This window comes from Schistocerca piceifrons, chromosome 3 (assembly GCF_021461385.2).
Source record: "Schistocerca piceifrons isolate TAMUIC-IGC-003096 chromosome 3, iqSchPice1.1, whole genome shotgun sequence".
NCBI lineage: Eukaryota > Metazoa > Arthropoda > Insecta > Orthoptera > Acrididae > Schistocerca > Schistocerca piceifrons.
The window spans coordinates 897,052,339-897,124,427 of NC_060140.1; the positions used below are offsets into that span (position 1 = coordinate 897,052,339).

The 72,089-nt window shown below is 40.5% G+C and overlaps 1 protein-coding gene across 1 annotated transcript; it reads left to right on the forward strand.

The window, feature by feature from the left end:
- Nucleotides 1-6,217: 6,217 nt before the first annotated feature.
- On the forward strand, nt 6,218-37,234 carry LOC124789620 (39S ribosomal protein L22, mitochondrial). Its single transcript, XM_047257040.1, has 5 exons — nt 6,218-6,282; nt 13,081-13,252; nt 15,706-15,919; nt 28,284-28,514; nt 37,105-37,234. Exons 1-4 carry the CDS (start codon nt 6,278-6,280, stop codon nt 28,505-28,507), a joined length of 615 nt encoding a protein of 204 aa, XP_047112996.1. The 5' UTR covers nt 6,218-6,277; the 3' UTR covers nt 28,508-28,514; nt 37,105-37,234.
- Nucleotides 37,235-72,089: the final 34,855 nt, after the last annotated feature.

Consider the following 72,089-nt stretch of genomic DNA (forward strand, 5'->3'; position numbering starts at 1 on the left):
TCATTGATTGCCAGTGGAATCTGATCATACGCCTTTCGGCAGTCTAACACACTAAAAATGGTTGCACTGGTGAAATCCTGGATACTTGTTATTTGTTATCTCTTTGGAATTGCTCACCACAAGGACGGAATGAGCCATGCTTCTTACATGCTAGATGGAGTGGTTAGAACCATGGACTGTCTGAATGGCATATGACTCCATCCTTGGTCTTATATAGTTGCTCTGCACAGCCCAAAAGGCGCATAAGGAAACAGGTGGGCTGGGGATGGCACAAATACTGTGCACCATTGTGTGTGTGGCCATGCCTCATAGTTTCATGGTCTGCTGTGTTTCTGAGGACCCACTATGTGGCAGGCAAGGGTAAACTATGAAGGTGTCTTAAGCGTGTCCAGTGTTTTGCAGGTCACTTGTAGTTTGCTTTCTATGGCCTTCATTATAACTTCCAACACACTGTTTTCCTTTTCTAACCTGGTAGTTTCACACTTGACTGGTGAATAATCATCGTCAATGCTATGGAGCTTGGATGCCAGGTTGCTATAGTAGGACTACCACCGACCTCTTTCGTCATCCAGTGCAAGATGACAAAGGAGGTGGCTTACAAAACACTCGTTCGACCTATACTTGAGTATTACTCATCAGTGTGGGATCGGGTACCAGATCAGGTTGACAGAGGAGATAGAGAAGATCCAAAGAAGAGCGGCGCGTTTCGTCACAGGGTTATTTGGTATCCGTGATAGCGTTACAGAGATGTTTAGCAAACTCAAGTGGCAGACTCTGCAAGAGAGGCGCTCTGCATCGCGGTGTAGCTTGCTCGCCAGGTTTCAAGAGGGTGCGTTTCTGGATGAGGTATCGAATATATTGCTTCCCCCTACTTATACCTCCCGAGGAGATCACGAATGTAAAATTAGAGAGATTCGAGTGCGCACGGAGGCTTTCAGACAGTCGTTCTTCCCGCGAACCATACGCGACTGGAACAGAAAAGGGAGGTAATCACAGTGGCACGTAAAGTGCCCTCCGCCACACACCGTCGGGTGGCTTGCGGCGTATAAATGTAGATGTAGAAGAGTATTTAAGTTGCCTACCGTGAGTGTTGTGTGCTGTCAAAAGACTCTTTACGCTGGGAATTAAGAGACCATCGACGAAATCTATCAAACAAGCTTTCTGCAAAACCATGATCAAATCTGCTTGCATGAGGAAATGTGTGTCCAAATTTCGTTGAGCAATGACAGTTAACATGAATGTCCATCTGCAGCGATCAGCCAGTCTTATGTCAAACAGCAAACTCTTGTGACCATACAAGCATATCACAGAATCATTGACAACCACTGAACGGACCATACTGGCTTGCTTGCCATCAGGAATGTATGTGGCTATCCTGTGAGTGGTGTATGTTGTCGAATGATCCTTTACACTCTGGAATAGTGAGAACATCGATGGAATGTAACAAGCAAGCTTTCTGTAAATCCACAGTCAAATTGGCTTACACTAGGAAATCTGCATCCAAAATTCGTTGAGCTGTGTCAGTTAACATGAATGTCCACTTACAGTGATCTAAGAATCTGTTTCAAACCGCAAAGTCTTGTGACCACACATGACGTGAAAGAATCGTTAACTTCCACTAAAGGCTTGGTATCAGGAGAGTATGGGACTGGCAGTATGCTGACGTCCGATATCGCATCGATTAAAAGCACTAAACCTGAAGAATAGTCATTCACAAACAGCCTTTGTGGTGTTGTAGAGTGTAGTCATGCTGGAGGTGACAGTGCTGGTGTCGTACTGTAGCTGGCAGCACGAGCAGCCCTAAATGGCTTGTGTATTGTAGGGTATTGACAAATCCTTGTGATAGATGCTGGAGTTGGTCGTCACTATCTCTTCGGCCTAACCAAGTCTGCATCTGGCATTTAGGTGTAAACATTGTTTTGTTTACTTCATAGCCTTCTAACGGAAACGTCTGTGAAACCAGCAAATGTCTGTTTGTGGCAGCTCGTAACTATTTGTACAAGTCTGGGGTGCAAGGACGTGGTGTGTATGTGTGCTATCTGCAGCCATAGTTTGTAGTTGCAGTATATCTAACAGATTATTCAACTTCTGGACGGTGGTGCAGAGTGTTTGGAGGTCCTCTCTTATACTCGATGGTCGTCGGGTGGTGGTGGTGGTGTTGCAGCAAAACATCAACTTGTCAGAATCGTCTGGCACGTACCAGCTGTGTTTGGTAGGAAAGATGGTTGTCTTGGAGTCCACAGTGGTGTGCATGTAGAATATAACGTACGCTCTATCAGTAACCTGGAGCAACTTGCATAACGGCTGTCCTTTGTGAGTAATTAAGCTTAGTCGAACTAGTGGTAGCAGTTGTTGTCGTCAGATCTGTCGTAGCAGAGTGTCCAAAATAATACTGATGTCATTAATTCCATGCAGATGTACAACGAATTCAGATGGTGTCTTTTCCCCATACCTCTCGTGGTAAAGGACTTGCGTGAGCATTTGACTCGGTAGTTTTTTGCAACGTGAGATTAGCGCCGTTTTGAGAGGGTTGTAGACATGTTGAGAAGGGGTGTAAGATACTATCTGATACCAAAGACGTCATTCGTTGATGGAGACTACTGATCATTCGAGGTCGTCACAGATTTCTGGTTGTGTGACAATGTTTTGACAGGCACAGATGGCAGTGGCTGTAATTGTAAACGTAGCATGAGAGGACAGCGAGAACTGATGGGCAGAAAAGTCTGTTGCTCTTGTGAGCGGTACTGATGCCTTTGGAGGAACCGAAACTGGTAGGATGTTCAGGTTGGGTTCAATGTCAGTGACCACTACAGCGTGACTGTGTGAAGCATACTTCATCGTAACTTCCGATGACATGATCACTGCAGATGTTATCAGGTTCTTCTTAGTTGGTTTGGAGTGTAGCATGGAGTTCAGTGATCGAAATACATGAGACGGGCGTTGCAGAACCTCAATCTCGTCTTTAATGTCCAGGGTGGCACTGTCAATAGCCTGCAGTAGGTTATTCGTGGCGGCCATAGCTGGAATGTATCCTTGTATCTACAAGAACAAAGCCTCTTCTGTAGGATCACCACTTATGTAGGAACACTACCAGCTACACGTAAAACACACAGACGAATTATTTGTTTGACAATATTCACTTTTGTTATACGCAAAGAAAAATCATGATGCAAACTCATTAGTAAGCTGAAGAGAAGAGAACAATCAAGGACTATAAACAGTTAAAGAAGCACTGCACTTGCCACATATCGATTAGTGGATTATGCCATGCACTTGCCACATATCCATTAGTGGATGTCACGCCCAATAAATTGGGAAACATATGAAGACAGACATGTGGATATATCCAGTTTTCTGGCCATCAGCAGCCAAAAGGAATACTCCAACACTTCCAAATAAACACACTTTAATGACAAAATAATCACTGGTAATACAGAACAACAGATCTTGTGTCACTGCCACTGGAACAAGAATCTAAATAACAATGTGCCTCAAGTACTTTCTACACCTACTCTCTCAGCCAATGCTGGTCGCCATAGAGACCCGCCATGCAAGTGCAGAGCACAGGGGTAAGGAGATGGAAGAGGTTCCATTGAAGTTGGCTTCTGTGGAATGAACTATTGTGTGACCAACCATGTTATGTCCAGTCCTTAAGGAGACCATGGTTGGACCAATAGTTGTGGAGCGTACAGAAATGGGTATGATGCATCTGGATACAAGGCAGTCTCAGAGACAAGCAAGTGGGTGAAGGTGGCATCCTGTGCAAGAGGGCAGGGTTGCAGTTGTGACCATACACACTGGCATGGTGATGTTGAAGAGTCCATTGCTCTCGATTCTGGCGTCAATGTTGGTGTCGTCCATCTTCACCAAGACCTGAAACGAGTGTGAGAGCGTTGCAGGTGGTGTTGCGCCATCGTCAGAGTCGTACATAGGCTTAGAGAACATGGAGAGAGTGTCACGCAGGTGAATGGCCAGGTGCTCTGCATGATGATGGGAGACATCGATGCTAAACGTCGCATTTGACGCTTGCACATGGTTTCCCAGTGAGCTGTCACCTGTCGGAGTTTGCATTGGGGAGGGGGTCACATTGAGAAGCAGGATGGAATCACATGAGCCTGAAAGAGCTACACATCACACAGACTGTCATTGTTTAACGTCCACACAGGCTTGACCCCGTTTATTGAAACAGTCTGGCGTTTGTTGTTCAATACGATGCCCATCGTGTTCTTGGACCTGGCCAGGACATGGTGTGGGCCTGAGTAATGTAGTTACGGAGCTGGCCAGGCTGTTTCATCTCCGAGCATAGTCAATTTGTAGTTAGCTCGTACACTGTGGTTAAATATTCGGGCAGTTGAATCTGGTTGGGGTAGGGGCATGCGAATTCAGCAGTATGGAGTTTAACCTTTTCGACCATGCCAGTAATTCACGTGAAGTCTTTGAAGAACTTGGCTGGGAGGGCGAGCTGTCCCCATAAGGCACTTCTGTCAGCAAAGCCTTAAGATCATCTTTATGTACTGCACAGATTCCTAGTAGTACCCAGGGTAATGCTTGAGTACGTGTCTTCTCATGCCGCATGAGTGCTTTCTTGAACATACAGAGCCATCGTTCTACAAGGCCATTGCTCTGTGAGTGGTAAGCAGTGGTATGGAACTTAGCCACGCCATGCAAGGTGCATAGTTTTTCAAACATTTGGGACTCGACTTAACGACCTTGATCAGTTGTGATCAAAGATGGGCAACCAAACCTCTCGATCTACATGTTATAAAAACAATAGCTACAGAGTTGTCAGTAATATCTTGAGGGAGCATGGCCTTCATTCATTGCATAGTTCTATCAATACCCAACAGTACGTATCTGAAGCCCTTGGCTGGTGGTGGAGGGCCAATAATGTCAAGGTGGGTGTGCCTTAGGCGTCCTTCTGGAACATCAAATTTGTTTAATGTACTCTGGTTATGATTCCCAACATTACTTTTTTGGCACAAGCTGCATGTGCATAACCATGCCTGGCAGTCCTCTTAAAGTCTGGCCAGACAAAACGATCTGCAATTACATGTACTGGTGCTATAATACCAGAGTGCGGCCAAAGAGAATATTCCTCTTTGCATAGCAGCTGTGACGAACGGACACAGATTACACATAGAGATGTGACAAATTCTAGGACTGGTGACCCCAGACAGCCGTTGTGAAACTATAACAACATTTTGCGAGATGTCATTCACGAAGTCCTGCATCTCCCCGTCTTCTTGCTGCAAGCAACCCAACTCTTCAAAATTCAGTTGAGAAGTAAATGCTGAAACCTGGGATAAATACTCCACCATCACACTGTCTGCTCCTTTAATGTGTGTTATGTCTGTGGTATACTGATTAATGAGATCCATGTGCTGAAAATGGTGAGATGGCAGATCTGCTACCAGGTTACTGATGATGTCTGCAAGGAGTTTGTGATCGGTGTATATGGTGACTTCTCTGCCTTCAGTGTCACACTGGAAGAACTTCATAGTCTCGTATGCCATGAACAGCTCCTGGTCTAATGCAGACCACTTTCTTTGCAAAGTGGATAGTTTTTTAGAAAAGAATTGTAAAGGTTGGTTGTAATCACATAACTGCTGTTGTAAAACTGCGCCAACCACAGAACTGCTTTCATCTGTAGGGATAGAAATGCACACATCTGGGACAGTGTGTGTGAGCATAATGGAATTTGCTAACACAACCTTGAGTGCCTTGAAGACTTTAATCATGTTGTTCATCCATTCAGATGTTTGTCTACCTGCTAAGGTATCCGTTACCCCAGACCTGGGGTATGTTGTATTTTCAATATTTTGAAAGACGAATGACAACTTATAAGTAGCTGTAAAGAATTCTCAGATCTTACCGTGGTAAAAACCAGCGTCATTGACTTTTAAATCGTTTTCTTGAAAGAAAAACACATGAATACACTATATTTTTTTCATTTTGCTGTGAGGTAGGGGGCGGCCCCTCATTGCCCTTGCGCAATGGGTCGTTTAAAGAAATAGTTATTCTTCCCGCGTTCCATGGGATTGAAACAGGTAGAACCACTAATAATTGATTCACTCTACCATGCGCTTACAGTGGTTTGCAGAGCGTGGATGTACGGAGCTGCAGTTCGACAGTAGTGTTGAGACAGTTTACGACAATTGACTCCATAATGTACTGGAGGGGGGAGCAAAGTGTTTACTGCTGGCAACCAACCGAACATCTTTGGATTGTTTATATTTACATCAGAATAGCTGTGGGAGAACTGGAGAAGCGTTATGTGATGAAGTAAAGCGACGACATAATGTGTTTGTGATTCTCAGTATTATATTCACTGGATACAATTCTGAAGTACTGATTCTTAGGGAATGTTTCTTTAAGTTTCTGTTAAGTGTAACACCTGTATTTATAACTACCCAGTGTAAGTTCCAAAATCACTGCAAAATATGTTCCTTGTATATAAGTCTGTGTGGTGCTCGTAAATACTTGTTTCTTGTGTTCGATTATATGCGATGGGGCGCAAGCTCATGTTACTTTCACAAATAGTAAACCGATTCAGACTGGGAAGTGTAAGATAAAAAATTTTCGGGAATTATTCGTATCAGCCTAAACAAGTACTTAATTTCGGCATTCGTTGTTTTCCCTGTTATTAAGGTTATGTAAGTTTATCAAAGTATGCTACATTGTGTCCGGTTGCACGAGGCTTTTCCCTACTTACAAAACAAATAATAAAATATATAGTTTGTAAAATTAGACTAGTGTTTGTGCTTTAATTCCCTTCTGAGTTTCTGGGAGCAGTAGGTGCAAGAGGTATAAATGCTCTCGCTGTATTATCTGTAGAGTGCATTCCTTAACACCCGCAGTATTGAAAAAAGGAATGTGTATGTTGCATCATTGATGAACACCTGCAGCTTTTTCTCAATATTGTTCATTAAAAAGTTAATTTATGTTCCGCTTGATGTCAATAAAAAAAAGTGTACATATTTTTGGTTCGTTTGAAATGTTGTTAATGACAGTATGTTAAATATCTGATAGATAACATATATTTTACTGATGTTGTCACCACAGATGTATTATCATTTTAGTACAATAAGGTTATGAGAATGTGCCATTTCTTATTATTTCTCCAGTGAAGCGAATATATATTACTTTTCCAACAGTAATTGTGTTGTGTGTGAATCTTAGGTGCATAGTTTACAGTTCTATATAATAATAATAAAACATTGATAATGAACGCATTAGATAAAGAAGGTGGTATGGAAAGAGATATTGTATATAACTGAGCAGAGGAACTTATTCATATTTCTAAGGAAAATCAGGACATGGAGAATCTTTAGTAGGTGAAGTGCATAGTTGTGTCTTATTTAATAACATATATGAACGACAGACTAACAACTATTGTTAAGTATTCTTCTCCCGCCTCCCCCCCCCCCCCCCCCCTCCCCCGCCTCATCCACTTCCTCCACGCACCCTGATTCCCACTTCTGTTTGTGTTATCTTTCATTTTCTCCATCAAATCTCATTGCTGTTAATTTCCTCAGTTTGTAGCTTATATTCTCATTCTGTTCCTTTCATTTTCACTTCATCTATTTTTTTTCCTATCATATTTTTGTTTCTGTACACAACTTTAATATTCTCCACTTTCATTATTCAAGTGTGTCTTGGATTTCATTCCAAACTATTTTAGTTTTCATCAATTTTATGCAGTGTCTTCATTTACTGATGTGATATAAGCATAACTATATATTAACTGTGTCCATTAAAAAGAAAGACAGGAAGTCTTCTGCCTTGAAGCATAGGTCTCTGTAGCCTTTCTATATTCTTTACTTATAACAAACAAAAACAGAAATGTTGGACTTCACTTTCAAATGTTCCTTTACAGTTAGGGAAATGGTGGAGTTTTTTCTGGGTACTTTGTGTGTTGTGGTATCCTTATCGGATAGTATTGACAGAGGATATCGAAAAAGTTCAAAGAAGGGCAGTTGTTTTGTACTGTGGTGAAATAGGGGGGGGGGGGGGAGTCTTGTGCATATGATGATTGAGTTGGGGTGGCAATTACTAACACAAAGGTGTTTTTTGTGGGTGTTTGAAACTTTAATGATGAACTTTCACCTTTGAATGCCAAAACATTTTCTTCCACTCCCACATACACAGGGAGAAATAACTATCATAATAAAATAAAAAAGATCAGAGCTCTCATGGAAAGATTTAGTTCCAGAATGAATTTTCATTTTGCAGTGGAGTGTTCACTGATATGAAACTTCCTGACAGATTAAAATTGTATGCAGGACCAGAACTTCAATGTGGGGCATTTGTCTTTCACAAGTAAGTGCTCTGCCAACTGAGCAACACAATCGCAGACCGTGACCACTCCTCACAGCCTTATTTCTGCCATTACCTCACCTCCAACCTTCCAGACTTCACAGAAGTTCTGCAGTGTATCTTATAAGATGAGCATTCGTGGAAGAAAGGATACCTCGGAGACATGGTGTAGCCACACTCTAGGGTTGTTTTCAGAATGAATTTCCACTCTGCAGCAGTATGCGTGCCAATTTGAAACTTACTGGCACATTGTTCTAATCTGCCAGGAAGTTTCAAAGATTTGGGTGTATATTTTTCCCCTTTGTGGAGCAGTTGAGAAGTAGGCTGTAAGGGCTATTAAATTGATTTGAATTTTGTGAATCCAAATTGGTGTCAGCTGTTTGTGAGAAATGAAACTTTGTGCTGGACCAGGACTCGAACTCGGATTTCCCATTTATTGTGAGTTGTCGCCTTAACCAGGTAGCATGCCTCCAGGACAGACCCAAACTTCCATATGTCACGGAGCCCACAACCTTTGTCTACATCAGTGTACATTCTCTGCAAGCCATTATATGGTGGGTGACAGAGGGTTCGATCAACCAGTACTGGTCATTTCCTTTTCTGTTACACTCACAGATAGAACGAGGGGAAAATGACTGTCTCTATGCCTCCATATAATCCTTAATCTCTCTCATTTTATCTTCTTAGTCCTTACACAAAATGTGCATCGGCAGTAGTAGAATCATTCTACAGTCAGCATCAAATGCTGGTTCTCTAAGTTTTCTCAATAGTGCTTCTTGAAAAGACTGTCACCTTCCCTCCAGTGTCTCCCATTTGAGTTCCTGAAGTGCCTCTGTAATACTTGCATGTTGGCTGAACCTATCGGTAACAAATCTAGCAGCCCACCTCCAAATTACTTCGATGTCTTCCTTTAATCCGCCCTGGTGTGAAACACTCAAACACTAGTCAACAATAAGTTGGACTAGTGTCCTACATGCAGTATCCTTTACAGATGAACCACGCATTTCTCAAATTGCCCATTGAACCGAAGTCAACCAGTCACCTTCCCTACTACAATCCTTACATTCTCATTCCCTTTCATATTGATTTGCAACACTGTGCCTAGATATTTTGTTGATGTGAAGTCAAGCAGCACACAACTGATACTGTATTTGAACATTATGGGTTTGTTTTTCCTACTCATCTGCGTTACCTTACATTCTTCTACATTTAGAGCTAGCTGCCATTCGTCACACCAACTAGAAATTTTGTCTAATTCTATTTGTATCCTCCTACATTCATTCAATTACAACACTGTCCCATACACCACAGCACCATCAGCAAACAGCCACAGACTGCTGCTTACCTTGTCTGCCGGATTATTTATGTATGTAGAAAATAAGAGCGATGCTATCACACTTCCCTGGGGCACTCATGATGATACCCTTGCTTCCATATTTCATGATTCCCTCAGGGTTATGAACTCTGTGAAATATGGAAGTTTGGGTTGATCCTGGAGGTTCGCTCGGATAGCTAAGGGGCTAAGACAAATGCTCACAATAAGTGGGAAATCCAGGTTCAAGTACAGGCTTGGCACAAATTTTCATTCAGTGCAAAAACTGACATCAATCCAGATTTACAAAATGTGAATCAATTTCATAGAATTTACCACAACTGTAATTGTAAGAACAGTATCCCTTCCTTCAGACATGTGTGCGTGAGTGAAGGAAGTCTTTAATACAATATCAAAGTGGTGCAGAGAGGGGCAGCTTACTTTAAATATTCAGAAATATAAATTTATGTGCATCACCAAATGAAAAAAATGTACTGTTCTGTGATCACAGTGTGAGTGAGTGATAATGATGTAACAAGTTTTTTTAGGTATATGAAATGGAATGATCACATAGTGTAGTATCTTTATTGCCACATGAAAGGTATATACAATCATTTGAGTAAAATATTGGTGACATGTTGGGTTATTGGAAACGTCCAATTCCACCCATCTGCTTTGACCAATGACGTCACCAATGTGGCGGAAACGACAACTCCCATATCGTGACTATAACGTCATTAAGTAAACATGACATCAAACACAAAAATAGATCGAAAAACCATCAAACGCATATTCCTCCAAGAATATAATGAAACTAACGGGACAAGTGGGGGGAAATGGGGGGTTTTTTGGGTGGGGACAAACTAAAAATAAACACACACCACTAAACCAAACGACAAGAACGCTAAAATTAAATGACTACAACCTTCCCAAAATCAACTAAAAACAATATCCACTGGAATCGAACACTTCCCTTGAGTTATATAGGTCAACAGAAACAGATTCCAAATCATAAAACCCAAAACTACAACCATGTCCACAATCATTACTACCTCAAAAAACACAACAAAACAACAAAAATGGAATCGAACACTTCCCTTGACCTATATAGGTCAACAACAACTACCGATACCACACTATAAATCTCAAAACTTTCGCCATCACCACACTTAATACCATAAAAAAGACACCTAGAAAATCAAAATTGGAATTGAACACTTCCCTTGACCTGTTATCCTTACGACATCTCCACATTTAGCTGTCCCTGGTCCGAGATGCTGGAACTTTAGTAAGGGTCATTTCTTCACGACGCACTGAACACTTCACGACTTCATCCGAATAGTTGAAGAAATTTTGTTAGAGACAACGCACTGTCACCCATCATCGCCGACAACCGAAAACTGTTGACGTTGTCAGTCATATCCACACCTACCAAATACATAAACAAAGCAATTTACCAAAATTCACAAACGACAAACAGAAAAAAACTACAGTGACGTCGACATAACAAAACCAAAATCATTAACTCACTGAAAAATGTTCCGCTGAAAGCACGGTCACTACCGACATCACACACGTGCAATGCTACCACGCAAATTAACCCCATTTGCCACATAACACACTACCCATAAACACACCACCAGAGAGAACCACCGACTGCAACAATACGCCACCTATAAATATGCCACACACGCAAACTAAACCAAAAACATCACCTACCACACAACACATAAACACACCACCAGAGAGCACCATTGATCACATCAAAACGACACCTACAAACACACCACTCTCACAAACTAAATTCCGCGCCATCGTGACGTCACACATCACAACAGCCTTACATCACGTGTCAAAGCTGACGGGTGGAATCGGACGCTTCCATTGACCCTGTCAGTGAATACAGCTGTATGTCCACATAGGTTTATGTGAAAAACAACATATATTAAAAGAAAGTGTATCCATACACCCACAAGCATGTTACAACATAAAAGTTTCCGCTATCAAAAATTTTCCCCCATGGTTTTTTTCCTAACTATTTTACAAACAAAGAACAAAACAAAAATGATAGATTAGGACAAGCAGTAGGTAAGGAAAATATACAAAAAGGAAAGCACAAGTGGTCACTGGTTTGCAGGGCCCATTGGAAATCATCATGGAGATTCTGAGAAAGCTGATTTGGTGGATGCTTTATGATAAATGCGAACTACTGTGTGAAAGCCTACTTACGAAGTTTTGAGAAACAACTGTAAGTGATGAATCTAGAAATATACTACAATCCCGTATGTGTTTCTTGCCATTGGGATACAAAGACAAGATTAGCATAGTTACAGTGTGTAGAAAGACGTTCAAGCAATCGCTTGTCAAATACCCCATAACTGAATGAAATGGGAAGAAGCCATAGTAAGTTGCACAGTTAGAAGTACTCAATGCAGGACGTGTTACAATGGTTTGCAGAGTCTAGATGTTGATAAATATAATCATGCTGAAAAATTTATGTTGTAAGAAACTATAAATTGTGAGTACATTGGTTCAAAAGCCCCATCCAATCTTTCAGATTTAGTGTTTCTATGTTTCCCTAAATCACTTGAGGGAAATCTCAGGCTGTTTTCTTTGAAAAGCACATGGCCGATATTTTCCTCAGCGTCCTCAGTTTGTGCTCTGTCTCTAAGACCCCCTTTTTAAGTGGAATGCTATACCCTAATCTGTCTTCTTTTTGCCTGTCTTCCTTACAACAACGTGGTATTCCACAACAGAATATGAAATGAGTGCAACTTGGTGGTCAGTGTTGTTGAAATGTGAAATAACTGCCTAATTTTCCACACACTTGTCATGGTTGAAAACTTAATTATTAATTTTATTGACAGATAAAGCATTTCTTACATGAATTTTTTTGAGTTCAGAGGATAGTACTTAATATACAATAATATATAACCCTGTTTCCTTTCTCAAATATTTTGTTTTGATCAATCAATGGAAAATCCAGAATGGAATAATGACAATATTATGAAAAGGATAGTTGCTACTCACCATATAGTGGAGATGCTGAGTTGCAGATAGGTACAACAAAAAGACTGTCAAACAAAGCTTTTGGCCAAACAGGCATTCATCAGAAATAGACTACACACACACACACACACACACACACACACACACACACACACACACACACACACACACAGGACCACAGTCTCTGGCTGCCAAGACCAGACTGGCATTGGCAGCCAGAAAATATGACCGTGCGTGTGTGTGTGTTGTTTTGTTGTTGTTGTTGTTTAATTTTGATGAAGGCCCATTTGGCTGAAAGCTTTGTTTCACAGTCTTTTTATTGTACCTATCTGCGACTCAGCATCTCTGCTATATTATTTTGATCATAATTTTATAATTATGCACTTTGCCTAATTGTAAAACATGTACAAGAAGCAGTAATCTTCCACATTTTTATTTTACAGAATGTTTTCGTGTGTGAAACAAATGTCAGCTTTGCTGCCAGGCATTGCTTGCTTCCACACTAGCTCAGTTGCCAGTGCCTGGAGTGGCAGGCCTGGTGGACCTCGTAAGTGGCTCAGTCACAACAAGAAAATATATCCACCACAATTACCTGATGAAGAACCAAGACCTGCTGTAAGTATCCTGATTTTAGATGTAATCTGGTGGCAGATTTTATATGATGCTTACTTTCATAACAAGTCATTTTCGTCATGGAACTGCAGGAATGCACCAGGGATGACCTTTTTAAAAAATAACATACATTAGCAAACACAATATGCTCCAAATTCTATGTACTCTCTCTTTTATTACTTGCACTTTGCTTATAGCATGAATATTGCTCTTTCCCCTCTTTTTTCCTAAATAATTTTGGAGCTTTGTCTATTGGAACTTCCTTGTAACATAGAGCTTCAAGATAAATTTGATGCATTAGTTTTGAGTCTATATACATATTTTAAAATGCAGTTATTGAGCTAGTTTTCTTTTGCATCAAACACTATCCACGAGCATGCCAGAGTTTTCTTTGATCGCTGGTGGGATACTTTCCATTTCTTGTTAGAAAGCATGCTGTCCTTTCACAACTGTTATGGTCTGTTGATCCACTGATGCATTGTGTGCCATAGTTTGTCATACTGAGAGGGGAAAGGTACACTAATATAGTTTGTTGGTGTTTACTGTAGTCATCTGTCCATAAACCGATTTGATGCAACTCTCCGCACTAGTCCATCTTGGGTGTCTTTTCATACTTGCTCTGTATACCCATTCAATCTTGCTTACTGTTTTGATGTCTTGGTGTCTTTCTACAGTTTAGATGGTCTGCAATTTCCTCTGTTTCCAAATTAACTGATACTTGTTGCTTTGAGGTTTGTCCTATTGTCCTGTCACTGCATTCTGTGAAATTATGCCGTACAACTCTTTTCTCTACAGTTTGATTCAGTATATCATTAGTTCCCCAGTCTACTTATATCACAATTCAAAACTACAAATTCTTGTAACCATTCACATTTATTATTCTTCTCACTATGTCTATCTCCATGAGCAGGTGGATTTATTACACCTAAAAAGGCACGGACACTGTGTGTGCAAGACTTTTGTAGGTAACCTTAGGCACTGTCTTTCAGTCTTCCATTCATATGTACATCACATACACTTTCTATAAATTAAACTAAGCAATGTTAGAGAAGCCATTTTTGCTTTGTTCAGTGTATAGAATGTGTATGTTAATATGACTGGAAAAGAAAATATGACTACTGAAAGACAGTGTCTGAGATCAGCCACAGAAGTCACACACAAAGCATCTGAGCTATTTTAAGTCACAACCTGCTGACTGAGATATAATCCTCTGATATATGTGGTGGCAAGAGCAGTAAATGAGGCTAGCTGCAATAATTTATTTCCAAATTGATATTTGTAATGGTCATGTCAAGTCTAACCCAAAATGTTTACTCCTCAAGCTACCCATTTGATCTTCAGTAGCATCTCATTTAAGAAACATCTACCAACTTCTTGTCTGCACTGTTTGTATACCACATTTTGCTTTCATATAATGTGTAATAATAATAATAATAATAATAATAATAATAATAATAATGGAAAAGACCTTCTAACTTATGTATTTTTATCTGATGTTAACATATTTCTCTTTTTCAACAAAGCCAGTCAATATTTCTTACCTTCTTTAACTTCAGCTGTTGTCAGGTATTTTGGTACCCAAATAACAAAACTCATCTACTGCAGTCAGCGCCTCATCTTCCAATCTAATTTTTTCAACATTACCTGTCTAAATTTGATTACATTCTTTTATAAGATGGACATAAAAGAGTTTTCTGTTGGGTTTCATTTCCATTCATTTACAGCGAGACAAAAGTGTATCATAAATTAATGAGCAGCTCTAGAACAAATATTTCACTTTGCAGTAATTTGTGCTCTGGTCTCAAATTTCATGACAGTTTTCACCTAGCACTTCTAGTTTACAGATTATCCTGAAACAGCATGCTGCCCCTATAGAGAATTGACAACATCCCATCAATCAGGGCAGGGCTAGTTCTAAGGTTTAGCTGACATGTGCTTTATATTTACACATGACTTATCCAAAGAATGCAATTGTTTGTAAGTTGTCACCATTCCTTGTTGCACAATGGTAGTTGATTGATTTTAGTTGCTGATTTCTTTTTATATATGTGCTCTTGTGTTGGTGTTAAATATACTTGTGTAGTATCTTATAATGCTGGTACCACCTCCAGCTGACATTTCCTACAAATTGGGCAAGTTGGCATAGTGGCTTAGATGCTGAACTTACAGAGCTGTTACAATCCTTTGGATAGACCTAGTCTGATTTCATTTACAGCACAGTTCTGACCAAACATTTAGTGATCTTTAAAGCTGTGGTCATTGATGAGATGATAAACCCTAATTTTCCTTTCTTCACTCTTTTTCTTCCCCTCCGAACCCACAGTTTTGCAGCCATTTCAGATTCATTGCATTAACTGCAGCCAACACAACCACTCACCCTACTTAGACTGTGGTTTGACAAAATTTATCTCAGTATTATCTGCAAACTTTAAATTTTTCAAATGTCTTTCTTTCAGTATGTTTGTCATATGAAAGCCAACATCAAATACAGTCCATGGAAAATGTGGTATATAGCATGTTTGGTACGTGGATTGTCAGTGGAAGAAGCAGTTAAACAACTCAGTTTTGTTAATAAGAAAGGTGCAACATACGTGAGAGATACCATTTTGGAAGCACAAAATTTGGCAGTAGAGAAGCACAATGTAGAATACAAGACAAATTTATGGGTTGGTAAGTGTTTTTTCTAATTTTAAATAGGCATGAAGTATTATGTTTTCACTTAAGAATCACAGATTTATGGATTTGTGCTCCTTCAACAAAATAAGCCTTTTTCTTAGATGTCTCAGTAATTTTTCATGTTACTTCTCTTTTCTACATTCATTGATGACAACCTGAGTAATAAGGGCAGGATTCTTTATGTTGATATATCATCAGAATATAGTTGTTCTTTCTTCCTCTTCCCCCACTTGTCTCCTACATTATTCCATGATCCTTCCTCTTCATACTGCCACTCCCCTTCCCCACTCTATAACAAGAAATTTGATAAATAATAATTTACTAAATCTTTGACAGTTCAGTTATTGTTATAACAGATCATCCAGGAAATAATAAGTAGAACTGAGTTAACACTACAGCCATTGGCCATTTGCATTTAGGTGGACCCTGTGTATTAGTGGTGAGTGGTGTTTTTATAAAGATGAGAATGAAAACGTCAGGTAAGTGTGAGATTTGGGTGGTGATTGATTTTAGAATGTGGGGGAAACAGAATTGATTGCCATTCATCATGAAACCTAGAAGATTAATAGACATGAATTAATGACTAAATTAGAAGTGGGAGGATGTTGTTAAGTTCAGAACATGAGAATGTTAAAGCTGCAGAATGAACTCAACAACACCCAAAATTTCCGAAGAATTAGTGGAAGGTGTTGATGCAGTGACTTTTCCATGCACCTACAGTCTTCAGTTTTGTGTATCTTGATCCTGCATGTTTTGTTTTGTTTTGTTCTGTTTATAAATTGTCTTGGTCTTTTCTTATTTCTTGTAACCCAGCAAATAACTCCTTGGTCATATGTGATGCACTCACATGGCTACATGACCACTCACTTAAATTTTCAGTTTCATTACATTCATAATTATACCTTACTCTCTAACAAAATCATGGGCGTGACATCCATAGACCTCTCTGCTGCCTACAGTATGGTTAATTTCAGATTCCTCATGCAAAAGATCTACCCTGTAACAAAAGATTGGCTATTAGAGGCCTCGAAAACCAATTTTTCTCTGCATAATTCCAGGACAGAAGAAGGAAGCAGTGGAGATAGGAAATGGTCTACTTGAGGGTAGTGTACTGGCTCCAACACTCTGTTATATTTATACCAATGAACCACTACACCACAAGCTTAAAATAGGTCTTCATTGATGACTGAGCTGTGGCCATTCAGATTAGTGTGCTTGAGAAAATTAAAGTTGGGATCACTACAGCTGTAGAGAGACTCGAGTACTACTGTGTCTTGTATCACAAAAACCCAGGTTTGTGCTTTTTACCTCCATGTCAGTCATGAAGCCAGACATCTCCAGGTTACACGGAGAGGAATTCTGCTGCGGAACTGCACCTAGCCCAAATACTGGTGTATTATCCGAATCAAGGCCCTAACATACAAGCAGCACTATGCCAACATCAAAATAAAAAATAGTGGCAGAAGCATATCCTCTGCAAAATTGTAGGCTAAAATAGGGCTGCTAAAACACAAGTGGTGTTATGAAAACAGCAACAATGGCAGTTTGCAATTCCATTGAAAAATGTGGCTCTCCCATCTGATACAAATACTAGCACATTGAGCAAATTACCTCATACTTGACCCTACACCCGGACCCATTACCAGCTGTATGAAAACTACTACTACATGTGAACACCTGCCTGCAATTGCTGTACAAAGAGAGAATGAAGTTCTCTACATATGAACAAAACCCACAATATGGCATTTGATAGTCTACCCAAAGGTTAAAATCAAGAATAACTTGCTCAGTGCAGCTGAGAAGTATAAACACCAAATTCGGCGTAAACTGGGGGTGTGGTAAATTAACAACTCGGCCAATGAAAAAATAAAACAACTCACATTAGTGAATATAACTGGTCACCCTGAAAACTGGGAAGTCTGGAAATAGCACAACAGACTGCAGACAGGAACAACAAGATACAAAGCAAATCTCAAAAGACAGAAGCCCCAGTACTTATGCAATTTTGGTGAGATCTAGAAAACCCAACACTTTTATTCCTGCCCTGATTTCTCCCCTCACTACTGCATTTCAGACATCATATCACTTCTCATATAATTTTCATAAGCCTAGTTGTCCTATCGTAACAATTTTTGATGCTTTCTGCCACTCACTGTCTTCTCAGAATTTGTTTTACACAAATATTTTGATTTTAGCATGCAGTCCAGTTATATCAGCCGTTAGCTACGGCTATAGACCACAGGGTGCATCAGCACCATCTAGATGCGTATTTCTCAATTTCTGCCACTCATGAATGCTGCTCTGTCAGTTGCATGTTTATCTATTACTGGTCACTCACGCCACATCTAATATGTGTATTATTTTATGTATGACAAAGTGAGACACAGTTTTTATGGTTGTCGAGATTAATTACGATTAAGTCTGCTGGCAGCTTACCATGATCTGTGTGTGAAATGTAAGTTGTGGCTTATTTTAATAATTAACAACTTTTGCCTTTTTGAAATGTATCAGGCACCCATGTTAGTCAGTTGGCCAGGCATCTACTCTGCTGTTTTTTGCACATGGCCATTCAGTTTGCATTTGCTCCTGGGCTAAACTAGTCTGACTTATCTGTACTATTTTCTACGTATTCATGTGCCATTTTTCTGTTGTTGCTACAAATGTTTGAAACGATGTAACTGTACTGACCTGTTCATTTTCTGTGATCTGTATTCCTTTTCTTCTTTTGATCTGTGTGTATTCTTTTAATTTTTAATGTGATAGCAATCTACAGTTCTTGGATGGTTTGCATTAAATACTCAGTGAAACTTTTGTTTTCTATTTATGGAGTAAGGTACAGTTGTAAAATTTAAATTAATGATAAAGAGAAATAGCTAAGATCGACACCCAAATTTTGCTACATAAATGAATAGTGCTGCTGATCGTAAAAAAAAAAAAAAAAAAAAAAAAAAGCATGTTAAGTCTATATCTGTATTTCCAATTACCTGTTTGCGTTAGTTGGTGATTTTTTCCATAGCTTGTGTGTAATTAAAACCAAACCAAACCAGCATTGCTGCTTCTACAAATTTTAGATATGTCAAAATAAGATTAAATAAAAAGAAAAATGAAAGTACAAATTGCATATTTCCTTGAATTAGGACACACACACACACACACACACACACACACACACACACACTACTGCACACCTACATGGTGCTTGCGTAACACATAATGCCAGGATTGCACTCTGACAGGTAGACTCGGCTGGGGATGTATGGGGTGGGGTGGGCAGAGGGAGAGACAGATGGGATGCAGGAAGAGGAGTTCAGGGTAGGTAGCTGGTTTGCTGCTGTTTGGAAATTATTCCTTGGTAAATATTTGGCTGCCCACAGTTCCATATTCATGATGGATCAGTAGAGATAGAATTGGGAGTGGTTGATAGGACAGAGGAAGGGGAAGTGTTGGGTGGAGGGTGTGGGAACAGAGGATTAACTGAGATTGAGTCAGGGAGGATTATGGAGGTGAAGGATGTGTTGTAAGGATCCAAGTGGTGTGGCTTATGAAGCAGCCCTTGAAATCGAGGATGTTGTGCTCAGCCTCATGTTGTGCCACCCAGTGCTCATCTTTGTTCTTGGTCATAGTGTGGCAGTGCTGGACAGTTGGTTGGTTGTCACACAGACGTAAAAAGCTGTTCAATGACTGCAGCAGAGTAAGGATATGACATAGTTGGTTTCACTGGTGCCCCTGCCTCTGATGGGAAAGGATGAGCCTGTGATGGGACTGGCATGGGAAGTACTAAGTGGTTGGATTGGGCATATATTGCACCTGAGTTTTCCTCAGGGAACGATCACTGTGTCATGAAATTGGTAGTGGAAGTTGATAGAGATGAATAGGGTGTTGTATGGGTTGAGTGGATTATGGACACTACTTTAGGGTGTCCTCATTTCAGGGCATGATGATAGATTATCAAAGTCCTGGCAATGAATATAGTTCAGGTGTTCCAGTCCAGCGTGATACTAGCTAGTGAGGGCGACTCTCCTGGTGATGGTGGGAGGATCAGGGATGTGTGAGGATGTGGCAAGGGAAATCTGTTTGCAGAGTAGGTGTAAGCAGTAGTAGCACCTGTCTGTGAAGGCCCTTGAGAGATCTTCAGCATAGTGGTCAAGGGAGTTCTTGTAACTGCAGGTACACCATTCATGGGGCACCAGGCTGTAAGAGAAGGGTTTTTGTCGTGGTATTTATGACATCTGTTGAAATGCAGGTACTGTTGGTGGTTAATGGTTTTAATATGGGTAGAGGTGTGGATTGAGCCATCAGAGAGGTGGAGTTCAACATCCACAAAGGTGGCACATCGATTTGAGGAGGAGCAGGTGAAGTAGATGAGAGAGAAGTTGCTGAGATTGTGAGAGAATGACGACAGGATGTCTTGGACCTGAGTGCACATCATGATAAAATCATTAGTGAACCAGCCAAGGGGTCTGGGGTTTCGGGAGGTTGGGAAGGTTTCCTATAGACAGCACATAAAAAGTTTGGCATTGCTGGGTGCCATGTGGATGCCCATGGCAGTGCCACAGATTTGTTTTTATACCTTCCCTTAAAAGGAGAATTATTTGTGTGTCAGGATATAGTTGGTAAGGCGCATGAGGAAAGAGGTAGGCCTAGTGGGTTTTGAGTCTGAAGGATGTTGAGAAAGCGGCAAATCTGTTGGCAGAAGGGATGTTGGTGTATAGTGAGGTGGGATCAACAGTGATGAATGTGGATTCAGGAGGTATAGGGGTGGACTTTCCAAAGACCTACTCTCATTCTTCTGACTTCATTGTCACCATTCCTCCAAACAAAGCCACCCTTATCCCAACACTTGAGTCTTGTCTCACCCGGTTCATATCACCCCCAACTGTGATAGTCCCACATCCCAACTTATCACCACATGGTCACCTTCCTACAACTTGGCCTCACCATCCTCCCCAAATCTCTCACTAAGAACACTAAACTTTCAGCAGAAGAAAGGACAGCCATACACAACCTCAAAACAGATCATGACCTAATATCCTCCCAGCAGACAAAGGCTCCACCAATCTCGTGATGAATTGCAGTGACGACATGACAGAAGACTTGTGCCATCTGCCGTAACTCCACCACCTACAAGCTCTGCCGTTGTGGTCCCATCTAAGAAGTGCAACATAACTACAGATCCATACTGAAATCCTTAGGCCCATTCCAGAACCTTTCCTCTGAGTGCCTCTCCCTCCTCCCCCAGTGATACCACACACAACCAACTTATATATGCTCCCCACAATCCCTAAATCCAACAGTTGTGGACACTTCATTGTAGCAGGTTATTATGCTCCTACTGAAAGAATTTCCACTCATTTTGAACAACACTTCCACCCAGTTGCCCAAAACCTACCCCTTCACATCAAAGATACTAATCACTTCCTTCACCAACTCTTCACCATCCCCACTCCTTTTACCTCCTGGGTCTCTGCTTGTCACTGTTGATCTCACCTCCATATACAGCAACACCCCTCCTGACCATGGCCTTGCCGTTACCTCTCCCAATGTCCTTTACACTCCAAACCCACAACATCGTTCTTCATATACCTTATCAACTACATCCTGACACACATATTTGAATTGACTTGGTTTAAAAACCGAGAAGATTTCATCCAGACATGCCACTGCGAAAGACTCCAAGAACAGTATACACACAGCATTGTCAAGTGCAGCGAGGGGCCTAGACTCTTAATGACATAAGAAACTGAGGATGGTCCATCCTATCAGCTAACATGGAGGAGGAGTTATGGAATTTGGTCAGGAAACATACAAACAAATAGGCAAGACTTGAATAACTACAATCTTTAATGCTTGTCTGAACTTAATTAAATTAGTGATCTGCATGAAAGTTCCCTATTCCTGATTGTACAAAATACCATGGAGGAAGGTACACAGCTAACTATGAACACAAGCAGAGCCAGAGCAAATATGACAAGTCCAGGCCCTGGGCCTGGCCTGCACAGGGATCCCTCCCGGACGGTTGTCTGAACTGAACTCTCTTTCAGACGCCGCCGCCTCTGCCTTTATACTTTACTGTAGGCCACATTGCCCCTTCTGTGTTGTTGCTTGTGGCCACAGCCTAGCGGGGTCTCGTGTGTGACCATATATGGTCACCACCATTGCACTTGCTGCATTTCACAGCCCTCCATGTGAGGTCCTGTGATACTTCATGAGTCTGTGTAACATTTCCAGTCAATGCCCAAGACAATGCCCTTCCTGTAGTGTCTCTTTTGTGCCGTGGGTACTTTCTGGAACACTTATTCATTCAGGCTTCTGGTCTGTTGCCTTTCAGGTGTTGTCTTTTTAAATAAGCGACTATATAGGTAAGCTTCCATATATAATATTGGTCTTTATGAGTATGTTTAACCTCCAAGCTATATTAAACACAAATTGGTCAGCAAAATTTTAAGTAATGGTTTAAATGGCCTGTCATCTGGGACCAAAATTTTTCTAAGTAACTGGTCCTCAAAGTGTTAAGTTTTGAATGAGAGTCAAATACTCCATGATTTATGAAAGTCATTGCACATTTTCACATGTAACGTATTTATGTTGTATAAAAGGAAATTCACTTTGAAAGTAATGCTTCTCAAGCCACCATTCACAATATTTTTCCGCAACCTGTTAGAAATGTAAATAGTTGTGATGTGACACTCATTGAAAGCAGTTTGTTGTTGCAAAGTATTGCATAATCTTCATCCTAAAGCCTTTGACTCATTTTACTGTTGGCAAACACTTATGCTTGCACTCTGTTTTGTTGTTGTAAATGGCACATTTACTGTACTTTTGATTTTATTCTCTCGCTTATGTTTTATTGTTGTTGCAGTGCCAATCAAAATTACAAGAATTTACCTGAGAACTAAAACAATGAAGAGTTCCCGGGTTTTTCCCAGATGAAAAAATTCCCTATTTTTCCCAGATTTCCCTGTCATCTCAGGGCGTTTGCACCCTGTCACTCCGAATATTTTTGAGACTGGATTAATAAAAAATAGAGAAAAGTTAACATGGTGGTTTTAATGCTTCAGGTGTTCTGTAGTGTCTCTCCCACTTGAGTACAACACACAGAATGTTCAATAACCCTTGAGGATGTTGTTCAACTCGTGTGTCACATTGTCATGAATGTCAGTTATGTCATCAAAATGTTGACCTTTCGTGTGGATTTCTGCCCTTTGTCATTTTGTAATACCTTCATATAGATAACAAAGTATCTTGTTGCATATGATGATTTTCCCATTGTCTTGAACACCTGATTAGAGACGTTACTATATTGGGATTTATGACACAACAATGGTAACATGCTACAGATAAGCGTTCACTACTTAACACTGCCTGCTTGCAACCAGCTGGTCAATTGCACATTTGTTATTTACAGTCGTTAGTTCAGGCTACCACAATAGTTAACCACGATGACGTCAATTACACGTCAGGAATAAATTGACTTGGAACTTTTTGTACAGGCAGAGGAAATAAGACACTACAATAAGAAATCTCTTATAAAAGGGTGCTTCCAGCTGTACCACCTTGTCAACTGTGGCTGCTGTTAGTAACATTCATTCAGTGGTCTTGCCTCACATCTGTCACCTTTTTGCTGATGACTGACTGTTGTCCATTTCCCCCTTCCTTACATTGGAGGAACATCTCAATTGTGGCCTGGAAGATCTCCAGCTGCCTTAATGAATATTTATTTTCTGTTTCATTAAATTCTGCCCACACCACTTACCTGTTGTATCTTATTTGATGCCTTCCTGATGAATACTTTTTTCTCTATCTGTCATTTGGCTGTGACTGCACTCCCGTCAATCCCATAATGTGTGCTGTGGTGTCATTGAGATCAAATTCTTATTTTTTGATTTAGTTAGATGCAAGTCTCTTTTTTATTCTCTCCTCTAATTTTCATCATGATAGGTTTTTTTTTTTCAATAAACTTCACAATTAAATACCTGACCTATGTTAATTGTTACAAACTTTGAGTCTGTTTCCTTATCCCCTTGAAACTGCCCTGTGGGCAAGCTGTGCTCTCCCTCTATAATTTTTACTCTTTCTCCCCCCTCCCTGTGCAGTTTCTTTAGTATCAAATCAACTATTACTTAACACCTCAGGATGTATACTATCAAAGTGATCTCTTCTTTCTGTCAAGTTGTGCCATAAATATATTTTGTACCCAATTCAGTTGAGAACTTGTTCATTAGTTATCTGTTGTACCCATTTAATTTTCAGCATTCTTCTGTAGCACAATATTGCAAAAACTTCTACCCTCCCTTTGTGTCAATTTTTCATTATATATGTTTAATTTCTTTACAAGGCTACACACAAAATCCCCCCCCCCCCCCCCAGAAAAGATTTCCTAACAATTAAATTTGTGTTCATTGTTAACAGATTTCTCTTATTCAGAAACACGTTTCTTGCTATTGCCAATCTGCATTTTATATGCTCTTTACTTTGGATATTGTCAGTCACTTTGCTGCTCTAATAGAAATATTTGTCCACTACTTTTAATGTCTCTTTTTTTTCCTAATCTTACTCCCTTGGCATCACCTGATTTCATTTAATTATACACGTTAACCCTGTGCCACATTTCTGGTGTTTATCTTGTAACTCCTACATCTACATGGATACTCTGCAAATTGCATTTAAGTGCCTGGCAGAGGGTTCATTGAACCATCTTCACAATTCTCTATTTTTTCCAATCTCCTATACTGTGCAGGAAGAATGAACACCTATATCTTTCCATACAAACTGTGATATTCCTTATGTTATTGTGGTAGTCGTTTATCCCTATGTAGGTTGGTGTCAACAAATATTTTCATATTCTTTTCAAGACACTGTCCATTCCATTTTACTGATTTTCCAAGTTCTTTGCTGCTACAGACAGAATTACAATGTTATCTGTAAACCTTAAGATTTTATTTCAGCTCCCTGAAATTAAGGTCCCTTACCAAGCTTCTCCTTGGCTTCTTTACTGCTTGCTCATTGTACAGACTGAATAACATGGGGGACAGGCAACAACATTGCCTCACACTCTTCTCAGGTACTATGTGTCCTTTGACCCTTGTAACTATGGTCTTGTCCTGTTCAAGTTGTACATAACCTCCCACCCCATCTATTTTATTCCAGCTGTCTTCAGAATTTAAGAGTGTATTCCAGTTAGCACAGTCAAAAGCTGTCTCTAAATCTACTACTGCTAGAAGTATGAGTTAACATCTTTTTTCAGCCTTTCTTTTAAGGTAAGTCAAAGAGTCAATATTTCTTTGCATATTTCTACATTCCTCCAGAATCCAAATTGTTTTTCTGAATGATTAGTTTCTGCCAGTCTTTCCACTTTTCTGTTAATAATTTGTGCTAGTAATTTGCTATCATGGCCCATTAAAGTTCTTGTTGAAGCCTGAGGATATTTCACTTGCCTCATATCTCTTGCATATCCGGTGGAGTAGTTTTGTTATGGTTGCTCCTCCCAAAGATCTCAATAATTCTGAAGTAATGTTATCAATTCCAGGTGCCTTGTTTGAACTTAGATCTATCAGTGCTCTGTCAAGTGCTTTTAGTAATATGGATTTTATCTTTCCCATAGCCATGAATGCTTCTACAACATCACCAGTAAATTATTGTCAGAATGCACTTCTGCTCCTGGAAATGTGTTGCAGTGTAAAATATGGCTTTGAAATCCCTGTATACTATGTATAATCTGTCTGAAACACTTCAAGTGTCTCCAGGTCTCTTCCACATATCCTTTCATGATTCTTATACCAAGTGTTAGAAATGATTAAAGTTTGGTCTGTGTAAAATTCTACCCAGTCTATGTTCTCCCACATTTTTTTCTCCTCCTCGTTTTCCTACTGTCAGATTTCAGTCCCTGTCACAGTTAAATGTCCCGTAACAAATTGAAGAATTTCTTGTATCTCATCGTATATTCTTTCACTCTCTTAAGCATCTATGGAACTTGGAGGCATATTTTCAGCATCTGTGCAACTAATAGGTGTTTAAAGCAATACTACTGGGGTGGAAATTGGTTTGATAATGTATTCACTGTGCTGTTCACCTGCATTTCTGTTATACATTATTAGACTTACTCCTGATTTACCCCTATTTCATTTTGTGTTAATTAGCCTGTATTCAGCTTACCATAAATTGTGGTTCTCCCAGCCACCATTCTTTACTAATTCCCACTGTATCTACCTTCAACCTATTCATTTTTCTTTTTCAGTTCTCTACCCTACTTATCTGATTAACAGATCTAACGTTCCAAGTTCCAACCCATAGTACCCTAGATTTGCTTTTCCTGATTACAACTTCCTCCTGTGTAGTTTGTTGCCTCAAGATTCAAGTGAAGCACTATTTTACCTCCGGAATATTCTGCTTGAGGGGATGCCATTATCATTAGATCTGCCATGTCCTCAGGAAATATGTCAGCTGTACTTTCCTCTTGCTTTGAGCTGTTCATAGTAACAATATAGGGAGATTGTGTTGGCTAATGTTATAAGGCCGGATGAGTCAATCATTCAGACTGTTACCCATGCAATTACTGAAAGTACCTTTGCCCCTCTTTAGGAACTATATGTTATTTTGGCTTCCCCATAGATAGTCCTCCAATGTGGTTGCACCTAAGGTACAGCTATCTATATATCATTGAGGCAAACAAATCATCCCTTGGTTACAAGGTCCATCCTAAATGCTGTTCCCTCTTTCACTTATAATTCTCTCACTGTCATCCTGTAGTCTCTGTGAGGAAGCGAAGTTGTAGGTTTGGATCACTTAATCTGCATATATCAAAGATTTTATATTATATCCTGTGATACCACTATGTCCAAAGAATATCAAAGAGACATGTACTCCAGTTATTGGCGTAAATGATCACTCATTTGACTCCCAGCCTGTAAAGTTGAGAATTGAAAGGTATGGGTCAGAAGACAGAATGAGCCAAAATATCTAACAAATAGCAATAAATTTATTTTACAATCTTGGTGGAAATTACATTTTAACACATTGTAACATTCTTTCAACTAAATTTGAGTGTAAGGGTTGCCCTAAGCTGCATTTTCTGGGTGTTCTTTGTTAGTTTGTTACACTTAAATTTTTCAGTACATCCTCCAGATGTACCTCACAAAAATAATAATAACCTGTTCAACTTTCAAACTCTCACCAAAATTGTAATTGATTATCAAGAATATTTGCAAATTTGCATGATTTATCAAATGTGGAAGTGAGGTTTTGTGGAAACAATATCAGTAAGGATTCTGAAATTCTGTACTTTTACACCATGCACCCTGAAGAAGTTGATTTCAGGTTTGCAGTGGAGCTTTATCAGGAAGTGATGTGGTGTTATGACTGCACCCAGACTGTAAAGGACTGATGCCTAAAACTTTACATGTTGGTCATATGATAAAAACCTAAACAATAAATTAAATTATAGCAAAAACATGGGGCATTTGTGTGTCTGGCAACTTTTTCAATTGTTATGGGTGATACTGAATCTGTACACATCTTTGGTGACAAACACCTTGTTTCACTGGAAGTTCCTGTGTGCTAGACCATACCCCATTTCCTTCTACTAACACAACACTGCTGCATAGCACCCAAAAAGCTTCCCTTGCGTTAGTTTATTCCTTAAGTAATTGCACAGGAGCGTGTGTAGTGTGGCTAGAAACATCAAAATTTCAAGTCCCTGAGTTTGTACAAATATCTTTAAGCAAAAATCAAGCACTGGAAACTCCAGGTGGGAATATCAACAACGTAGGAAAAGAGAGATTGCTATTTACCATAAAGAAGACTTGCAGACTGGCACAGTTAAAACACACATACATGAAGCTTTTGCCCACAGCCTCCGTTAGTAAAACACACACACACACACACACACACACACACACACACACACACACACACACACATGCATACAAGCAAGCAAGCACACCTCATGCACACATGACTGCAAGCTCCAGCATCTCAGGCTGGAATGTAACATCAAGTGGGATGCAAGCAACAGTTTGAAGGGGGTGGGGAAGGGGAAGAGAAAGATACAGTAGCAAATGTCAAATTATTCACCTTGCACCTGATGTGGGTTTAATAAATTTGGCTGGCTTCTAAACTGATTGAAAAATGTAAATTTGCAAGTGAGGCTGGCTGCTAGGGGATACATTTCTTCAGTAGATAACTGTTTAAACAACATAACCACTAGTAGCCTGCCCTTTCAGAATAATGTAACCCACCTATTTGCTTATTGCAGATGGCAGTCATATTAAGATTGTGTTTTTATTTTTGGAGAACACCAACTAGTTTACTGGACAAGACTTTGACTTGCTATACTTCTGATTCCATTTCTCTCTTTATGCAGCTGAATCATTTGTTGGCAAGGGGTTGGTTGTAAAAGGCATACGGAGACATGCAAGAGCAAGACACGGCTTAGTGGAGTACTTTCACTGTCATTACTTTGTACGGCTGGAGGAAGGGAAGCCTCCAGAACACTATTATCCATATCAACGAGAACTCTCAGGTCAGGAATTACTGGACAAGTGGCTGACTAAGATGCGGAGCAGGAAGATCACCAACTCATTGTAGTAGGCAGGTATGTATCACCAAATAAATGTATGAGGAGGGAATATAGTGTGTTGTCACCTACAGTTCATTTACCATACTGCATTGTACCATCAGAAAGCAGGAATAAAGAAAAAGAGAACTATTGAAATCATATTATTTGCAGTTACACACTACATGGTCTAAAAACACAGGTTGCATTTTGAATTGTAGGAACCTGAGCTTTCTCTGCTAACTATGCAGGTTGTTGTGAAGTTGGCCATAGCTCCTGGTGTTAAAATGCATCGAACTCTAGCGTGATATTTACTCATACTATTTTTAAAAAAGTAGTCAAGAAGTTTCACATCTGACAATTATAATTTTACTTTATTTGATTTCAAGATGTGCTCACTGGACTCGCATTCGGGAGGACGACGGTTCAATCCCAGGTCCGGCCATCCTGATTTAGGTTTTCCGTGATTTCCCTAAATCGCTTCAGGCAAATGCCGGGATGGTTCCTTAGAAAGGGCACGGCCGATTTCCTTCCCCATCCTTCCCTAATCCGAGCTTGTGCTCCGTCTCTAATGACCTCGTTGTCGACGGGACGTTAAACAGTAATCTCCTCCTCCTCCTCAAGATGTGCTACATTTCCCAGTACATTCCACTTACACAGTTGGGCTGGAATGTTAAGACTTGTTGATAGTGTAAACCAAACTGAACAAAATAAGAACTGCAACTGTGCAGTTCTTGTAAAATACCATGTAATTCTGTAAGAAATTGTTATCATACAAATACAGGTCTAACTGCACAACATATACTGGAATGAAAATTATTGAATGTTCTGGAGCTACTATGAAGAAAACAACTTCCAGAAATGATAAAACAATACTGCTAAAGCTGAAAGACAATTTTGAGCTCTCTAAGTCAATAATGAGAATTAATTCCATATCGGTACCCATTTTGAAAATACTTGATGTTGTACAAAAAATTATAAATGCAACAAAATAAGATACTGGGAATGAACATTGGACATATTTGTTGTGTATATGCCTCTAGTCTCATTAATGGCCTCAATTCAATGAGGTAGCCTACAAGTTGCTTCATGTGCACTGTATCGAGCTGAAGCCACTCATCAATGATTAGGCCCTGTGGAGCTGTCATATTGTGAGGCTGTTGACTGCTGCATTTCACCTGCTATGGGATTATTTAGCATAGTCAAGACAAGGCTGTTGTCATCTAGGAAGATGAGTGTATCCACTGCATACTCACCATAAAAATGCAGGAAAATGAGCAACACTTGGTCACTGAGAATGTTGAAATATACATTCTGGTTCATTTTCATGGTAAACTGAATGACTAGACCCAAGTCATGTTCTGGGGGGGATCATCACAGAACCATCTCTGGCCTGAACCACATCCTCCACACGCTGAAGGTTAAATGTTTCATTGGACCGTTGGTGCAATCAGTACCTTGCATCATTTGAAAAGAGGCAAAATAGTGACTTGTCACAGCACATTACATGCCTCCTGTCAATTGCTGTACAGTTTCCGTGTTGTTTGTCCCATTGAAGTTTAGCTTTATGTGCTGCTGTGAGCCATGGTCTTTGTATTGTACCTGATGCCAGAAGCCTGTAGCATGCAGTTCCCTTCACTAAGGGAAACTAGTTTAGATGACCTTGCTTTCACCAGTAAGGGAACCATGTCGGGTTTGAAATTAACTGTCACTAGTGAATGTGGCAGTGCTTCAGAAGTGCTAGTTTTGTATGGGAATTGGATACATGTCCTAATCTCCTCCTCCCCCCCCCCCCCCCTCTATCTCTCACTCTGTCCATCTCCTCCTCCTCCTCCTCCTCCTCCTCCTCCTCCATCCCTCTGTCAATCTACTTCTTCCACATCTCTCTGTTCATTTCCTGTTCCCTCCCCCCTCCTCCATGCTAACCATCTCCTCTTTCCCCCTCTCTCTGGCCCTTAGCTTAGTCTAATGTTAATACAATTCAGATCCTGTAGTAGTTGTGTTGTTATGGTCTTCAGTCCAGAGACTGGTTTGATGCAGCTCTCCATGCTACTCTATTCTGTGCAAGCTTCTTCATCTCCCAGTACTTACTGCAACCTACATCCTTCTGTTCTGCTTAGTGTATTCATCTCTAGGTCTCCCTCTACAATTTTTACCCTTCACGCTGCCCTCCAATGCTAAATTTGTGATCCCTTGATGCCTCAGAACATGTCCTACCAACCGGTCCCTTCTTCTTGTCAAGTTGTGCCACAAACTCCTCTTCTCCCCAATTCTATTCAATACCTCCTCATTAGTTATGTGATCTACCCATCTAATCTTAATCATTCTTCTGTAGCACCACATTTCGAAAGCTTCTATTCTCTTCTTGTCCAAACTATTTATCGTCCATGTTTCACTTCCATACATGGCTGCACTCCATACAAATACTTTCAGAAAGGACTTCCTGACACTTAAATCTATACTCGATGTCAACAAATTTCTCTTCTTCAGAAACGCTTTCCTTGCCATTGCCAGTCTACATTTCATATGCTCTCTACTTCGACCATCATCAGTTATTTTGCTCCACAAATAGCAAAACTCCTTTACTACTTTAAGTGTCTTATTTCCTAATCTAATCCCCTCAGCATCACCTGACTTCATTCGACTACATTCCATTATCCTCGTTTTGCTTTTGTTGATGTTCATCTTATATCCTCCTTTCAAGACACTGTCCATTCCGTTCAACTGCTCTTCCAAGTCCTTTGCTGTCTCTGACAGAATTACAATGGCATCGGCAAACCTCAGAGTTTTTATTTCTTCTCCATGGATTTTAATTCCAACTCCGAATTTTTCTTTTGTTTTCTTTACTGCTTGCTCAATATACAGATTGAATAACATCAGGGAGAGGCTACAACCCTGTTTCACTCCCTTCCCAACCACTACTTCCCTTTCATGCCCCTCGACTCTTATAACTGCCATCTGGTTTCTGTACAAATTGTAAATAGCCTTTCGCTCCCTGTATTTTACCCCTGCCACCTTTAGAAATGCTAGAAACGTAGGTTTGCCTTTCCTTAATCTAGCTTCTAAGATAAGTCGTAGGGTCAGTATTGCCTCACGTGTTCCAAATTGATCTTCCCTGAGGTCGGCTTCTACCAGTTTTTCCATTTGTCTGTAAAGAATTCACGTCAGTATTTTGCAGCCGTGGCTTATTAAACTGCAGTTTGGTAATTTTCACATATGTCAAAACCTGCTTCCTTTGGGATTGGAATTATTATATTCTTCTTGAAGTCTGAGGGTATTTCACCTGTCTCATACATCTTGCTCACCAGATGGTAGAGTTTCGTCAGAACTGGCTTTCCCAAGGCTGTCAGTAGTTCTAATGGAATGTTGTCTACTCCCGGGGCCTTGTTTCGACTCAGGTCTTTCAGTGCTCTGTCAAACTCTTCACGCAGTATCGTATCTCCCATTTCATCTTCATCTACATCCTCTTCCATTTCCATAATATTATCCTCAAGTACATCACCCTTGTATAGACCCTCTATATACTCCTTCCACCTTTCTGCTTTCCCTTCTTTTCTTAGAACTGGGTTTCCATCTGATCTCTTGATATTCATACAATCGGTTCTATTTTCTCCAAAGGTCTCGTTAACTTTATTGTAGGCAATATCTATCTTACCCCTAGTGAGATAAGCCTCTAAATCCGTACATTTGTCCTCTGGCCATCCCTGCTTAGCCATTTTGCACTTCCTGTCGATCTCATTTTTGTGACGTTTGTATTCCTTTTTGCCTGCTTCGTTTACTGCATTTTTATATTTTCTCCTTTCATCAATTAAATTCAGTATTTCTTCTGTTACCCAAGGATTTCTTCTAGCCCTCGTCTTTTTACCTACTTGATCCTCTGCTGCCTTCACTACTTCATCCCTCAGAGCTACCCATTCTTTTTCTACTGTATTTCTTTCCCCCATTCCTGTTAATTGTTCCCTTATGCTCTCCCTGAAACTCTGTACAACCTCTGGTTCTGTTAGTTTATCCAGGTCCCATCTCCTTAAATTCCCACCTTTTTGCAGTTTCTTCAGTTTTAATCTACAGTTCATAACCAATAGATTGTGGTCAGAGTCACATCTGCCCCTGGAAATGTCTTACAATTCAAAACGTTGTTCCTACATCTCTGTCTTACCGTTATATAATCTATCTGATACCTTCTAGTATCTCCAGGATTCTTCCATGTGTAAACCTTCTTTTATGATTCTTGAACCAAGTGTTAGCTATGATTAAGTTATGCTCTGTGCAAAATTCTACCAGACGGCTTCCTCTTTCATTTCTTACCCCCCAATCCATATTCACCTACTATGTTTCCTTCTCTCCCTTTTCCTACTCACGAATTCCAGTCACCCATGACTATTAGATTTTCGTCTCCCTTCACTACCTGAATAATTTCTTTTATCTCATCATACATTTCTTCATCATCTGCAGAGCTAGTCGGCACACAAACTTGTACTACTGTAGTAGGCATGGGTTACGTGTCTATCTTGGCCACAATAATGCGTTCACTATGCTGTTTGTTGTAGCTTACCCGCACTCCTATTTTTTTATTCATTATTAAAACCTACTCCTGCATTACCCCTATTTGATTTTGTATTTATAACCCTGTATTCACCTGACCAAAAGTCTTGTTCCTCCTGCCACCGAACTTCACTAATTCCACTATATCTAACTTTAACCTATCCATTTCCCTTTCTAAATTTTCTAACCTACCTGCCCGATTAAGAGATCTGTCATTCCACACTCCGATCCGTAGAACAACATCCTCCTGAGTAGTCCCAGCCCGGAGATCCGAATGGGGGACTATTTTACCTCTGGAATATTTTAGCCAAGAGGACGCCATCTTTAGTTAACCATACAGTAAAGCTGCATGCCCTCGGGAAAAATTACGGCCGTAGTTTCCCCTTGCTCTCTGGAGTAGTATTCTAATCATAAGCTGATAAGACATAATACAATCTTCCGTTTTCTGTGAAAATGGACTGTGAGGCAGAAAACAGAACAACACATTGTTGTGCATACAATTTTTGTTTAAAAATATGTTTAACGAGAAAGACTACATGTAAGAGAAACAATTTGTCTAACATTTTAAACGCCCTGCTATTTTCTTTCTTGCGGTTGTTTTTAACAGAAAACCTGTACATTTTGTGTGTGTGTGTGTGTGTGTGTGTGTGTGTGTGTGTGTGTGTGTGTGTGTGTGTGTAAACAAACACAAAAATACACACGAAATGCAAGTTTTCGCAACAAACAGTTGCTTCATCAGGAAAGAGGGAAGGAGAGGGAAAGACGAAAGGATGTGGGTTTTAAGGGAGAGGGTAAGGAGTCATTCCACTCCCGGGAGCGGAAAGACTTACCATAGGGGGAAAAAAGCAGACATTTATCTGCTTGTGTCTGTGTATGTGCGGATGGATATGTGCGTGTGTGCGAGTGTATACCTGTCCTTTTTTCCCCCTATGGTAAGTCTTTCCGCTCCCGGGATTGGAATGACTCCTTACCCTCTCCCTTAAAACCCACATCCTTTCGTCTTTCCCTCTTTCCTGATGAAGCAACTGTTGGTTCTGAAAGCTGGAATTTTGTGTGTATGTTTGTGTTTGTTTGTGTGTTTATCGACCTGCCAGTGCTTTCGTTTGGTAAGTCACATCATCTTTGTTTTTAGATGTATTTTTCCCACGTGGAATGTTTGACATAAATCACTCAATAACTTTGAGATTTTTAGTAAAAACATTTTCTCTTCGTATATCACATATTATATATATCAAAATATGTAGCCTATGCCTGCCTGAATGTTCATTAAAGTATGTGTAATAATTTGAAGTTACTCAGCTAAGAACTTTTTGAGATTTTTGGTAATAATGTTAAATGATGATTTATCTCTATCTAGTAGTATATACTGACAAGTTCTGATGTTTCCCTCCAGTCTGTGTTGGCTGTGATCTGTTTACGACCACCAACTTTGCACTGTGTTACATGGCTGTGAATGTTATATAATTCATTGTAGACGTGATAACATGATAACTTCCTTCTGCCACTCTGTTGTGTCTCCATGTTGACAGATCTTAATGTGCTGATTCCATACATCTGAATGGCACTTACACAACACTTCACTGGCTGACTTACGTCAGTGGTGAGAATCACATGACTGCCTGATAACTGGCCTACGCCATATACAAACAATGGACACACTGCGTTGGAATATCAACAATATTAGGAGAAGAATAGAATGCTGATCATCAAAAGATAACTCATATAGTTGCAGACAGGTGCAATGAAAAGACTGTTAACATTACAACTTTCGGCAGAAGCCTTCTTTGGTAAAGAAAACACGCACACATTGACTCAAGCAAGCATACCTCATGCATACCTCAAAGAGGATTGCAATTGTCATGTGAATAGCAATGTGGAGTGGGGTGGGAAGGGGGAGGGATAGCAGGGTATTGGGGGAGGGGGAGTGCTGTCTTGTGGGAGTTCATAGACCAGAGATTGTCAGACGCAGTGTCGGGAGGTGAGGTATGTGGGAAAAATATGGGGAGCAGAAAAGGGGAGGAGTACGGAAGGGAAAAGGATGAGCGGGTTAATTGGCTATGTGTGACACACAGAGAGGGGAAGGGAATGTGAGAAGGTAAAAGATGATAGGACAAGGGGATAGAAACTGTTGGGTGGAGGGTGTGGGCACAGAAGATTACCTTAGTTTGAGGCCAGGAAAATTTCAGGAGTGGAGAATGTGTTGTAAGGTGAACTCCCACCTGTGCAGTTCAGAAATGCTGGTTGTGGAGGGGAGGATCCAGATGGCTTGGGTTCTGAAGCAGCCATTGAAATGAAGCAGGTTGTCTTCAGCTGCATGCTGTGCTGGAGGGTGGTCCACTTTGCTCTTAGCCATAGTTTGTCTGTGGCTTTTTTCCCTGGTGGACAGCTGGTTGTTAGTCACACCAATATAAGAAGCTGTACGAGAGTGTTGGGTGAATGGCTTGAGCAGGACTTGCACGTGGATGTTCCTCAGGGGTAGGGGTCAAGATGGGAGTGGCGTAATGATAGACTAGGATGTTGAGGAGGTTGGGTGGGCAATGGAACACCACTGTAAGAGAGGTGTGAATGTTCTCGGGTAGGATGTCCTTCATTTCGGGGAATGATAATAGATACTCAAAGTCCTGACGAAGGATGATATTAAGTTCTTCCACTCCGAAGTGTAATTAGGTGACAACGGGGATACTCTTTTGTAGCCAGCTCTTGGACGTGGAGGGATGCATAGAGAAATGGCATGGGAAATCTGTTTGAGGACTAGATCTGGGGGATGGTGCCAGTCTGTGAAGGCTTTGGTGAGATCTTCAGCATATTGGGAAAAGGCTGTACATGAGGCATTTTTTGGTGTGGAAGGGATGGCGGCTGTCAAGATGTAGGTACTGTTAGTGGTTGGTAGGTTTGGTGTGGATGGAGGTGTGGGTGGAGCTGTCAGAGAGGAGGAGGTCAATGTCCAGGACTGTGTTGAAGAGGCCAGTTGAAATGGATGGTGGAGAAGGTGTAGAGGTTGTGAAGGGATGAGGATAGGATGCCTTGGCCCTGGGTCCAGATCATGAGGATATCATCAGTGAATTTCACTCAGACCAGGAGTTTGGAGTTTTGGGAGGCTAGGAATATTTCCTCTAGGTGGTCTATAAACAGATTGGTGTATGAGGGTGTCATACAGGTGCCAAAGCTGTGCTGTAGATTTGTTTGCATACCTTCCTATCAAAGGAGAAGTAGATATACGTTTGGATAAAAATGGTTAGATGGATAAGAATTGAGGTATTGGGTATGGAGTCTGAAAGATGTTGGGGAAGGTAGTTTCCAATTGTGGTAGGGCCATTGGCATGAGAAATGTTGGTGTGTAGGGAAGTAGCATCAACAGTGACTAGTAGGGAACCAGGAGGCTGAGAGGTGGAGAGTTTTTATGTTCTCTCCTCTTTGTGTGCCGCCCTCTGTCAATGCCTATCCTTTCCTTTTCTGCTCCCGGTTTTTTACCCCACAAGGCACCTCCTGATGCTGTGTTGGGCAGTCTCTAGTCCCTGCGTGCGCCACCAGACTGTGCTCTTCTCTCCTGCTACCTGTACCCTGCTATCCCTCCCTCTTCCCCATACCAAGGCAGATTGCTATTCATATGACAGTCACATTCTGGTCAGGGCTAGTGGTCATATGAGTGTGGTGAGGTTTGCTTGCTTGTGTGAATGTGTGTGTGGTTTCTTTGCTGAAGAAGGCTTTGGCCAAAAGCTATAATGTGTAACAGTCTTTTCGTTGTGCCTGTCTGCAACTCAGTGTGTCATCTTTACAGTGAGTAGCAGTCTATCCTTATCTTAATATTGTTGCTACACCATCTACAGTGCTTCAAAGTGATCAGAGTGCTCTTTCTTTTGGGGAAGGGGATGGGAGAGGTGATTTTTATTTTGTTTGGTGAGCTTATGTTGTTACCTCTGCCTTGATGTTATATTCAGTCCTTACACAATACTTTTGTTAGAGTTTCTGCCCCTGTAATTAAATGATTACTTGCTATTCAGATAGATGATAAAGATATTTTTTACAGCTATAACTCCAAACAGTATCATTAGACCCATATATATTATATTTCAAATTTTTGTTTCAGATCTTCACCATACTTGCAGTATCAGAAGTTGCATTCTGCTTTTCTTACACCACAGTCCTGAAAAATATTCTTGTAAATATAATATTTATAATAAAAGTATATTGAAAAACTTATGAGCTTAATACATTAAGCAGTAGTTATTCTTAATCTTTGACCTTGACACTGTCACCCTTTGGCTTTTACAAATTGCATTCATAAAGTTGTAACTGGATTTTACAGATTCACAGATAATGGCCCAGGAATCTCCACCAACAAAGAAATGTTCATCTCTTGGTTTTTGTGTACAATAGAGAGGGATGGGAGTATTTTCACAACAGAAACTTGGTGATCCACAGCTTCTCGATGCTGTTCACCAGACCTGCAGATGGACACTCTAGGTGATAAATTCATTGCCATTGACCACTTATGTAATGTTTATGGCTGATGTGATGTCACGTTTTAGTGCACATATATTCAGTTTTTTTGTTAGTTGGTGAAGCCAATGAATGTGAGAGTAAAAGAACCTAGTTGTGTGGAGAAACTGATCTGTAGCTTTGTTCGAGGCTTAGGTTAGGTTGGAAGGTGACAGTTTGGTTATGAGTTGCCAAAGCTAATGAATGTGAAGCAAGAAAATTCTGATTGTGGTGACACACTGGCCTGTAGTTTAGACCATTTGTGAAAATCGCTACTGATGTCCTGTTACAGTCACCATGTTGTTTATGGCATTTGTCACAGGTTTCCTAGGTCACTAGTTAAAGCCAACGACTCGTATCAAATATTTCTCTTTATCCTCACTTTCTGAGGACAGCCTTTCAATACGAAACACATACACTCCAAGAGACTCTCAAGGGCATGGGTGTCAGAGAGTCTGGAGTTTCACATCTGTATTCACAATTGATGCAGCAGGATAGACCATTGCTAAAAGCAGTGTCATGAATGGGAAGCTTTTTCAGGTAATGTGCATAATGGTGATCTGTGTGACTGCTCAAAAGCTACATGTAAAGCACGGTGTGCAATATTGTTTCTAGTGCCAAGCAACTAGCCACAGAATTAAACATACAAGTCACTATATCGGCGATAGTCTCATCTCACAAAACCATTTAAATGCTGTCTCAGCAGAACAAAATTTGTGCTCAGGTGGGCTGAATGCAAGGTGCATAAATGTAAAAAGCCCAAGCAAAAGGGGAAGAAGCCAACCTAGTGTGATTGTGAGTGAGCAAGAAAATAAGGGAGAGATGAATCATCGTGCACTAGGTAGGCTCAACTGCAGACAGGACAAAGAATATCTAAGAATGGCCCCAAAAAACTTGTGATTTAGGTGGCTGTCAACAACACTCTTCCAGGCAGTCCGCTGCACTGGTTGCCGTGGGGTGTTGGTGGGAAATGAAACACTGTACTCAGTGAAATCACCCCACTTTGCAGGGGAGCTCCCTGTGTGCTGACATGGTAACACCACATTAAACCATCATCATACTAGATCCAAATGGCAATTACTCTGCCCACCCAAAAAGTTCCAAGACTCATTTTATTCTCAGTGTACAAATGACATCAGCAAAGTAGCTACAATGGCAGCTTGAATTAAAAACTCTAAACAACAGATGTGCATTCAGTCAGTTGTGATCGGGCAGGGGTAGGTAGTGGGCATGCTACTGTAGTGTGCCAACATTGTTGTGTCACAAATCACAGCAGAGCATCATTTCTAAGTCAATTGTTCAAGATACTTTCCAGAATGTTTTGAAGATGAGAAAGGTGTGTGGAAACTATGTCCTGCACACCTCGACTCCTCCTGTGACTTGATTGAAATGCAAAATGCAAACAATTTGTGCCTAGAAAAAATTGTCACAGGTGGTGAGACTTAGTGTTGTCAGTAAGAACCTGCCAAAAAACAACAAAGTTCTGAAATCCACATGAAGGGTCAACACTTTGATTACAAACCAACTTTCAAGCCAATGTGACACTTAAAATGAATAACATCCCAAAGGACTTTTTTGAAAACTTCGCATGTTTATTTAAACATTCTGTGCATTGTAATCAAGTGGGGGGGGGGGGGGACTGTGTAGAATTCCTGAAGTATTAAAACCATCTTAATGTTTTTTTGTTAATCCAGCCTCAAAACTTTGTGGAGTGGTGGGGTGTTGAACAGGTGATTGAAGTTTTTTTGAATATTTGTGAAAGGTTTTAAATTTGATATTCATGCAGATATTGAACATAGAACTGAACAACGAGAAATCAGTATGTTATGATGGAATATCATCAAAATTTGTTTTCAAACTGTGTGTCTCCATAGCTTCCAAGTTGATCTCAGATTCATTTTTGGATTATCAGTGGAGGTTTACACAAACATTGGTTGAGTGAGACATCTGGAAAAATCTATATTCCTATCCTGCACATTTGCATTTAAGAGGTAAGACAGCACTTTTAACCGTTATGTACCGGTATCATTTGATAACTTTTATTTTAATAACTGTACCAGAAGCTTCAAATAAGGAATGCACATATGCCCTGAAACTGCATATTTTCATAGTTCACAAGTTGTAATACAAAAGCCAGAAAATATAGTATTTTAGCTTTGAGAGTTTTATTCCAATGTGGCATCAGCTCTTTTCAGTGTGGCATGTAAAGTGGTTTTGCAATATATTGCTTCACATTTCGTAGCACAGAACTTAATGCATTGTTCATGCTCATGGATACATCACTATGTGAAATTCTATATTATGGCATCACACACTCTTCCCACTTCATGGGCAATTAGCTGACTTTTTCTCAAGTGAGGGCAAATGGAGAGATGAATGGCCGCATGTGTGCCATTTGCCACACTGAAATGTGTGTGGCACCTGTATTTTTAGGAGGCAAAGGTAAAGTTGAGTTAACAGATTCTCAAGATATTTACCACAGCCAGTAATCTTGGTTCCTTCACATGAAACACCCAAGAACAAACGACAGCTCCGATGATGCTATGCCCTTTTATATATTGCGTCCACTATGCTACTGCCATCTGTATATGTGCATATCGCTATCCTGTGACTTTTGTCACCTCAGTGTATAAAAAACAAGAATCAATTAGAATGTGTGTGTGTGTGTGTGTGTGTGTGTGTGTGTGTGTGTGTGTGTGTGTTTTATCCCAGGATGGAATAATATTTATATTATGAAAAAGATAGACTGATACTCAGCACATGGAGGAGGTGTTGAGATGAAAAGATTGCAGATTGCCAAACATTTAAGTTTTTGGACACAAAAGTCCTCCTTTGGAAATAAAAAACCCACACACATTCACACTAGAAGGCCTTCTTTGCCCAAAGGCTTAAATATTTAGCAGTCTATTCATTGTGTGTGTCTGCAACTTGATGCCTTCCCTATATGCTGAATAGCAATCCATCCTTCATGTCTCAGATATTTCATTTTAAGGAATTATTTCAACTAGAGTAGTCATCATTTTTTCTTTCCTTCACTGTTCCCAAATTCTCTTCGTATTCTTGCTGTGTTCTCTCTTGCATTTTTCTGATAGTTAATTTCTCATTCTCTTTCCCATTTATTTTTGTTTAAGTATATATTTTTAAGATGTTTGTGAACTGTTCTCTATTGGTTCTGTTATGTTGTATGATTCCCACTTCTTTAATGTGTTCTTCTGTTTCAAAATCAATTTTTCTTATTTTTGCTAGCATTCACTATCACGAAGATTTGTCTATTCTTGTACATTTTGTGGTTACGTCATACCATTTCATCTTTCCTTTTCTATAAGTGTCTGTTATTGTTCTTGTCTGTTTATAGATCTCTCTCAAAGGCCCTCTTTATCCAAATTCATTCATGAAAAACTGGTCATGAGAATTTTCCTTCCCTGCTTTTCAGTCACTCTTATTTTGTTTGAACATGAATCATTGCAATCTTCAGGAGCATAGAGTGCTTCTGGTAGAACTACTGTTCTCAATAAAGTGAAATCTATGGATATAAGTGTAAAATATGAGTTCCTCAAGGAAATCTTGTAGGCTATTACTGTTCACAATATTTGATTTTGTGGATAAAATTGATAGTTGGTTGAGGCAATTTGCAGATAGTGTAGGAAAGTTTCAAAGCCAAACGGGACTGCAGTGAAATATAGGTTTTATGATTGAGCAGGGGCTGACATTTGACTCCGAAAGTGAATAATCTAATACAGTGTGCACAATTAAGCAGAAAGATGTACTATTATTCAATTTCCCTATTGGTGATAATTCTCTGCAGATGGTAATAAGTGATAACATCCAGGAGTAACAACCCAGAGCAAACTAAAGTTGAATGGTCACATAAACTAATTAGGCTCACATTCATTAGAAAAACACTGTTCATCCCTGAAAGAAGTGGTTTACAAAACGTTCATTCAACTTATTCTGGGTATTGGTCATCAGCCAGTGGCCTTACCAGGTAGGTTTCATAGAGGAAATTTTTAAAAATCCAAAGATGAGTGTCACTTTCGTCATTAGGAGATCCCTTTTGTAAGCATGAGAGCACGTTCATCAAGCTTGTGACAGAAGTTTCAAATAGAGGTTGCTCATGACAGAGAAGTGTACTAATAAAATTCTTAGGTAGTTTGTTCGAAGAAGAATCTAACGACATATTACTTCCTCCACATATATCTCACAAAATGGCCACCATGAGAATATTAGAGCTCATATGGAGCGTTTCTGACAGTTGTCTTCTGATGCATTATTCACAATGGAAATGGGAAGTAGAGATGGCAGTTGTATCAGGAGCACCCTCCCCATGATTTTGCGATGTTTCATGACTGTATTCTTCACTGCTATGGAAAACCTATCATTTAACAAAAAAAAAAAAAAAATTGTAAATGCATGTATAATCAGCGTGTATATGACCTGGAACAACTGGGAAGTCCAGAAAAACCTGGGAATTTTTTAAAATTGCGAGAATTTTTCATTGGTTTAGTTTTCAGTTAAATTTTTGTAATTTTCACTGTAGGACCGATACTCTAACAAAGGACATTACTGTATTCCCGCTACTGCAGAATAATACTGTAGTAATGAAACGGGAACGAGAAACAAAAAGCCAAATAAAACTTAAATTGCTAAGGAAATGCACCACATACTACAACAATACGCAGTGCTCATACAAGCCTCCGCCAACAGCAAAATGTGTCAAAACCTTCAGGAAGACTGTGCAATGCTTCGTAACAACAAATTGCCTCCGATGAATGTAATGTCACAACTGTTTACATTAGATTCGTTTTAGGAGTTATGAGCGGGCCCATGTGCATGCGCAGTTGAGTCGCATATGAGAACCATCTTCTCCTGCTTCTGGCTACAGAAAAGTGGCTGTTGGCCATGTAAGCAGTCGCAGCAAGCAGCTAGATGCTACCGGGGAAAAATTTTACTTGTGTGCCCAAGGTGCCAGATACATGCATGCACAGCAGCCCTGAGCAGGCCCTGGATCTGGAGGGGGGGGGGGGGGGGGCAATCAGAGGTATCTGACCCGGGTGGCAATTTCGGAAGACGGGGGGGTGCCAAATTTATATTTTTGAGGAGAAAAAAATCTTGTTTCACAAAGTGCCTAGCATCCAGCACACGTTGGTTTTTCATTATTCATATGGTTTTGAAACACATCCCTATTGGATTTTGAACCATTTCTAAGTTGATTTTGAATGCCTGCATAGTGTATGTGATACCTCTGTTAGAGGAATCCTTGTCGCATCTAGAAAGAGACTTTCTGAGCTGAGCGGAGTAAAGCTGAACGGATTAACGCCATTCTGATTATGTGGTTGACTGGTTTTGCAAATGATTAGTGTCATTATTACTAGCGAATCAGATTCAGAAATCAATTCAGACTAAACAGAGTGGAAAGAACAAGTAACAGGAATAACAGGTAAGAAAGATCACGTATTATCTTCTGATGTATCCAAGAAAATGAAATTTTGGTAGACAATTTTTGGCCACATAGCTACACTAGTAAGGGCCAGTTGTACAGTCCCCAGTTAGCAGCCGCTTAAGTTCTATTCTGGAAGTAGAGTGGAAAACGCGTTGTACGAACATGTATCAACTCCTAACCGGAGGATAATCATGGAATAACTAAACCAATGATTCTGGTAGGGCTAGTGAAGTTAAATGGTGAATAAGTTTTGACAATGGTAGGAATAGTTACGGAATTACTGATGACAAGATCGTTTGTTAGAAGAAGGAAGGAGAAGAAACTTGGACATCTCACAACTTGTGGAAGAATATGACGATTCCAAATTTATATAAAAATTTCGTGCTACTACTTTTCGATCTCATGCTTGAGAAAGTGGAGAGTGTGAATGAAATGTGAAACTACTTTCTAACATAAAGCTTTTTGCTTGTAGTAGGCGAATAGGCAACTGACATTGGTTCTTTGTGAATTATATTGTCGTATTATAAAATGACCATTCGTGCCAAAACTGTCTCATTTATTTGGTGTGTGTTAAAATTGCTGCAATATTAGAAGGGCCTATTTTGTTTCATCTAGTAGACATTGACAAAACAGACGTAATCAGAATAAGAAGCACACCAATCTTAGGTACTATTTGTATTAACAGCTCTTTTAGTATTAGACAACGACATCTCGATTTTTCATGTAGCAAAATGTTTGGACGAACTTTGATGAGGTAATAGATTCTTTCGCAGAAAGGAAAGCACGGGATGCAAAGCAGTCGCAAGGTTAGAGAGAAAAAAATACTAGGAGCTAGGGATTGAAGTCCGTTCTGACTTGCTTGTCTCTTGTCTTTACTGGTTTTGTGTGTCCTATATTTAATGTATGTTACACAAAACGGCAAGTTATTACCCAATAGGCAATAAAGAGTGCAAATTTTTCTGAAGAGTTCTTGTTCTCCCTATTGCAAATAATCTCATTCAATATTAGTTGCGAGGGTGTTTTTTTAAGGGCAGGATGTCAAACCGGCCGACTGGGAGCAAGAGAGGCACTACAGGACATTTTAATTTCCACTGTCCTGAATGTAGTATGATGGCTTCCATTAAAAAATTACACGTTTCAATTCCACAGAGCGAAATACAGTGACGCGAAATACGGTGCTGTGTGAAGAGGCGTGGCACTGCACTTTGGCACACTTAAGACCAAATAACATGTCTTACATTGCCTCGAACACATATGTTTTATGTATCACTGTGCTACAAAATGAACATATTTTTGAAAATTTGATTAAAAAAAAATTTTTTGACACCCTATCTCAAACGCTTGAGGTTCAGAAATATCGTAGATCCGGGGCTGATGTGCAAAGCACTCTTGAGTTATAGTTGGGATGTGCGTAGTCTCAGCTTGACCCGTGTTGTTTGGTGGTTTTGCTGTTTCCTCTTGGTTTTACTGCTCTCACATCAAATGAAACCAAAATGGATTTCTGTGGCCGGGAGCTATCAAGTGAATTAAAATACATTCACATGATTACGGAAAGCTAAAATATGTTATTAGTTTGTTTTTATTTATTTTCACCTTTCTGACAGTCGAGCAGAACAATGAAGTTATTTTTGGCGGTTTGCTAAAGAAATGTGGCTTTTATTAATCATTTCCGCTGAGGCAGTCAATGTATTTGAAACGAAGTGTTTAATTCCTCGCTGTTGGTTAGTTTCAGCTGTTCGCTGCATTTCAAGTGGACGTTTTCATATTCTAGCACGTATGGGATTATGCCATAATAAAGAACCAAACATGAGATAATACAGTACTGGTACTCTAAGAAGGTTTCATCCCGGAAACCACACTGAAAAGCTTATCAGGTCGAGGACTACTTCATTGGGATTCTGGACATACGAATGTGCACTTTAAGTATGCACTTTAAATGTGCACATTTTAGTACGGTTCGCGAAATTCCGATGCTCTTGGAGTATCCTCTGATGTCTTGTTTCTTTTATGACATAATGTAAGATCTTTTAATGTTTCCACAGGCGCCGACTCCATGGAGCCTGAGGGAGCCCCCCCCCCCCCCCCCCCCCCCCCAATAATTTAATAAAATTATTAGTCATATTATGCTTTGTAAAATCACAAAGTTATGATGGAATTTTTTATTTTCCTCGTTTGACGATAGTTGCCTTTTTACTTTGAGTAATGAATTAAAACAAATAATTATTACGGTAGTAATAACTGGAAACGAGTGGTGTGAATCATGATAGTGTTACGGTGCTGTGGGCACACTTAGAATTTGTCCCGGTGCGCGAACCTTCGGGTAAAGTCTGTCGCCGGCGGGCCAGCGCTGCAGCCACGGTGACATCACAAGGACTGGAGTAGAAGCGCCTGGAACCCACGCCTTGCGTCACCTTGACGCCTTGAGACATTACGACACCCTGTTGTCGCAGTCATTCAATGTGGATAGTTCCATTCGCTGCATTCTGCAGACGTGTAGTGTGTTCCGATTTTAGTGTCTAGTTGACTGTTTTATATGACTATATTTTATTTTTTTGCTTTAGTCTCTTAGTGTATTGTGAATTAAGTCGCAATGGATAAACTTGTTACCAAAAAGGCGCGCTTGGAACTTGATGATACTGCAAGTCAACCTCCAACAATTATTGTGTTGTCAATTGCTTCGTCGTATTCAGGCGAGAAGCATTCAAAGCCGAAATCTGGACAATCTGGAGGGAAGATCATTTCAGAAGTCTTAGGTGATCAACTATACATGGCTAGAATATGAAGCATCTACCGAAAACATATTTTGCAAAACCTGCAAACAGGCAGATGCTAAAAATCTATTACAATTTTCTTAAAAAAAAAAAAAAAAAAAAAAAATATGCATTTACTTTGTAGGGTTTTCTAACCGCAAAAAGGCTTTGGAAAAGTTCCGTCTTCATGAAAATACGTTTTGCACCTAAAGGTGTTCTGAAACCAAATTCTATCACTAACCGAAGTGTGGCCTCCCAGTTGAATGAACAGTTAGATAGTGATATGAAGAAAGGCCGTTTAGCTCTTGTGACAATTTTTACTATGGTGCAATTTGTATGCCGACAAGGACTAGCAATTAGAGGGCACAAAGATGTAAACTCAGTTTTTTTATGTTGTTGGAACTCCAAAAGAATGACATACCTGAGTTTAAAGATCGGTTAGGGCGTTCGGGTTGTAAGTGGACGTCCCACGATATTGAAAGCGAGATCATTGATCTACTAGGAAAGTCTGTGTTGAGAAAAGTATTGGTTTCAGTCAAGATGGCTAAAAAATTTTCTATTATGTTTGACGATAAAAGTGATTCTTTGATTAATGAACAAGTGTCATTTTGTATTCGTACTGTTGATGATTCCTTAATCGTCAACGAAAACTTTATTGGCTTATACGAGACCCCCAACACTAAATCACAAACACTGTTTAGTATAACACTGTTTAGTATTTTAAAAGACGATTTTGCTCATCTTGAGTTGTCAATGGATAACACAGGAGGACAGTACTATGATGGTGCCTCGAATATGAGAGGTAAGTTCAAAGGACTAAAAAAGTTAGTTTTGGATAGACAGCCAAAAGCACGTTATGTGCACTGAACTGCTCACAGTTTAGAATTGACAGTTGTAGACAGTCTCTGCCATCTTACGCCTATGAGGGATATTATGGCTTTTAGCCAAGGAGTTAATAAACACTGTAACGGAATCCAACAAAAGGATGGGACTTTTCAGAAGCATATGCTGTGAGAGCGCCAACGACCAAGCTGGTCTACGGCCACCTTGCCTGACTCGATGGACTATGTGAGATTCTAGTCTCTTGAGAATATTGAAAAACTTTCAAGAACTTCTAGAGTTTTTTGAAACATTTTCTGCAGAGGACAAAACAGGGGTAGGTTGCAAATGTGCAGGCTAGCTTGAGTCAATGTTACAATTCGAGGCTTATTTCTTTTTACGTCTTTATTGGCATGCAATGAACCCAGTAGAGGATGTCAATGAAAAAATTCAACACCCTCATCTAACTGTTGCTGATCTGGAAAAAATATATGAGGGCTTGATTTTTGTATTGAATGGAAGGCATGATAGTTTTGAACACTTTTGGGAATCGTGTTAAAAGAAAAACCTTGACAAGTTGTTGATCCTTTGCTTCCTCGGAATCGAAGTATACCAAAGAAGTATGAAAACAATGAAGCCATCTCACCGCACACTTTCAAAACCCGAAAGGAATATTACAAAGCCATTTACACTGAAGTTTGTGAAACGGAGCAATCTTGCATTACTGAGCGGTTTGCTTCAACTGGACTCACACAGGTAATTGCAGCTGAACAAGAATGCTACATTCAGTAAACAGAGGTGAAACAAATTTGGAAAAAATCAACTGAGTTTTTCAAAAATGACCTAGACACTGAGAGACTGCGCTTACACTTGAATATATTAGCCGATATCAGTAATAAAAACAACTGGTCTTAAAAAACATGCGTGATGTAAGAAAGTATATTACACAAGGGCCTGCAGTTGGAGAAATGTTATGTGAAGCGGTGAAGTGCATTAAGCTTCTCCAAGTAGCATCATGGCAGCAGCAGCAGAACGGTCATTTAGCACCCTTAGACCTCTGAAGTCATATCTCCGATCAATAATGGGACAGAAGCGATTGAACAACTTGGCTGTTCTTTATGCCCACGGGGATATTTTGGATGAATTGGACATCTGACGAGTCGTCAATGACTTCATATTCAGTAATCCAGTCAGACGGTCGACATTTGCACTTTTCTAAAGACACTCTAGCTCTAATAATGACATTTAGAGCAATATTAAAAATCTTTATGAAACAGAGAATTAAATACATACAAAATGTTAAATTTTAATTTTCGAAATATTAGTACTAGTCTAGTACTGTATTACTATAGTACTGTATTAGTTATTTTCAAATACGTAAACATTTTTAGGGTGTAAGACCCAATTAAAACCTGCTATTTACATACTTTTTGACTGAAATTATTAGGCATACTGTATTAACTTTATTAACTGTATTAGAACATTAACTTTGAGATATTGTTTTTATTTAATGAATCCTGAGCCTTATTCAAGGTAAGTTTAAATTAGTTATTTCACTAATTAATCAAAGTGCTATCACTGTGTGACAGTGATATTTTATATTTTATTCTTTTAATGATAGTTTAGGATTTATTTAAATATGATTTCACTCTTTTCAAATCTGTATATTCCCTGCTCTGTAATAGTCTATAAGCATGATTATTACTGTAAATTAAATTATTTTTTTACGAAAAAACCGAGCATGTTTATGTTTTGTTTCTTTTTTCAAAGCCAAAAATGTGTCAGGCTTGTCGAGTTTCCCGGAGTGTCAGGTTTCGAGAGTCCACATTTCGGGGTTCTAATGTTGATCATATAACTCTTAAATGCTTAAAAAAACTTTAAAACTCACTATTTTTCATCTAAAATTTAGAAAATTTCCCGGGGCAAGACGCCCAGTATGCCCCCCCCCCCCCCAATGCTTATGTAAGTCGGTGCTCCTGAATGTTTTACACGTACCAACACACGGGCTACCTGCGTCATCGTAGCTGCGCAAGCGCGTTGGCGCCTGTTGTCTGGCGTGAAATGAACCTATTTCTAACAGGTCGCGGGTAAATATTGCGAATGGTGGTTTGAAAAGCGTTACTTTCAATGTAAATTTCCTTTTACGCAAGTTGAACTTTGTGCGACAATGTACGATAAATTTAATTTCTTGAATCATAGAGCGTTTGACTCTCATTTAAAAATCAACTTTCTCATGACGAGCCATTTAGAATAATTTCGAGCCCAGAGGATGCTATTTGCTGACTACATCACGCGTTCTGTGACTGAATATCCGCTGTCATCGGCTGGCGAGATCACGTGACATCTCGATTTCATTGCTTCGGAAAGTAACATGCGGTGTTTTGTGGAATTCCAATTTATACTTTCGTAATACGAAAATATGCAGATCGCTGTCGCAGAAGCAGCGAAAAAAGCATGCCAAATTTAAAAGAGCGCAAAATCCCCAAGATTGGCAAAGTTCTACATCTACATGACTACTCTGCAATTCACATTTAAGTGCTTGGCAAGAGGGTTCATCGAACCACAATCATACTACCTCTCTACCATTCCACTCCCGAACAGCGCGCGGGAAAAACGAACACCTAAACCTTTCTGTTCGAGCTCTGATTTCTCTTATTTTATTTTGATGATCATTCCTACCTATGTAGGTTGGGCTCAACAAAATATTTTCGCATTCGGAAGAGAAAGTTGGTGACTGAAATTTCGTAAATAGATCTCGCCGCGACGAAAAACGTCTTTGCTTTAATGACTTTCATCCCAACTCGCGTATCATATCTGCCACACTCTCTTCCCCCTATTACGTGATAATACAAAACGAGCTGCCCTTTTTTGCACCTTTTCGATGTCCTCCGTCAATCCCACCTGGTAAGGATCCCACACTGCGCAGCAATATTGTAACAGAGGACGAACGAGTGTAGTGTAAGCTGTCTCTTTAGTGGACTTGTTGCATCTTCTAAGTGTCCTGCCAATGAAACGCAACCTTTGGCTCGCCTTCCCCACAAAATCTATGTGGTCTTTCCAACTGAAGTTGTTCGTAATTTTAACACCCAGGTACTTAGTTGAATTGACAGCCTTGAGAATTGTACTATTTATCGAGTAATCGAATTCCAACGGATTTCTTTTGGAACTCATGTGGATCACCTCACACTTTTCGTTATTTAGCGTCAACTGCCATCTGCCACACCATACAGCATTCTTTTCTAAATCGCTTTGCAACTGATACTAGTCTTCGGATGACCTTACTAGACGGTAAATTACAGCATCATCTGCGAACAACCTAAGAGAACTGCTCAGATTGTCACCCAGGTCATTTATATAGATCAGGAACAGCAGAGGTCCCAGGACGCTTCCCTGGGGAACACCTGATATAACTTCAGTTTTACTCGATGATTTGCCGTCTATTACTACGAATTGCGACCTTCCTGACAGGAAATCACGAATCCAGTCGCACAACTGAGACGATACCCCAAGGGCCGCAGTTTGATTAGAAGTCGCTTGTGAGGAACGGTGTCAAAAGCTTTCCGGAAATCTAGAAATTCGGAGTCAACTTTAGATCCCCTATCGATAGCAGCCATTACTTCGTGCGAATAAAGAGCTAGCTGCGTTGCACAAGAACGATGTTTTCTGAAACCATGCCGATTACGTATCAATAGATCGTTCCCTCCGAGGTGATTCATAATGTTTGAATACAGTATATGCTCCAAAACCCTACTGCAAACCGAAGTCAATGATATAGGTCTGTAGTTCGATGGACTACTCTTACAACCCTTCTTAAACACTGGTTCGACCAGCGCAATTTTCCAATCTGTGGGTACAGATCTATCGGTGAGCGAGCGGTTGTATATGATTGCTAAGTAGGGAGCTGTTGTATCAGCGTAATCTGAAGGGAACCTAATCGGTATACAATCTGGACTTGAAGACTTGCCCGTATCAAGCGTTTGAGTTGCTTTGCAGCCCCTAAGGTATCTACTTCTAAGAAACTCATGCTAGCAGCTGTTCGTGTTTCAAATTCTGGAATATTCCATTGGTCTTCCCTGGTGAAGGAATTTCGGAAAACTGCGTTCAATAACTCCGCTTTAGCAGCACAGTCGTCGGTAACAGTATCATCGGCACTGCGAAGCGAAGGTATTGACTGCGTCTTGCTGCTTGTGTACTTTACATACGACCAGAATTTCTTCGGTTTTTCTACTGAATTTCGAGACAACGTTTCGTTGTGGAACCTATTAAAGGCATCTCGCATTGAAGTCTGTGCCAAATTTCGCGCGTCTGTAAATTTTAGCCAATTTTCGGGATTTCGCGTTCTTCTGAACTTCGCATGCTTTTTCCGTTGCCTCTGCAACAGCGTTCGGACCTGTTTTGTGTACCATGGGGGATCAGTTCCATCTCTTACCAATTTATGTTGCTACTATGTCTTTGAATTTGAGCCACATCTCGTCTACATTTGCATAGTCAGCTTGGAAGGAATGGAGATTGTCTCTTAGGAAGGCTTCTAGTGACACTTTATCCGCTTTTATAAATAAAATTATTTTGCGTTTGTTTCTGGTGGATTTGGAAGTTGTGCAGAAGTTCGAAATATAGTGCATACTTCAATGCGAGATGCTTTCAATAATTTCCACAACGAAACTCTGTCTCGAAATCTGGCAGAAAACCCAAGGGGATTCTGCTCATACATAAAGCACACCAGTGGCAAGACGCAATCAATACCTTCACTGCGCGGTAACAACGGTGAAGTCATTGATGACAGTGCCACTAAAGCAGAGTTATTAAAAACGATTTTCCGAAACTCTTTCACCAAAAAAGACGAAGTAAATATTCCTGAATTCCAATCAAGAACTGCCAATATGAGAAACGTAGAAGTAGATATCCTCGGTGTCGCAAAGCAGCTTAAATCACTTAATAAAAGCAAGGCTTCTGGTCCAGATTGTATACCAGTCAGGTTCCTCTCAGTGCTGAATACAGTAGCTCCATATTTAGCAATTATATACAACCGCTCGCTCACAGAAAGATCCGTATCTAAAGACTGGAAAATTGCTCAAGTCACACCAATACCCAAAAAGGGAAGTAGGAGTAATTCGTTGAATTACAGGCCCATATCAGTAACGTCGACTTGCAGTAGGGTTTTAGATCATGCACTGTATTCGAACATTATGAAGTACCTCGAAGAAAACGATTTGTTGACACGTTGTCAGTACGGATTCAGAAAATATCGTTCTTGCGAAACACAACTAGCTGTTTATACTCATGAAGTAATGAGTGCTATCGACAGGGGATGTCAAATTGATTCCATATTTTTAGATTTCCAAAAGGCTTTCGACACCGTTCCTCACAGGCGTCTTCTAACCAAACTGCATGCCTATGGAATATCGCCTCAGTTGTGCGACTGGATTCGTGATTTCCTGTCAGAAAGGTCGCAGTTCGTAGTAATAGACGGAAAGTCATCCAGTAAAACAGAAATAATATCCGGCGTTCCCCAAGGAAGTGTTATAGGCCCTCTGTTGTTCCTGATCTATATTAACGACATAGGAGACAATCTCAGTAGTCGTCTTAGATTGTTTGCAGATGATGCTGTCATTTACCGTCTTGTGAAGTCATTAGATGACCAAAACGAATTGCAAAATGATTCAGATATCTGTATGGTGCGAAAAGTGGCAGTTGACCCTGAATAAAGAAAAGTGTGAAGTTATTCCTTGAGTACTAAAAGAAATCCGCTAAATTTCTATTACGCGATAAGTCTCACAGATCTGAAGGCTGTAAATTCAACTAAATGCATAGGGACTACAATTACAAATACCCTAAACTGGAACGATCACACAGATAATGTTGTGGGTAGAACGAACCAAAGACTGCGATTCATTGGCAGAGCACTTAATAGGGGCAACAGGTCTACTAAAGAGACTGCTTATACCACGCTTGTCCGCGCTGTTCTGGAGTATTGTTGCACGGTGTGGGATCCGCATCAGATGGGACTGATGGATGACATGGTAAAAGCACAAAGAAGGGTAGCTCGTTTTGTATTATCGCGAAGTAGGGGAGATAGTGCCACAGACATGATACGTGGCAATCATTAAAACAAAGGTGTTTTCGTTGCGACGGGATCTTCTCATGAAATTTCAATCACCAGTTTTTTCCTCTTATTGCAAAAGCATTCTGCTGGTACCCACCTACATAGCGAGAAATGATCATCATGATAAAATAAGAAAAATCAGGGCTCGCACAGAAAAATTTAAGTGCTCGTTTTTCTCGCGAGCTGTTCGAGAGTGGAACGGTAGAGAGACGGCTTGAAAGTGGTTCATTGAGCCCTCTGACAGGCACGTTATTGTGAATAGCAGAGTAATCAGGTAGATGTAGATGCAGCGTACATGTTGCTGCACATCAAAGAGCTTTCCAAAACGTGTTTTTTTCCCCTGAGTTTCGTTTTCTAAAGTGCCGGGAAATCGTATGCCCATGTATAAAACCTTAACCATTCAAAGGATTGATAAGTTTTACGGTTATGAGTGAAAATATACTGTCCCTTAACACGTCAAGTGTGTGTTTTCATCCGGGACAAAGTGTATTTTTAACCGGGAAAAATCCGGGAATTTTTTTCCTTGTTCGCGTATACACCCTGATAATGCAGCAGTGTATTCATGTAACTAGAATTTCTTTGGTGTCATTGGTCTCAACCATTTTCAGCTTTGGCTTGACTTAAGACACAGTCACTAGATCATGAACTCTTCACATAAGGACTATCACAATATCATGGCTTGCTTGCAGATGCAAATGACATTCCAGCGGGAGACATGATTCTGAGGAATTGCTCATCCACTGTGGTCTTTGTGGGAAAACTGGGCTGTAATTCTCGTTAGGAGGCATCTGCCTCTACATGGCGTTCAAGAGTGTGTTAGCGGAGATCTGTCCACTGGAGAGGCCATGACAACTCGTGTGGTAGTGACCATTTCCCCCTTCCCCTGCAGGTCCGGGGGCTAGAATAGGCTTGGAGTACCCCCTTCCTGTCGTAAGAGGCGACTGAAACGAGTCTCACACTTTTCAGCCCTATATGTTCAGGTCCCATTTTATGGTTTGACCTGCCACTTCCCAAATTCTACAGAAGTGCGAGCCATGTGGGGAAGGACGCCTGCAGGAGTTATCCATAGTGCCCTTAGATTTGATCTACTGAACCTCTTGTCATGGTTTTGCATCTCCACCTGCAATTCAACTATTTGGGCGAGGGCACTTTCTGGGGTATGTCATCTTCCATTGTCTCCTGTCCTCTTTTGCCCCCATGACAGTACTGGATTTCTCTGCGTCCAGTATCCAGCATGGTAACCACTCCATTCTGCTGGTGCCATCATGTACCCATTTGGTGGTAGCCTCCTGACAACACAGGGATTGCACTGCTGATGCCTGCGCTGTAAACTCTCCATGTTTGCCAAGGAGTAGGTGCCTGTCTTCCTGGGGCATCAGGACTCCCGGCATTGGCCATCATGCCAGGTGACCTTTGCTGTTGCTGGATGGCGCCTGTGGGGAGAGCCCCTGACAAGAGTGGGCAGCATCAGGTGGATGACCCGCAATGAAGCGGACTATGTCATCTCTTGCTCTTGCTTGTGACTGTACGGCGCCAGCAGTCTCTAAGAAGGGCAAGATCGAGTACAGTGCTGACAGATATGACCCTCTATCGTTTCCCTCCCTCACTACACCATGGGAGGAATGTGGGGCTACTGAAAGAAGAGAGCCATATTCGCCTTGGTATTTAGTCTGTAGCAGAATGGACAGGGACTCCTTTCTACCTGTGAAGCCTCAATTTTTCGTTGAACACCTTGATGATAATTTTGGGGAAATTACAGCGCTGTGCAAGATGAGAAGTAGTGCAGTCTTGATTCAGACAGCATCCTCAGCCCAATCCCGGGATTTACTCACTTGTGACCAGCTGGGTGATATTCCTGTTTGTCACTCCCCATAAAAGCCTCAACATGGTCCACATGTCTTCCTGCTTCACTTTCAATGCCACATGTCGAGACTGCTGACGTCCACTGCATCCAGATACTCCCTCTGCACCTCCTCCCACTTGTATCTACTGCAGAATGCAGCACTCCCCCTGCTTGCCAGACTGCACAGTACTCCAAAAGGAGCGGAAAATCATGGAGTACAAGACCCTGGAGCAGTTGACTTACCGAGAGGCTAAACATAAATTTGAACGATTACACTCCATTCCGTTGGCATCCACATACACTGCAGCTATCCTCTGTGCCACAAACAGTGGGCCCTCAGTGCCTCCAGAATACATCTGCCCTCATGGTGGTAGGGGGAAAATCTCCTTCTGTTGCTCCCAAAGTACCTACTTCAGGAGCAAGGTCCACCCAAATGCAGGGGACATTGGTCCCCTCCCCCCAGCCAGAGAAGCAACAGCCTCCTCTGGCTTCTCTTGTGTGGAAGGGGTCCCTTGGGATCCTCTCTCCCAAGGTCTCCACTAATGCCACAGTGGGCATTCGCCAGTGGTTAAGGGAGCCAAAAGGTGCTGGATGAAGAGCTTCACGGTCTTCCTCTGTGCCTGATGGTACTTCAAAAAGTCCTCCCAGCAGGCCCCTAAAGAGAAGCGAAAGTGCAAGCAAACAAAGAAGTCTGCTAAGAAAAAGGACCCTCAGATGGCCCTGACATGATCACCACCACTCCCTATCAATTCTGCACCTGTGGATGAGATGGAGACCTCAGCACCCCCTGCAGCCCTGGATCTCACTGATGCCTCATCCACAAAATCGATACAAATACGCAATCAGTGGCAGCAGGTGACCCTGAGGTATAACCTGCCTCCTTGCATGCTTCATACCATCCTAGTCTCACGATAACACCACCCTCCGGTGGAAATGCTGCGGTTTTTTCCACCACCTGGCTGAGCTACGGCAACTGTTAAGCTTTACACATGCTTTCTGCATTGCCCTCCAGGATAACTGGTTCCCAGCAATGTGGACCTCTGCCCTTTGCGGCTATAGGGGATATTACAGGTACAGTAGCGACTACGATAGAGTGTCAGGAGGAGTTTGTGTCAATGTCCTGAATTCAGTATGCAGTGAACCTGTGCCCCTTCAAACCCCTCTTGAAGCTGTGGCTGTCAGGATAACAACACTGCAGTAAATAACTGTCTGCAATGTATATCTTCCTCCAGATGGTGCAGTACCCCTGAACGCATTGACTGCACCTTTCCTACTTTTGGGAGATTCTAATGCCCATAGCCCCTTGTGGGGTGGCACTGTGCTTACTGGCCAAGGTAGAGTTGTCGAAGCTTTCCTGTCTCAACTCGACCTCTGCCTTTTAAATACTGGGGGTCCCACATATTTCAGTGTGGCTCATGACACTTACTTGGCAATTGATTTATCCCTCTGCAGCCTGGGGCTTCTCCCATCTGTCCACTGGAGAGCCCACGATGACTTGTGTGGTAGTGACCACTTTCCCATCTTCCTGTCAGTCCTCCAACGCCATTGCCCCAGATTTTTATCAAGATGGGCTTTAAACAAGGCAGACTGAGAAACTTTCACCTCTGCTGTCACCACTGAAACTCCCCCACATGGTACCATCGATGTGGTAGTTGAGCAGGTCACTAGAACGATCGTTTCTACGGTGGGAAACAAGATCCCTTGTTCTTACGGTGCCCCTGGCGAAAGTCAGTATCTTGATGGTCGCTGGAAATGGCTGATGCCATTAACGAACGTCGGGGAACTCTACAGCGACATAAGTGGCACGCTTCCCTGGAACACCTAATAGCTTTTAAAGGGCTCTGTGCCCGCGTTCGCCAGCTTATAAAAAGACGGAAACAGGCGTGTTGGTAGAGGTACGACTCGACCATTGGGTGCCAAATGTCACCTTCCCAAGTATGGATGAAGATCAGACATGTTTGTAGGTACCAGACTACGACAGGTGTTACTGGCATTAACACCAATGCCGTGTTATCTACCGATGCAAATGCAATTGCTGAGCACTTTGCTGAGCAGTATGCTCGAGCCTCCGTGCCAAGGAATTATCCACCAGCATTCCGCACCCTCAAACAGCGGATGGAAAGGAAAGCCCTCTCATTCACTGAACGTCACAATGAACCCTAAAACACTCCATTTACAGAGTGGGAGCTCCTCAGCATCCTTGAATATTGCCCCAACATGGCTCCTGGGCCAGATCGGATCCACAGTCAGATCATCAAACATCTCTTGTACACCTACAAGTGAAATCTCCTTGTCATCTTCAACTGGATCTGGTGCGATGGCGTCTTTCCATCTCGCTGGCTGGAGAGCACCATCGTACCAGTGCTCAAACCCGGTAAAAACACGCTTGATGTGGATAGCTATCGGCCCATCAGCCTACCCCAGCGTTCATTATAAGCCGCTAGAACGTATGGTAAATCGGCGGTTGTGTTGAGTCCTGGAGGCACGTGGCCTACTGGCTCCATGCCAGGGCGGTTTCCTCCAGGGTCGCTTCCAGTTTTCAGCAGCAAAGTCGTGTGTCATGCACTTCTGTCGGTGTTGTACCATTCATCAGGAACCAGAACTTTACCTTAATGACAATCCACTCACTGTAGTGGAGACATATCGATTCTTAGGACTGGTTTTCGACAACTGATTGACGTGGCTTCCTCATCTTTGTTTGGCAGCACCTCAGTGCCCTCCACTGCCTGAGCAAGATCAACTAGGGTGCTACGCTGCTGCAGCTCTGCAGAGCCCTTGTTCAATCCTGCCTTGACTATGGGAGTCTGGTTTATGGAATCACAGGAAATGAACTTGTCAACAGGCTGGCCAAACAGGCTACATGGAAACCACTTCTGGAGATCAGCATCCCTGTAACTGACCTGTGATCATTATTACGCTGCAAGGGTATTCAGATTTGGGAAACAGAATTACATAATCTCAGTATGCACAAAAAATTGCGTGCCCTTAAGGAGACCACGAATGTGTGGAAGAACTCCATGTGGGCTTCTCGCGCCGGCCGGTGTGGCCGTGCGGTTCTAAGCGCTTCAGTTTGGAACCGCGTGACCACTACGGTCGCAGGTTCGAATCCTGCCTCGGGCATGGGTGTGTGTGATGTCCTTAGGTTAGTTAGGTTTAAGTAGTTCTTAGTTCTAGGGAACTGATGACCTTAGATGTTAAGTCCCATAGTGCTCAGAGCCATTTGAACCATTTGGGCCTCTCGCAGGGACTCTGTGAGTCTCAGCCAGCTCCGCACTAGCCATACGTGGCTAACACAAGGCTACCTCCTCCGTTGCGAGGACCCACCTCGGTGTCACTGTGGCTCACATATGACTGTCGTCGATAGGAGGTTAATAACCTACAAGGAGAATGCTATCCCTCACCCTTTTTCTTTTGCATTACCAATAGCAAGTGTACTGTTATGCAGTCTCAATGCGAGAAGAATGGAAAAAATGGATGAGCGCAGAAACCATGTACTCACCCCTACAGGGCGAATGAGAGTAAAATAAAATAAATAGTTTTATTTCAACATTTTCATAACAAAATTAAGGGTACGTCTTTTAGTAGTCTTATAAGGCGCCCCGCCTTATGGTCCGAAAAATACGGTTAAAATATTATTCAAAACAACAATAATTTACGCATATGTTGTTACTATAATAATGAATTTTATTTATTTACCATAATACTATTGACATAAAAGTTTTTGACACCCGAATGAGAACAGTGCTCGTGCTTGGGTTCTGTTCAATTAGGTACACACAACTGTAATACAAAAAAGTGCATTGTAATTGTAATTTTAATTGCAAGTTTTAATCAGTTCAGTGAACGCAACAGTATGGTTTGTTACAGTTAACATGGTAATAATTGAACGCTGCACATTTCAAATACAATTCCAATGAACATTTAGGCCTAACGACATTAATGTTCACATAACATTTCTAGCACTTAGATTTTTTGCAGCTGCCATGGCACTTCGCCTTCAGGGCTGATGAAGTAGTTTGCGAAATCTTCTCTGATACCATTCGCAATATTTCCTCCACGGACCAAGCAAGGTGACATGTCCTGCAATCCCTGAATAGTTAACGTATCCTCAAACTGTATTCCATCACGATCGCGCACAAAGTTATGGAGGAGGCAACATGTCTTCACAATAGACTCTGCCAAATCTAATTTAACATCCAGTGGTCGATAGAAAATGCGCCACTTGTTTGCAAGAATTCCAAAAGTACACTCGATGTACCTTCTAGCTCTGCACAGTCTATAGTTGAACACACGTTTTTTAATGCCTAAAGGGCGCAAAATGAATTTTGACAATCCGAAACCTTCATCTCCTACTAACATGAATGGCATAGGTCTTTCAAACGATAATGACAGTTGTTTTGGTGCAGGTAAATCTAGCGTACCATGTTGTAGTTTATTATTTAACACTGTATTACGAAACACAGTTGAGTCGGACGATTTCCCATATGCTCCAACGCCTATAAATAAGAATTTGTACGTCGAATCATAAACAGCTAACAACAGAATGGAAAAATAGTTCTTATAATTATAGTAGAGTGAACCACTGGAAGTGGGTTTTACAGTTCTGATGTGCTTCCCGTCCACTGCACCCACACAATGAGGAAAGTTCTCCCTCTTATGGAATCCTTCAGCTGAGGCAAGCCATAGATCTTTCGAGAGGTCGGGAAAACATTTTGACTTCATTTTACGCCATATGGCAGAGCAAACGTCTTGTATAATATGCGAGATAGTTGATACTCCAATTCTGTACTGAAAATGTAAGTCCATCATGGATGATCCGGCCCCCAAGTACCTGTAAAAAAAACATAAAGCATATGGAGCAAAACTACAAAATTATGCAGGTTACACACAAGCATACACACGCACGCACACGTAGACATTATAGATAACCAGCTGAAACACCCGGCAACTATAATTTTAATAATTGTACTATGCCTATAACCTTCGTGCAAGTGACAAAGTTTCATCGCAATCGGGTGAACGGTACGGCTGCGCATAAAATACGAACAAAACCAAACAAACATTCATTTTTAGATATTAGATATTACAATATTATGGTGGTTTTTGTTTGTTGCAGGGACAATCCTTCAAAGGAAATGGAAGAGCTTAAGGGCCAGTTATACCAGAGAGTTATTAAGGCAAAAAACAGAAAAGAGTGGTTCTGCAGCAACTGGTAGGAAGAAGTATATCTACTTCGATCAGCTGCGATTCCTAACAGCTGACTGTAAGAACACTACTTCTAGTATTGACAATGATGATGATGAAGACAGAAATGAGTTTGATGAAGGAGAAAATTTAGAGCAGGAGGCACGTGAAAAAACTGCTGAGCGACGGCAAAAAAGGCCACGTGAAAAGAAGAGTCTTGAAGAAGAAGATATCCGATATAACATTTTGAAGGAAAAGTACGCCAGAAAAGACAATTCATCACAGCAAGCCGACGAAGATAGCTTGTTTATGCAGTCTTTAGTACCTGAATTAAAGAAATTACCCAGTCATGCAAGACTGAAAGTGAAATCAGATTTGATGAATGTCATTATTAATGCCCAACAATATTACAGCGCTTCTGCTTCCTCTTCGTCCCAAATAGGATTTGCGCCGGTACCAAATTACGCTACGGGGGATCCGCATTACGACCGTGCATATCACGGAACAGTTCAAGGCTACACTGGAGGATCAGTTACCAGCTGTGTGCTCGCCAGCGGCCTCCGAGTACAGTGACGAGTCCTTAATATACTTTTCAACAGCACAGGCAGAGAAACAATGAACTTAAAACTATCAGTGAAAGTTTTACAATATTTTGTAATGTATATTAATACGAGTTAAAATCTGTAAAATGTGCTTTCAATAAAATAAAATAATACTACAGTACCCACCTTAATGTAAGAGCAAGTTTTTGCTCTGGTGGGATAGCCTTCCTTAGTATAGTGTCTTTTCCTGTGATTGCTTCTTTCACATTTTCTAGCAGTTCATCAAATGAAGTTTTTGACATTCGAAAATACTGAAAAAACTTCTTCTCAGATCGTCTCAAGGGTGTAATACAATCCTTTCTCCAGCCGATCATGTAGCAGTGGATGTATGTGTAATGAACGTTTTGTCTTCATTCTCCTCCTACTCCTCCTCCTCATTACAAGTACTAACAACCGTTCCTCCTCGCTCGAGTCCATTTCACCAACTAATCAGTTGGCAACAGCTGCAGTGTGGGACACCAGTGACCCAGGAGTGTTCGCCACAGTCTCCGGTGACCGTCACAAGTGTCCCAGTGTGAAACGAGCCTTATACCCCAAACCAACCAACCAACCAACGAATGAATCATTTCCCCTCGTCTTGTCCCTCCCCTGGCGTCACTCTCCTGGATGCTAGCTCAGATGGGCTCTTACCAAAGCTGTCTGGGATGCTTTCACCTCTCTTACCATCACCGAATCTCCATTGCATGGCAACATCAACGAGGTGACCCAGAACATTACTTCTATCATTGTTCCTGCAGCTGAATCAGCAATCTCTTGTTCCTCAGGCTGCTCCCAGCAGAAGATGGTGCCTATGTAGTCGCCTGAAATCGCAGTGACCATTAGAGAAAGTAAGTGGGCCCTCCAACATCATAAGAGGCACCTGTCCCTAGAGCACCCCATTGCCTTCAAACAGCTCCATGAATGGGTCCATCAACTATTCAAACAACAGAAGCAGAAGCTTTGGGAACGATGTCTCCACCATTGGTACATGAGACCCCTGCTGGTATCCCTGGGATTTCCACATATGGAGCTGTATGTATCGACCCACATGCAATCGTAGAGCATTTTGCTGAGCATTATATTCAAATGTGTGTGAAACACACACACACACACACACACACACACACACACACACACACACACACACACACACACACACACACACACACACACACCCATGCCTGAGGGAGGACTCGCACCTCCACCGGGACCAGCCACAGATTTCATGACTACAGCACCTTAGACCACTCGGCTAATCCCGTGCAGCACTGAGCATTATGCTCGAACTGCTGCATCTGAGAATTACCACCCTTCATACCCTGAAATAGAAGCTTAACTCTTGTATTAACTTTTCTTAAAAGTTTCATTAAATAAATGAAGTAAATAAAATCTTTAAGCCAACAAAGAAAATAAAAAATTTAAAGATATAGGTAAAAAACTCTTTCAAGCCAAGTATATCAACTTATCATAATGAAACCATGGTAAACTACCTCGAACTCAAATAAAACAAAAAGATGTAATAGCAAGCTTAATAAAAAATATAAAAGAATAAAAATCACTGCCAAAAAAAATCAAAGCCAACAATATCCTTATAAAAACAATTCTAGTATATTCAGCTAAAAAAATTAAAGTAAAACCACCCACACCATATTCAATACTAAAGCCTGAAACTAACTCAGACTCACCTTCAGCAAAACCAATAGGGGTACGATTAGTTTCAGCTAAACAAGAAGCAAAACAGGCGAAAGCTAAAGGGAAAGAAATAATAATAAATCAACAATAAAGCTGATAAATTATAAAATCAAACATGTTAAAACTACCAATTAAAATAATTAAAGATAATAAAATCAAAGCTAATCTAACTTCACAAGAAATTGTTTGAGCAACAAAATGAAGGGAACCTAATAAAGAATAATTTGAATTAGAAGACAAATCAGCAATTATAACAGTATAAACACCTAATCTAGTTCAGGATAAAAAAACAAAAAACCATAGGAGAAAGAACACATGTAAGTTACATAAGGGAAAATTACTCAAACAGCCAAAGAAATCATTAAATTAAAAACAGGAGAAAAATAATAAAGTAAATAATTAGATATAATAGGAATAGACTGCTCCTTACAAATCAACTTAATAGCATCACTAAAAAGCTGTGGAATTCCTACAGATCTTACTTTATTTGGACCTTTAGGAATCTGAACATAACCTAAACCCTTTCGCTCCAACAAAGTTAAAAAAGCAACACTAATTAAAACATAAATAACTAACAAAAGAAAATTTAAAATAAACATAAATAAATCATTAAGTATCAATACTATTTGTAGAAAAAATGTACATAAATGATTTCTAAATTCAAGCCATTAATCTGTCAAAATAGTAAATTAATTAATATTAATCAATATAATAAAAATATTTTAACCACATGGTCCATTCATGCTAATATGGGTTAATAGTCTTAGGATAGAAACTGACCTGGCTCACGCCAGTCTGAACTCAGATCATGTAAGAATTTAAAGGTCGAACAGACCTAATCACTGGTCTCCTGCACCTATAATTTTTCTTAATCCAACATCGAGGTCACAATCTGCTTTGTTGATATGAGCTCTCAAAAACAATTACGCTGTTATCCCTAAGGTAACTTAATCTTTTGATCATATATTATGGATCAAAACAACAACATTAATCAATGATATAATAATGAAGAGAGTATCTATTCTTCATGTCACCCCACCAAAACATTATCATTAAATATAGAAAGACAAACAGAAAACTATATAAAAGTAAAATGTTAAACTCTATAGGATCTTCTAGTCCTAAAGAAGAATTTAGGCTGTTTGACTCAAAAGTTAAATTCAAAAATTTGCTAAGAGACAGTTGATTTCTCATCAAACCATTCATTCCAGTCACTAATTAAGAGACTAACGATTATGCTACCTTCGCATGCTCAAAATACCCCGACTCTTTAAAAATTTGCTCAGTGAAATGGCCAGACCACAAAATATTTTCGAGAGGACATGTTTCTGACAAATAGGCGGAAATCAATTTTGCCTAGTTCCTTACAATAAATTTAAAGGTAAAATTTTTATACAAATAAATATACTAATTCTATCATTATTACAAAGATTAAAAAATTAAATCAATAATCTTAATAAAAAAACCTAAAATAATTATAAAATCAAAATATAAAATAATGAACTAAAACGTAATCTTAAAGATAGCTGGTTTAAAGTTTAATATCATATTTAAAAAAAAAACAGGTTATAGGTTAATAACTTTAAAGCTTATCCCTTAAATAAATAAGTTAATATTTATACTTAAAAAATTAAATAGAACAACTAAGTTTAAAAAATAATTTTTTTTCTTAAGAAACTAGATATCTTAGGAAACGATTAACATCTCATTTCTATAAATAATTTAATAATATTTATGATTCATTAACTATAAATTATTTAGAAATCAACCCAAATAAAGGCAAGTAATATAAATACTAAAATTTTGATGAACCCTGATACAAAAGGTACAATAAATAAAATCTACTTTAAAAAACTTAAAATAATATAAGACATTTACTTTACCAATATACTATAATTTAAAAAATCAGTTCTATAAAATATACTAAGACAAAAAATAACAAAATTATTTATATTAAATAATTAAATAAACAAAAAATCAATACAATAAAATAAATAATCAAGACATCCTGATTTGCACAGAAAAATTTTCTGTGTAAGTGAAATACTTTTAAATTATATCTTGAACCTCTTCCTAGATAGACTTTCCAATAAATCTACTATGTTATGACTTATCTAAATTGAAGCTACCTTAAAATAATCAAAATAGAATAATCTATAATGAGAGAGATGGGCGATGTTTACACACCTCAGAGCCAACATCAGTTAAATTAAATAAATCAAATTACTATCAAATCCACCTTCATCAACAGTATTTCACTATCAAATCCGTTATAAACAAATATCTATTGTAACCCACCTCTTCTTAATTACAAGCTACACCTTGACCTGAAATATTTTATAATTATAAATGTTGAGAATTATAACTAAAAAGATTCTCTGATAATGGAGATATACAAACAAGTAAATTAAGTAGAGTAAATTGTGTATTATCAATCATGGTGTAGGTTCCTCTGAATGGAGTGAGATACTGCCAAATTCTTTTGGTTTGAAGACCTTAACTAATAGTACCCAGGCAAATATAATTAACATTTAAAATAATAGGGTATCTAATCCTATTTTATTATTTAAATTTCACAGATTCATAAAAAGAGCTACAAATACATTTTAACATTTCACCTTACAAATTTATATTTTAACCCTAATAACATAAACAACTATTTTAACCAATAATATTCACTTGTATCAATCGTATAACTGTGGCTGCTGAATTGCTAAATCCAAAATCACTTGATAATTAAATCAAATTACTGCAAAAAGAACATTTAGTTTAACAAAACTTACATATAATACAAAGTAAAAGTGAATAAACAAGCAAAAATAAAACTTTTAGTAACAAAAAATAAGAAATTTAAAAATTAACCAAGATAGGAAAAAGAAAAAACACAAATATTTAAAGAAAACAAAGGGAAGTATACAAATAATAACAAAAAAGAATCAAATGGATGGAACGACAACACCTATCTTTTGCTACACGCCACCCTGAGCCCTATAATGTTCCATTCAGTGAGTCAGTGAGTGCGAATTTCTGAGTGCCCTTGCTGATTGCCCTGATACATCCCATGGGCCAGACCGCATCCATCACCAAATGATTAAATATATGTCAGTGAAGTAGCAGACTTCCCTCTTGTCATCTTCAACTGCATCTGGAGTGATGGTGAACTCCCATTGCAATGGTGAGAAAGAATCATTGTTCCAGTGCTAAAACCTGGGAAGGACCCAATAGATGTGGATAGCTATCATCCTATTAGCCTCATTAATGTTTTCTGTGCAAGCTGCTCAAATGTATGGTGAGCTGGCAGTTGTGTTGGCTCTTTGAGTTTCAGGGCCATCTGGCTCTGTCCCAGGGTGGTTTTCGCCAGGGTCGCCCACTGACAACTTGGTATATCTGGAGTCTGCCTTCTGTATGGCCTTTTCCAGCCGTTAGGACCTTATTGCCATTTTTTTGACCTGGCAAAAGCCTATGCCACCACTTGGTGACACCATGTCTTGGGTACTTTGCACAAGTGAGGTCTCTGGGGCTCACTCCCGACTTTTATACAGAACTTTTTGTCACTCTGCACCTTCAGTGTTCATGTTAGTGCTTTATTCAGTTTTCCCAATATCTAAGAGAACACGGTCCTGCAGGGCTCTGTACCAAGCGTTCCACTCTTTTTAGTGGCCATTAATGGTCTCGCAGCAGCTTTGGGTCCTCAGTATCACCCTTCTTATGTGCTGACGACTTTTGTGTTTCCTTTAGCTCATCTGCTGTCAGTGTGGTTGTATACTGACTGCAGGGAGTGATACGAAAGGCACAGTCGTAGGTCCTCACCCATGGCTTTCAGTTTTCAGTCACCAAGACTTGTGTCATTCACTTCTGTCATCATTGTACCATCCACCCACATCCAGAACCTTACCTTTTTAGGACTTGTTTTTGATCCCCACTTAACTTGGCCTCCCTTGCCTTGCCAGCTTAAGCATCATAACAGTCTCCAGTGCCTGACTTGCACTAATTGGGGTGAAGATCGCCCAACACTGTTGCAGTTGTACAAAGCTCTTGTACAGTCTCGTCTTGACTATAGGAGCCTGGTGTATGGTTCAGCACTGCCCTCAGCGTTGTGGATGCTGGACCCAATACTTGTTTGACTTGCAACTGGAGCTTTCCAAACAAGCCCAGTGAATAGCCTCCTCATGGAAGATGGAGATCCTCCATTGTGGATCAAGCGACAATAACTGCTTGCAAATTATACTGCACATGTTTGTTGCTCTCCTCAACATTCAAATTGCTGTCTGCTTTTCCCTAAGATGGTGATCCATCTCCAAAATGGCTCTGAGCACTATGGAACTTAACATCTTAGGTCATCAGTCCCCTAGAACTTAGAACTTCTTAAACCTAACTAACCTAAGGACATCACACACATCCATGTCCGAGGCAGGATTCGAACCTGCGACCATAGCAGTCCCGCGGTTCCGGACTGCAGTGCCTAGAACCGCACGGCCACCACAGCCGGCCGATTCATCTCCCACAATAGTGGCCAAGATTGGGGATTACAATTGCAGTCCATGTCTGGTACCTTCTCACTGAACTCGAGTCTTTCTCTTTATCACCTATCCTCCAGGTCCACTCAAGTACACTTGCCTGGTCCGTACCCCAGCCACAGCTTCATTTGGACTTATTGCGAGGCCCATAACACTCAGTTCTTCCTGAGGGCCCTCTGCCACCAAGTTTTCTCTATTCTCGGCGAGCTCCAGATCTCAGAAATAGTCTATACTGATGGCTTGAAGGCGGAAGATTACGTTGGCTTTGAAACTTCCTGGCAGATTAAAACTGTGTGCCAGACCGAGACTCGAACTCGAAACCTTTGCCTTTCGCGGGCAAGTGCTCCACCAGGAGAGCTTCTGTAAAGTTTGGTAGGTAGGAGACAAGGTACTGGCAGAAGTAAAGCTGTGAGGACGGGGCGTGAGTCGTGCTTCGGCAGCTCAGTTGGTAGAGCACTTGCCCACGAAAGGCAAAGGTTCCGAGTTCGAGTGTCGGTCCGGCACACAGTTTTTATCTGCCAGGAAGTTTCATATTAGCGCACACTCCGCTGCAGAGTGAAAATCTCATTCACGTTGGCTTTGCTTATGCTCATGCTGGCCATACCGAATAGCGATCCTTGCTGAATGGTTGCAGTGGTTTCACTGCAGAGTTGGTAGCCATCCCTCGTACTCTTGAGCATATCTGCTCCTGTACAGGTGAGTCCTTCCTCATATGTAGGGACTCCTTAAGCAGCCTATAAGCTTTCGACCAGTGCTTCCCTTGTCATCCTTTGGTATTGGCTCTCTCGCAGTCTGTTTATGCCCACGAAAACCATGGACATTCAGTGGCCTTAATCAGGACCTCAGGATATATCAAAATCCCGGGAAATGAACTTTCTGGCAGGCTGGCCAGACAGGCTACCGGTAAACCGACTGGATATCGGCACTCCAGAGACCTCTGATCAGTCTTATGCCATAAGTTTTTGGGATCTGGAACACTGAGTGGTACACACTAAGTATGCCAAATAAATTACATGCTATAAAGGAGACAAAAAATGTGTGGAGGTCTTTCAGGCAGGCAACTTGCAGAGACTCTGTTGTCCTTTGGCGGCTCTGCATTGGCCATACTTGGCTGACTCACAATCAGCTCCTTAGTGTTGCTCTGGCTCTTGATTGGTAGCAGTCCACATCTTGTTGGGCTGTCCCAATTTACCAACCCTGAGGCAGTCTTTTAACCTTCCTGACACACTTCCTACAGTTTTATGAGACAATGCCCTAACAGCTAATCTACTTTTAAGTTTTATTTTGTGGGGGATTTTTATCACTTAATCTAACGGTGGGAGTCTGGCATTCTCTCTTCACCCTTCCTCGATTTTAATTATTCCTCACTCTCTCTGATGCTCAGTTTCACTTCATGTTCATCCTTTCGCCATCCGCATTTCTCTTGCCTTGTGTTTCTGGGCTCAAGATTTTAGTGTTTTGCAGAGTGGCTGACTCATCCTTTTTTATTCTTGCAATCAGTCAGCCTAGGTCAGCTGCTATATTGTTTTAACGCCTTCAAAATCTTATTTCCTTTTGCATAATGTATCCATTTTTGGCTTCTTCTTTCATTTGTTCCTTTCTCAGATTTTAGGTGGTAGGGTTCTTTTGGGGTATCGTTTTCATCCTTACTCCACAAACTCAACCAATTCATGTGTAAAGGTTTCTGGCATGATTATGGCCCCACAATGGAAATTAACAGACTTTGAATGAGGAGTAGTAGTTGGAGCTAGGCACATAGGACATTCCATTTCTGAAATCAGTAGGGAATTCAATATTCTAAGAGCCACAGTGTCAATAATGTCCTGAAAACACGAAATTTCAGGCATTTCTTCGCACAATGGACAACACAGTGTCCGAAGGCCTCCACTTAACGACCGAGAGCAGAAGTGTTTGCGTAGAGTTGTCAGTGATAACAGACAAGCAACACTACACGACATAACCACAGAATATAAGACAAACATATCTATTAGCAGTGTGGCAAAATTTGGGGTTAATGGGCTATGGCAGCAGACGACTGATGCAAGTGCGTTTGCTAACAGCACGACATCACCTACAGCACCTCTCCTGGGCTCAGCACCATATTGGTTAGATCCTAGACATCTGGAAAACTGTGGCCTGATCAGATGTGTCCCAGTTTCAGTTGGTAAGAGGTGATTGTAGGGTTTGAGTGTGGTGCAGATCCCATGAAGCCATGGACCCAAGTTGTCAACAAGGCCCTGTGCAAGCTGGTGGTGGCTCCATAATGGTATGGGCTGTTGTTTATACTGAATGGACTGGGTCCCCTATTCCAACTGCACCAATAATTTACTGGAAATGGTTGCATTCAGCTACTTGGAGACCATTGGCAGCCATTCGTAGACTTCATGCTCACAAAAAGTGATGGAATTTTTATGTATGAAAATGCATCATATCAGTGGGCCACAATTTTTGAGACTGGTCTGAAGAACATTCTGAACAATTCGAGCAAATGATTTGGCCACCCAGACTGTCAAACATGAATCCCATCAAACATTTATGAGACATAATTGAGAAGTTAGTTCATGCACAAAATGCTGTGCCAGAAGCAGCAATTATGGACAATGGTAGAGGCAGTGTGGCTCAATGTTTCTGCATGACTTGTTGAATCCATATCACCTTGAATTGCTGCACTATGCAGTGCGAAAGGGGGTCCGACATGATGTTAGTAGGTATCCCATACATTTATCACCTTTGTAACTTCAGAGAGAGAGAGAGAGAGAGAGAGAGAGAGAGAGAGAGAGAGAGAGAGAGAGTACTGCTCTCTACAGGGAGGGGGGGGGGTTTGAAATTTAGACTTCTTGAAACGTTTATTTTAATGCATTTGAGTGCATTTAAAAGTGTGAATAGAACATTTCTTCTGGAAAGAAACGAGTTCTATGATACCACATCTCAAAATCTGCAGTTCTAATTTTTTTTTCCTCACAGGTGTATACCATCACAAATCACGCTAGTCATTATCAACAGTCCTATAAAAACAGGAATGAGTTTAGAAATACATATTAATATATTTTGACATTATACTAATACATTAAATAAATACATAACTACACTATGTAAAACTTGAAAATGGTAAAACAACACCATGCCATGAAACTTAAAAGCGATACAGTAAGTACTGCATGAGCAATAGCTCCTACAGAGCATGGGCCAACACATCTGTGAGGCTCCTACTACAGGATGACGGTTTTTTCCCCGCTTATGGATCATTTCAGTCTCTCTACAAGGAGTGGTGCAATGGCAGTAGCCAAATTGCTGCTCTTCTGTGAAATAATGCAGAAATGTGTACCTGTACTTTTTTATAATTACGATCATTTTGATGATTTACTGTAAAACATGGATGATAGTGACATGGTTGGAGCTGATATTGTGAAGATGACAACATCAACAACAACAAGGATGATGATGATGATGATGATGATGATGATGATGATGATAGATGACAGCTCCTAGTAAATGCTGTATGGGTTGGAAGGAAGACTCGATGGAGAATGAGAGGCAGTATGACAATACACAGATGAATGGGTCACTATGTCTCAGACTGGAAAGGGAGGGGATAAAGGGAGTGCAGGGATAATACTGGGCAGGGAATGGGGATGTATGACTGAAGGTTGAAACAGTAGAAGCAGGAGTGTGTTAAGAGTCTGGGAAAACTGTTGGAACCTTGGTGTAAGGAGAGAATTTGGGGACTATGCTTTAGCTAGTGTGTTTGGAGACTGTGGGCACTCAGTGGTGAGATTACCAGTGCTCACTATACTGATACGTCGCGGTGAGGGAGTCATTAAAGTTGCCGTTGGATAGCATATGGAGAGTGTGGAGATGGAGGGAGGCTGGGATGTGTTAGTATTGGAGTGGCACCAGTCTATGATTGGTTATAATGGGGAGACGTACTATAATCTTCCGATTTGTAGGATGTGGAGGATTTACAAAGATTTTCAAGGAATTTCAGGAGGAGGGGGGATTTTATCAAGTGGTAAAGGATTCATGTAGGAGAAAGTAGATGTATGTGTAACGTGAGGTAGAGTGCGGGGCATTTTAAGATGTGGTATAATTTTGTGGGTGTGGAGATCCGGGTTACATTGAGGAAGGTGAAGTGGGCCAGATGAGCCTTCTTGTGAGATTATATAGTCTCCTTGCACGGCCTTTTAGCAGTGTCAGTAATTTTAATATTTGATGGATTTTTTGTTGGATAGATAAAATGGGGCCACCATGAAAGTTAGTAGTCCAGGGCTAGTCCAAGATATTTTACTATATTATTAACATGGTTGTTATTTTTATAGATGGCGAGGAGGAAGCCAGGGAGATGCAAGCGACAGGAAGTAGACCCAAAATTTTTATCTGGGTTTTGACATGATTAATTTTGATGTAGCAGAGGTTGCAAAAGGAGACAAAGTCATTGAGATGGATCTGGAGGGACCTTTGAGAAACTTTGGGAGTTGGGTATAGAGCAAAGAAGGTGTTGGTGTTGGCATACTGTAGCAGATAGATGGGGTACATGACAGGGGTGTATTAGCTGTATAGAATAGACAGAGGAGACCAGAACTGAGCCTTGGAGCACTTCTGCAGACAGATGAAAGACTGGGTGGATCGATTATGAAATTAAGAGGGAGGGTATCTCAGAAGGGAAGCCGTAAGATGGATATAATTTATTAGAAGTGCACATGATTCTTATTTCAAAAGGAGACTGAAACGATATACTCAGTGAAAGGCTTTTTTAAGTACAAAATTGTTGAGGTTTTCACAGTCACCATTGACATATTGTCTGTTGGCTTATGTCTTTGGATCTTCGACCAACATTTGTTTAGTGATGTTTACGAGTGGCTGCCGTTGTCTAAGATTCATTCCCCACCACCAGCAATGGAGGGTATATCTTTGTCAATGTCAGCCTCTCGTGCTGGTGAAATGTCAGAAAAATAATCTGATAAAGAGTCCAAGTCAAAAGCCAGCAGGCAGTATGACTTCTTTAAAGTTGAGTGCTACAAAGCTGATGTAATGAAATTTGTTCAGTTGTAAGGAAAGGAGATGGATGAGGCTGAGGAGCTCGTCAGCTGTGGATAACGTTGGATGAGAGCCATACTGGGTGTTACAAAGAAATAGGTACATTCCTGAATGATTGTGGATGTGCTGCATTTGCAGGATTTCAGACATCTTCCTTAACATGAAAGTAAGGCTAACAGTTCGACAGGATGAGACATACAGGAAGGTTTGTTAGATTTAAGGATCTGGAATATCATGGAGGATTATCATGGCTTCTGAAAGAAAGTAGTGTACAACACAGCTCTATACAGCATTGTTAGGACTTGTAGGAAGAAAGAACATTCTTTAGGACGGCAGTAGATAATTAAGTAATGACCAGGCATTGTATTATGTTTCCTGAAGAGAGCTGTTTTAATGTCTTGTGCATAATTGCTGTGTTTAATTTGGTGTTGTATAAAAGTATTGAATGCTGAAGAGATTTGTTTTAATGTCTTGCGCTTAATTGTTGTGTTTAATTTGGCATTGTGTGAAAGTATTGAAAGGTGGAAGCAAGGGGTGAAATGACTGTACTAGTACACTGGTGGTGGACATAGAGGGCCATGGGGTAGTGGAAGTTTGTACCATTGATGTTATGACGAGAGAAAACTACAG

Coding starts and splice junctions, on each gene's coding strand:
- LOC124789620 (XM_047257040.1), top strand. Junction 13,253..15,705: donor ATGAAGAACCAAGACCTGCT/GTAAGTATCCTG, acceptor TCTTTCTTTCAG/TATGTTTGTCATATGAAAGC. Junction 15,920..28,283: donor CAAGACAAATTTATGGGTTG/GTAAGTGTTTTT, acceptor CTCTTTATGCAG/CTGAATCATTTGTTGGCAAG.